The 72,089-nt window shown below is 43.3% G+C and overlaps 1 protein-coding gene across 1 annotated transcript; it reads left to right on the top strand.

The window, feature by feature from the left end:
• The first annotated feature begins 37,051 nt into the window (after window positions 1-37,051).
• On the top strand, window positions 37,052-41,511 carry LOC147685250 (hemoglobin larval subunit alpha-like). The gene is made up of 3 exons (XM_086939613.1): window positions 37,052-37,214; window positions 38,626-38,830; window positions 41,190-41,511. Exons 1-3 carry the CDS (start codon window positions 37,120-37,122, stop codon window positions 41,316-41,318), a joined length of 429 nt encoding a protein of 142 aa, XP_086795739.1. The 5' UTR covers window positions 37,052-37,119; the 3' UTR covers window positions 41,319-41,511.
• Window positions 41,512-72,089: the final 30,578 nt, after the last annotated feature.

Below are 72,089 nucleotides of genomic sequence, written 5' to 3'. Positions count from 1 at the left end.
CATTTAATCACTCACTCATACAGTCAGTCATGCACCTACTAAATCCTTCATCCAGACACTTATACATCCACTCATTCTTCAATATGTAAGAGATATTTTAACTTTACAGAAACATACAGTCACTGGATGTTGTCATCAGTGATGTCATCAGTGATGTCATTTGAGATGTCATCAGTGATGTCATCAGTGATGTCACTAACCATGTCATGAATGATGTAATATGTGACATCATCAGCAGTGGATTGCGGGTGCGCGATATATAGTTAGTGCAACTAACTATATATGAAATTTCAATGGTTTTGTGTGAGTAAAATAAGGTTTTGAAAAGGCTAATCCCTAACTATATATGGTCTATAACCAATGGTTTTTTCAGTGAATATATATATATATATATATATATATATATATATATATATATTTTTTTTTTTATATTTTATTTTATAACTTACTTGCAAAATACAAACTGCAGGGTTACATCCAGAATGAGGAGCAAGCTGCATTACGCCATGCCAAACGAGTGCTTTACAACAGCAAGCTCTGCTCTTTCAGGCGATTTAGCTCACATTCTATATGTTTAAAGGTCTTACCACTCTTCACACCAAATTCTACTATCTATGTAAGAAATAGAAACAACAATCTCTATAAATATAGCACATGATAATGAAAAGAAGAGAATAAAATAAATGCTCAAATCCACTGTGCAAAATCAACATGATGGATTGGCAGAAAACGTATTTAGGTTTCGGCATAGTGGTGCTAGAAGGAATCTATTTGAACACATTTGTTAAGAAATGGTGGAAAGTATACTGTGGATTCTCAGCAAATTTATAACAGTCCGCCACAGATTAGTAAACTGCAACAGAGTGCTTTCATTTCATTGCCTGGATGGTACATCTTCTATTATTTGTAGTACTTCCTTATGAAAACTGCTGCTTTAACCTTCTTGCAATGGTAGTCGAACCATCAGAATGCCATGAAAACATGGTTGGCTTTGACCAGAAGTAATACTGTTATCACCCCTGGCATTACACATGGACCCTGGTTGGATACTGTACCTGTTCAGAGAGGGAGTGAAGCATTGCTGAAGGTCATGCTGTGAATGTTTTGTTAACCAAGAAAGTCTCCGCTGCTGATCCACGAGGGACCAGTTTTGCAGGTGAGTGAAGTTTTCTTTGCTTGTGCCCCTGGCATCACACATGGATCCTGGAACAGTGTAGATCCTGAGTGAGGGAAGCTTGCATTGCTGAAGTTCATGCTGTAAATGTCCGATTAACCAAGAAAGCTTCTTTTGCTGATACACATGAGGTATCAGTTTTGGGTGTGAGTGAACTTTTCTTTGCTGGTGCCCCTGGCATCGCACATGGACCCTGAAACAGTGCAGATACACTTGCACTACTGAGGTTCATTCTGTAAACTTTTTGTTACCAAAAATGCCTCTACTTCTGACAAACATGAGTTATCAGTTCTGGATGTGAGTAAAGCTTTCTTTCCAAGTGCCACTGGCATCACACATGGACCCTCAAGCAGTGCAGATACTTTGCATGTTCAGAGAAGGAGGGAAGCTTGCATTGCTGATGTCCACACTGGACATATTTGGATAACCAAGAAAGCTTCTACTGCTGATACAGCATAGGCACAGCAAAGAAAGATTCACTCACCCGCAGAACTCATACCTTATGTGTGTCTGTTGAATGGAGGGTTATTGCACTACAGATTCCCATTCGGTGACTTTTGTGCTAGTGAGGGAAGCTGATTTCCAATCTGTACCTTTTCTAAGAAAGATAAAAGCCAAATCTGCAGTTGCCCAAGTGGCCTAGAGAGTGAGGGAAGTGCTGACTGCTAATGTCCATGGTGTGCCTATTTCGGTAATGGAGGAACCTTACATTTCTAATGTCAATGCTGCACCTGATCTGTGCGGGAATGTCGCAGCTACTACCGCTGCCATGCTGTACCTCTCTGAGCACGAGAGAATGTGCACTTCTGATGTCTATATGAATCCTGTTCTGTGAGAAAAGGAGATTTGTAATGCAGATGTCCATTCTAGTTTTCTGAGGTAGGGAATCTTAACCATGTTAATGTTTGTGATCTACCTTTTGCGTTGGTGTGGGAAGCTTGCACTATTGGTACCCATGCGTTATCTGTTATGTCAGGGAGTACAGCTTGCATTTCTGATGTCCAAGAAGTACCTGTTCATTGTGTTGGGGAAGCTTGCATTAGTGACACCCATATTACATTTGCTCTGGGGGGGGGGGGGGGGGGTAAAGCTTGAACTTTTACTCATGTGTTATGTCTCTTATCTGTGGGTGGAAAACTCACACTTTTGAAGACCATGCTATACATAGTCTGTGAGGGAGGGAAGCTTGCATTGGTGATGCCCATGCTGTATATATTCAATTATCAAGGGAAGCTTGCACTGGTGATGTCCAGGCAGCATATGTTCAATTATCGTGGGAAGCTTGCACTGGTGATGTCCAGGCAGCATATGTTCAATTATCAAGGGAAGCTTGCATTGGTGATGTTCAGGCAGCATATGTTCAATTATTAAGGGAAGCTTGCACAGGTGATCTCCAGGCAGCATATGTTCAATTACCAAGGGAAGCTTACATTGGTGATGTCCAGGCAGCATGTGTTCAGTTATCAAGGGAAGCTTCTACTGGTGATCTCCAGGCAGCATGTGTTCTTTTATCAAGGGAAGCTTGCACTGGTGATGTTCAGGCAGCATATGTTCAATTATCAAGGGAAGCTTGGAATGGTGCTGTCCAGGCAGCATATGTTCAATTATCAAGGGAAGCTTGCACTGGTGATCTCCAGGCAGCATATGTTCAATTATCAAGGGAAGCTTGCACTGGTGATCTTCAGGCAGCATATGTTCTGTTATCAGAGGAAGTCTGCACTGGTGACGCTAATGTCACACATGTTCTTTAAGAGGGAAACACACATTTCTGATGGACATGCTGGGCCTGCTCTAGCATGAGGTGAACACTGCAATGTTGATGCCTAAGGTGTGCCTTTTGTTATATTGAGGGAGTCTTGCTCAGATGATGCCCATGAGGTGCTAGTGTGGGAGGGTGTGAAACATGGTCAGAGAGGGAGGAACGTGTGCACCGCTTATCTCCATGGTGTCCCTGTGATTGTAGCAAGCAAAGCTTGCACTGCTGATGCCTGTCCTCCACCCTTCTGTGAAGGAGGGCAACTTGCACTCCTGGTGCTAATTCTATGCGTATTATGTGAGTGAATGAAGCTTGCACTGGCAATGTCCAGGCAGCATATGGTCTACTATCAAGGGAAGCTTGCATTGGTGATGTCAATGCTGTGCATTTTCCCTCATCAAATGAAGCTTGAAGGTGTCATGCCCGTGCTGTGCTTATTCTTTGAAAGGGAGATGTTTGCACTGATGATGGCCATGCTGGACTTGCTCCTTGATGCAGTGAGGACTACACTGTGGGTATCCACACTGCTACTTATATAACAATGAGGGAAGCTTGCACTATTGCTTTCCCTGTGCTACCAGTTCTGGCATCCATAGATGTTTGTCCCACTGATCCCGTCTTTGTGTGAGGAAGGCTGGCTCTGTTGATACCCATAATAGGGCCTGTTCTGTCATGTTCTATTAGGGAAGGAAGCTTGCTCTGATTCTGTTGTGCTGGACATGTACTTTGTTTGATGCTTGATGTTGAGTTGTGCCAGGGAAACACACATTACTGTTGCCCAAGCTACATATATTCTGTGAGTGAGAAAAGCTTGCAGTGGTTATATCCATGCTGTAAATTGTTATTTTCAAAGGGCATTTAAACTGATGGTGTCTATTTCGTACCTGCTCTTTGACTGCGAAAAATGTACACTGCAGTCCCACCACAGGCATTGTGCAACAGAGCATAGAGATACACAAGTAGTGTGTGTGACTGTCAAGCATTTCTATGAAAATGTTCAATAGATTGTTGCCAACTTGTATGGTTCAGAATTTTGGGAATGAGTCAAGCAATTTGCCAGCCTCTACATGGCACATAAATGCTACATACATTCAAGAAAATACAATGAATTAGTTGATTTACCGCCAGGTATCTCATGGAAACCCGGCCATTCTTTAATTGTCGGGAATTATTGATTTGCTCTCCTTTCATAAGTAAATAAAGACAGAGAGGCGGCCTTATGCTTACACAGTACACCTCTACCTGTATTGTCTGAATTACATGGTTAAAAATAAGGTGTGAGAGCAAAGGAACTATCCCCATTGATCCAGCGTGGCACTCAGATTTTCTCAAAATGCAATAATACAGATGATAACACAATTTATAATTTTAAAGGCTGTGACACTATAATGTAAATGTAATGTTGCCACATATAGAGTGGATATGTGATTCTGGTATTAGGTCACTGGATTTCGTGTTCATGTGTCTAGTTCATGTCAATCTTGTAGATGGCAGTGCCATGGTGCAGCCTACCCGGAGTGGTTAACTGGCAGTGTCCTCAATTAAACAACAGGCAGCCCACGCAAAACATTCAGTTTTTACCGCCTACTTCAAGCAGGTGGTAAGCTATCGAAAACTGAAAAGGGCCCCAGGGGACCCTTTTGTGAATGGTTCTGAAAACGGACCACTGCCTGTTCTTAAAAAATTAAACTGAAACCTTTCATTTTTCTTTTTTGAAAAAAGCCCAATTTCCTTTAAGGAAAAGGGACTGCATGTCCTCAAAAAAGGCTTATTTAAAAGCAAACGCAGACATGTTGGTTTGCTGTCCCCAGCACGCCACCATCTCTGTGTTTTTAGCAATTCGCAATGGCTCGCAAATTGCGACATGCCTCCTGTATATTGATGAGGCAGGTCCACTCAGAACTGAAAACAGTGTCAAACCCGGTTGTACATCGGATTTTGTGACCTTCTAATTGCGAATGGTAAAAAGTTGCAATTAGGAACTCGCAAAATGTAGCAGTCGTACATGTGGCCCAAAATCATAAAAACATAGCAATTGCTTCTTGATGGGGCTGGATCTCCATAAATATTCAGTTCTCCCTTTTTTGAGTCTAAATGTATGTCTTTTTATTTTATTTCAAAAACAATAAGCTTACTAATTGTTCAACTTATGCATACACATGACAAGAAATAAATACAAAAGATTTAATGTCTTAAAACTCTTCACCACCTCGTTAAGCTCCATAGATGGTCTCCGGTATTTGCTAATCATCGAGAAGTGCTTGAATATTTGCCCATCTCTGTTTAGGAAGTTTGAGCGGAAGGGGGAGTGATCCCTCTGTGTGATTGCAGCACGCTAAAAACCTCATATTTCTCAATATTTTATAATTTTCTGATAATGTTTTCCTTACAGAAGTTTGGGAATGTGTCAGCTACTGTGAACGTGAGAAGATCTACTGCAGTGAGTATGCAGTGGATCACAAAAAAGATAAGACTGAAGCATATGCATTTGTGTTGTGGGTGGTAAAAAGGCAAACAAAAGTCCTTTTTTTGTTCTTGCTCAAAATGAGTTACCCATTGCTACTGTAAACCAGTGGCATAGCTAGGCCTTAGGCCGCACATGGCGGGCCTTGCGATTGTCATCGCAGAGTGCACAGGTAAAAGCAAGATGGGCCGCCGCCGCCCCAAAACTCGTTCCGCCTGGGGCGGAATCCTTCACGCTTGCTATGCCACTGCTGTGAACTATGTGGATGGCCAAGATGTGACATAAAATTGGTGTAATTCATCATGTCTTCGCTTTGGTGTGGCAGACTATATTTAACATACTCAGCATCCAACATTTTCAAGGTAGCTACATCAAAACATATCAGAAATGAGGATATGAGTAGTAATTAAATCTTTACTGCCTTCCTGGCTATTCAGAATCATGAAAAATATTTTCAACATTTAATGAAGAATTAGTCAAACACAATGCACATGATTATTTTTTGCCTAGTGAGCCTACCTTGGTAGTAGGGATATTTCTGTAATTGTTTTGGAACGACGTATCTCCAGCGCTTTAACACATTTTCTAATATGGACCTTTTCACAAGGCCCTGAAATACCATCTATTCTGATAGACAAGGTCTTGGCCTGTTAGTCTTAGATTTAGTGTAGTACCATTTTACCACCAGTTTTATCTCCAAGATGCCTGTCGGAGAATATTACGCTATGCAGATACCCTCACTCACTGAACCAGTACTGATGGATATAATTCAGTGATGAGGCAGTGCTCTAGGTATTTAACTTTATAGAGGGCGTTTGGCTTCTTTGAGTTCTTAAGTGCACAAAGAAGCATAACATTTGAAAAACGGGGCACTGTTTATGTATCCTCAATACTAAGGATTATCTTTTAATTTTCAATAAAATGGATATAAATGCAATTTTGTACACCAAAAGTAAATTTTAGAAGTTGGCTTAAAAAATGGAAGACTGCCTTTTAAAATGGCAATGGATATGGTTGACATCCACTTCTGTGATTTCCGTGGTGCAGTCAATTTGTTTTGTTGTAAACAACTGATTGTAAACTATTTAAAAACGCCACCAAAACCAGGTTCAAAAACAGGAGGGGTGAAGGAAAAAGGTTTGAGGATGACACCGCTGAGAGGGCCAAATCCAATAGGAATTGGATCTGAAAAGGACAGAATAAGAGTCATGGTTGCCTCCTCATAATGACTTCCTTTAGTTTCTTGAGAAGGCAGCGAGATGATTAAAAACTGAGGGGATGCACAGGAATAATTATTATTCTCGCATTCAGCATCTTAACATGGCTCAACCAAGGCTCCATCCAAAGGCAGCAGTTATTGTGAGGATTGGGGATCCTTATTGTCCTATGTTGTTAGCACATACGCAATCAACACAAGCTGGCATACACACAATACACAATATTCTGTTATTGCTGGATGCTAGAATGCTTCTTCAGCAAATATTATATGGTCCCTAACCTTAAATTGGGAAAACCTCATGGAGGAGTATGACGAGGGAAGCCTTATAGTCATACAGGTCTCAAGGGCCTTACAGAATTTGGCTATTCCCAGGCGTAGACCTTATCCTTTATGTTTTGTTCACTTTTTTTTATGTGGATTCTATTTTAGGAGGACACACACATAAACAACCCAGACATATCTCTTTTTTATTCAATCTCCTGGAAGAAGGGGTTTGTAGGTTGTGGTCATTATAAATCCACCAGATCAGTGTAGACAAAATGAAACAGAAGAAAAGCTATTTACTAACCAAGCATTCCTGTCCTACCTACTCTCAGCAACTCTGAAGCAACGGAGATGAGTCTCTCAACCATTTTCCTTTCAAGACCGCTCTCATAAAGTGTGTCATATTGCACTCCTCTATGAGATAGGACTTCACTGGGTGGTCAGCCTATGACTATGGAGTTGTTTGATGATCAGTGCAGTCTGAGTCGCCACACCTTGCCTTTCATATGACCTTCTACTGATACAATTTGTTTTACAGAATGGCCTTCATCTCCTGATGTTTCTGATTGCCAGGCTGTCTCCCCAGAGAATGTGACTGATGCTGAAGAAGGTGAGAGATCTTCTTTTTCAATTTGGCGAGCAAATATGAAATGTTCTACATCACTGTATGCTCTCCCAGCTTCCGAGATTGTTGGCAACCCATGCTTCGACAGCCTACTGTGAATACACTCTTAACAAAAGATAGACTTGTGAACCTCATGGTTAGTAACTCTGCTCAAGAAGCAGTGTCCCTGACTAAGAGTGTCACAGGATCACTAAGGAATGAGTGAACCTGAATCACCACAGAAGGGTTTGTTATAATGTATCCAGTATCCACACAGATATTGTTTTATTTTTGATTAGTTGTGAGTGCCAGAGTCAGAAAAGGGTACCTGCTTTCCGTGACTCCATGGTGGGGCGTCTTTGCCACTGCTCGTTCCATATGTGATGTGCAATTTATACGTTAACTTCAGAAAGGAGCAAGGAAAAAAAGCATTTTATTTTTCATCATTGACCCTAGTCTTTTTCTACCGAGAGGTCCCTATTGTCCCTCTCATTCTCACTGGATGTGTTCTTCAGTGTCCAGAAGACTAAAAATGAATGATGATTTCAAAACAAAAGTTAATGGTAAGAATGCCCTCCCTGAGCCCTTCTTCACTCCTTATAATTTGAAGATGGGTTAATCAATATACCATGCTCATACTTTCTCCTTTATCTTTATTAGTATTAGAATACAGCTACATAAACGAGATGATATAGAACGTGCCACACCCGACAGCATCATGTGCTTTTACAAAGCAGTGGCTGTCAGACCTGTTTCTCATATACTGTCTTTAATGCATTTGAAACCAGTAATAATATTGCCATAACATTCTGAGCCACCTTGGGGGTCGGCATGCTATGTATCTTTTCAATTCAAAGAATAATAACATATTTTTTGAAAGCACAAGCTGGCATATGCATCAAGGATGGCTTTTGCAATTCCTAAATTGCGAATATTAAGGAATCCCAATTAAGGAATAGCAAATGCCCAAGCATGTAGGAATCGCTAAGAAAATATTGATTCCTAAACATTCCTATGGGCCTACAGGCCCATAGGAATGAACGGAAATTGCATGCACAATTTGCGAGTACCAAATAAGTACTTGCAAATTGGACATGCGATTTCACGGGTGCAAGGGTGCCAAAAGGACACCCTGTTGCACCTCTGAAATTGTAATGTGCACCCATGTTGCGCACACACATGCCCCAAGGTCATGTGTGTGTGTGTAACATGTAACTTTGAAAAATGCACTTGAGTGCTTTTTTGAAAGTTTTTGCAAATTACTGACCATTTTTTCCCCCAGTAATTTGCGACCCCTAATAGCGAAATCGATATTTTAAATAGCTTCTAGCATTTCATTTAAGGAATCGCAATTTGAGATTCCTTAAATGCAATCACAATTTGCGAGCTTTGCATTTGGGATGCATCATCCCAAATGCAAAAATGCGGGTCACAAAGGGGCAGATTCTGAGAATCTGCCTGTTGCGACAGGTTTGTAGTTAATTCTTGCTATTTCTATGCACTATAAATACAGGTGTTACTATTGATCAAGTTAAAGGTACTGAGGGGCATATTTACATGCCCCTATCGCCATACCACATAACTTTTCAGGACTAGTGGTGGCGATGGCGGCTTCCCTTTATTTACAAAGCAGCGTTAATGCCAGTTAACGCTAACTTAACACTACAATATAAATAAGACCCTCTTTCATGATATACTTAACGTGAAAAGGGGGGGCAATGGGTGTTGTGGTGGGTGTTTCACCGCATCACCCATTGATTTTGACACTGCCCCATATTTACGACAGAGGGGTAAATATGGTGCAGCACCAAAATTAAGACTAGGGAAAACCTGGTCTTACCCTGGCGAAGCGAGGAACAAAACGCCAATGATTGTATATGTGCAGGAAGGTGTTCCTTCCTGCACATAAACAATCATTTAAAAAAATGACGTTTTGCTACTTCTATGTGTGCTGCACTAAGAAGCACACATAGAAGTTACAAAACCATATTCAAAGTTTGTTTATGTGCAGGAAGGGATACCGTCCTGAACATAAACAATCTCCCCCTACAATGCAGACACCCTTGCACAATGATGACGGTGCCGCTAGCCAGGGCAAATTTAGTGCCAGTGCAGGGGGAAACACAGGGCTGCACCATATGGTGTACCCATGCATTTCTAAAGTGACAGAGTGTGTTGTTAGCCTTCTTGGCCTAACAACACGGTTCACAACTTTACTAGTAAATATGCTGCTGAGTTTCTCAAGCATGTGATCTTCCATAGATTCACATGCTTGAGTCATTTCCTGTTGCCACGGGGAATGATACAAGAATATCATTCTCTGTGGCGACGGGGGAATGATTCAAGCATGTGAATCTATGAAAGGCACCAATGGTGGAGAACCGGATTTGCAGGTAAGTAACTTATTTCTTTGTCAACTGTGAAAGAAAAAGCCTGATCTTGGACTTACTGAGTTTCAAAATTAAGACCAATTAGTCACACACAGACACCATCAGTCATAGCTGAACTTCCTGAGCTACCTTGCCATGCCATATTACTACATTACAAAGCACAACACCACATTACAGCTGCACTTAGCAATAAAGTAAGCTCGAAATCACAGTACCCCTTAAAGTCATGTATGTCTGTAATACGCAATGTCACTTGAACTGCTGGCAACAGGGGATGTAAAAACAGTTGTTTTTAATAAGAGGTTTCAGATTTACAATTGTGAGTGAAAAACAACACAAGTGGTGGTGGGGAAACATTGGTTACATCACGGTATTCACACCGCAATGCATTTACAACGTGGGCATTACAATGCAAGTCATTACAATGACTTGCGCTGCATGGCGCTCTAAGCTAAAGAATAGTATGATTTACTATTCCAACACCTTCCCTACTGTAACGTAGGCTGGAGTTGGAATAGTAAATTATTCTATTCCGAAGTCCAGCGCCCTCCAGTGCAAGTTGTTGTAACATCTTGCGTTGTAATGCCTCAGTTGTAAAGGTATTGCGGTGTGAACACTGCGATGAAACATAGTATATTCCTGGTGGTGAGGGCGATACTTAATTGAAAGGTATATTTTTGAAGCTTCGCTGCTTGAAATTTACACCCCAACCAATTAAGCTCCGAGATTACACCTCCTCGCCTTCAAGAGATACTCCTTGTGCAAATGATACACATTTTCTATTTATTGGATAAACATTTACAAAGATTCTGCATTCTGTTGTGGAATTCATTTATAACAACACATTCTGATGAGACTCTAAAGGGTGTGGCAGTCCATTAGTACTAAGGTATATGCTACCTTCAAAATCCAATTACAACTTACAAGCAAATGCTGGTCTTTGATTATGGTAGCCTTTCATTTGAGACCATGTATTATATAATTTCACTGGCACAAATGTATGGGTCTGTTGGGTTGGGTTTGTAGTCTCAAGACATTAGAGTAGTTTGAATCTAAAAGTGCAAAAGTGACACTTCTAGAGGCAGAACCGAAAGGCAATGGGCACTACATACATGCAGTGGAGCCACCATTTCTTCAGTTCTGCTCAGCACTCATTATATCATTCAGGTACTGAGCTGAGGGAATCAGACCGCAGAGCTTTGCATTTTGTAGATAATTATCCCGTTGCATGCTCATGACGAGCTGAGCTCGTCATGAGGCACGGTTGAGCTGCACTCATGACGAGCAGAGCTCGTCATGACCGTTGGAACGTTCACACGCAGGGATAATTTCCCCGCTGTGCTGAACGTTCCAAAACTGGTGTGGTCGTGACGAGCTCAGCTCGTCATGAGTGCAGCTCCACTGTGCCTCATGACGAGCTGAGCTCGTCACAAGCATGGCGGCGCCGCGCGCGGCCCCCCCTTCCCCCAGCACAGCAGGTGAAACCGCCCCGCAGTCAAGGGGTTATTGAAGGGGCTGAAAGAAGTGTCTCTCCCCAATAATAATGTATATTTCACTTGCTTTCTATTTAGCGAGCCTTCGTGTTATCTCTACTTTTCATTTATGGCTTCATTCACTCTTTATTTGCTGGGTCTGCTGCTTAGTGGAATATTGCGTCCACAGTAGGAGCTGTGTTTGACTTTACGCTCACAGGTTCAAATCTTGTTGGGTCCACTTAGCCTTTTGTCCTTCTGACATCGATAAAATGAATACCATTAAGTTAGGTAACAATAAACATCTGTTATTAAGTGCAAAGATACCCTTTGCGGTGAACGTGAAGTGAATTTTATGTTTTATGATTACTGATTCCTTCATTTTTTAGACACTCTTGATTGAGGTTATGGATTTCAGTTAGTTATAACCCGACGGTGGCCCTTATGAAGGCAGTAGGCATGCACCTTGATGTCACTCATGCTAAATGTTTTCCTACCATGACCCAACAGATTAAGGAGAATGTTCATGTAGGGTTACTGCAGTGAAGGACGACAGTTTGTTTGCAGCCATTTGTTTGATTTGAACGGTTTTTCAACTCACCAGAATGTATTTGATAACTATATGTATGTTTTAGTAAACTTAGTTAGTGCTTTGCCTCTATTTCAAAAACAATGCATAACATGCCTGCTTCTTCCCCTAGTCACTACACTTGAGGAGATGCCTGCTCTGCAACTTAGCTCCTCAGATGCCTGTGAAAACGGAATCAATGGAGAAGAAACCTCCCCAGAGAACACTGAATCTGAGAAGGATGGAGGAAATGAAGCGGTTGTTGCTGAGCCTGAAACTATTTCTGATGCCAGTGACTGTGTTTGGCATGAAACTGAAGATCACGTTATTGTAATAGGGTCTGACACTACAGAAACAGCAGAGGAGCAAAATGAGGTTACTACTGAACCTCTCTCACTAGTCGATCCACCCAGGTGTACATGCCAAAGAGAAGAGAACAACAGCCGCGGGATGACATATAGCTCAGACATTCAGTGTGAGTCAAGTGATGATGTGGAAGTTGCTCCTTTTCATCCACCGATCTCAGATTTCCCACCTGGTATTCCCATTACCAAGGAATTTGTGCAATGTTTTCTTCCGCAGGTGCAACGTAATATGCTTTTCCCATATAGGTGTGCTGCTTGCTGGCAAGCCTTTGCGTCAGCGGACATGCTGTTCTCTCACGTGATCCATGGACTAAGGGGGGACTTCAGCTGCCTTGTGTTCTTCCAGAGGTGGAAACTGATGAGAAAAAAATGCGCACGGTGAGCAACAGGCTTGATGCTGCCACAGAGAGGCGCGACCGTCTAAAGAGAAAGAGAGAGGGTCTCACTTCTCTCCCATGTACAGCATGTTCTTGCTGTGGGAGGAGCATCCAGGGGTACGTGAACAGCACCAGCAGTGAAAGCAACAGCAGCAGCTGCTGCAGTGGCAGCCGGAAGAGGAAGCAGCAAGATTATGTTTGTCTTTGCCCAACTCCAAAAAGGCAACGTTCTAATAAAGAGTCATTGTAGAATGCCACTAGAGCAGATCACAAGAGGCAATTGATCAGCTAATAAGCACATACTTTTAGCCAACACTTTAGAATTATTTAGGAAATGTTCATACACATTTAGGTTTAGCACATTACTAACCCATTACCAATAGGTCAATGTTGATAGGTAAGAGGCACTTTACTTAAGCAGCTAATTCCCCTTGTTAAACAGAGCTCCCTTGTCTGCTAAGAGCACATGTACAGTTCACAGGGAAGCTTTATCTGAGCCCCATGGCAAGGCTGTCTGGCAAAAACTGTAACTCCTTCACACTGATCTCCCTTTATCCTGTGCTGGGCATTATGGAGGCCGTAGAACATTCAAAGTTCTACCACCTTTGTAAAACTATACGTCACTTCTACAGAGAAATCCATCTAGTGGTCCAACAGAGTTCAGGGGCAATAACAATCTAAAGAGCAATTAATCTTGCCTCAAAGTGTCAGATGTCACAGAGATGGCCTTCACTGAGCAGTGAAGTCATTGCAGGTAGAGTCCCCTCACACATCTATCCAGAGTGCTACAGAACAGCATCATTTTTACCTGAAACACTTACTTTTACTGTCTAAAGTTATGAGAGCTAAATAGGTCGAATATGATATGCCTAAAAATGTGTTGTTTTGAAACAACTTCCTACTTTCCGTATCACCTCTCATTTTCCTATACAGTTCAGTTCAAAGCTTACCTTGGTTCATTATTTCCTGGGAACTACCTGTTTCGGATCCTAGACTTTGTATCTTAAATCGCCCCAACTCCCTTGTGTTACTCAACACCAAGATATATAAAACAGGCTTGAATGAGCAAGGAACACGGACTGGACTTTACAACTGTCTACTACACAATTAACACTACCTCCCTCACACGGATGAACTTCCTCATAGAAAACTGCATTTAGTTACAACTGCATAAACGAGGAATTTTTAATCTGCATAGACACACAGGGTAGTAGCAAGAGGTATTTCAACTGATTACAAAAAACTCAACTTGGGTAGATATCACATGACAAATTAAAAATGTTGTTTAATGTGGCATGTATGCACTTATAGTAGTTGCTGCATCTGACCATGCCACATACCAAATCAGCCTAACCAATGGACACATACATAGATTATCCTAATCCCACCACTTTCACCTCAACTGTCACAGGCTTTGGCCTACTGACCTCAGTGTAACCACTTTGCACTGCCAATCTTCCCACATAGCCCCATCCTTTTGTACTACCAGTACTACTTCTCTGTTATTTACCATTTCTAAACCCTCACTGCTCTTATGTTGGCCAACATCCCAGTACCGTCGCAATCTAATTAACCCCAGGATCAGAGCCATGTCTACGCTTGAAACATATGAATTGGGGAAAAAACGTAGGTAAAACAGACAAGCATCCTACCCAACCATCACAATACGTGGTGGCTGGCCTTTCCACAGAAAGGAACAAATCTAGGCTGTGAATTTTCTAAACAATGTATTGGGGATCGGGAATAGGAAATTCTGTAACACATATAAGAAACATGAAAGGAGCCTCATTTTAAATAAGGCCACTTTGTCCATCACATTAAGTGGGAGCGTAGTCCACTTGTGAAGGTCCTTTTAATTCTTTTTTCAGCAGAGGTGTGAGGTTAAGATTGTGGGTCAATTCGGCACCACAGATTTATGCATACTTAAGTATTTAAAACTTAAGCAGTGTATTGGAATGTTTGTTTGCCAACCGAAAGCAGCGTTATTTCCCTTCAGGGAGACCAAAAGGGATTTTCCCTAATTTGCATAGAGACCGGACAGCTCCTCATAGATTTTCAAGATATCAAATGCTCGTGGTCCTGACACCTGGGGATGCGAGGGGACGAGGAGTGTATCAGCTGTGTATAGTGCATTTTTATCTTCCATTGATCATCCCCAGTGCCAGCCCTGTACTTAAGCTCCACTGCAGATTATTCGAGCAAGAGGTTCAATGTCGAGAACAAACAGGAGAGGGGACAGCAGAAACCCCTGCCTGGTATCCTATTGAATTTGGAACGTTTACAACTGTACCCCATTCATGAGGACTTGCTGATATAAGATAGTCACATGCATTTGGTATTTGGTACTGAATCCCATACCCATGAGGACCTGATATTAATGGAACCAGTTGACCATATCAAACTCTTTCTCAAAGTCCACAAGTAGGAGTGCCAATGGGCCCGGGAAGTCATGTAGTCCAGCTAGAGCTGTATTGACATGGCAAATGTAGTGGCAAATGTAGTGATGGCTGCTACAGTTTTACATAAAGCTGGACTGAGCAGAGTGGTCGGAACCCAGTGCAGCCTGGATGCTAGTATCTCAGCAAATGCTTTTATATCCGCATTAATTACAGAAATGGGACATTGAGGCGCCGTCATCTCCAGGACGTCTGGACTTGGGGAGCACTACTATAGTGGCGATCTTAATCAAGAGGGAGGTGACATTTTCGCACCACTTCTGTATAGAATTTAAGTAGACGCAGGATAATCCTATCACAAAACTTAATATAGTACTCAATAGGGAAACCATCAGGTCCAGGAGTCTTCCTCGTTTGCATGTCTTTTATTGCTGTCCCAACTTCCTCCACCGGGAGGGGAGCATTGAGGTAATCCCTTTGAGCACTTGTTAGCTCTAGAAGAGGTCCAGCCGGACCATCCTAGGTTAGTATGCATATAGTGTTCGATAGTAGCCTGCGATTATCTCTCTATTTCAATGGATGTATACAGGTGGTACCTCTCCACATCAGTGATATGGAGGGATTACTTTGGAGCCCATATCTCTAGTGGCCAACCAGTAATGAAGTTTTCCACTCTTGTCCCCATTTTCATAAGCCAGCCAGATAGATTCCCTCCAGCATTGTTGAGCCTCGTCCAGCATGCGCTGCCGCAACAAGATTCTGTCAAGTTTGAGTTGTCTACAAGAGAGTTTCAGAGGAGTCGACTTTGTTTCTCTAGCTCTATGATTCAGACATTGTGGTCATTAAGTTGGCTATGTTTCTCTCTTTCTACCTGTTTATGGTATGCTTTGCCCAAGCCTTTAAATTCCAGCTTTGTTAGCTGCCCATAGAGTGCTTGTCTCAATCACCCAGCCTTAGTTTATCTCAAAGTAGGAATTAGGCTCTGTAGCTAGGTACTCCATTAACTTTTCATACATCAAGTATCAGGCATTGAAATGCCAAGTTGGCCTCCTGTGGTGTGCAGGGTCCCCATGCTGAGAGTAAAAAGTGAGTGGTCTGATATCTCTTCGGGGAGGATGCCATCTGCCGTGGCACATTTTTTGTGGGTGGTTAGAAGAAGCAGGAGGTCAATATGTGAGAGGGTTTTAACAGATGTTGAGGTATGTGCATATGTTTTAGCCCCATGATGCCAGGCTCTCTAGACGTCACATAGACCCAGTGAGTTCATCCACCCCAAAAGGACTTTGATTTCTCTAAACGATGTTGCATTGTAAGAACTTTGAATTGCCTGGAAAATCCTCGCTACCTCTGTAGATTTACAAGATCCTGGGTCAAGGAGGTCTTAGTGGGCTGCCTGGGTTGCATCGAGGAAAAGGTGGTGTATTTGTCTGGTTTTGGTTGTGTATGCATTTGGGATCCTCACTCTTTCTTTCTTTATGATTGGGGTGATTCAACCTAATTTTGGAGAATAGTTCATTCTTGCTATGTTCTTTGCTGATGACACACTGCTTCTGACTAACAATGTGAGTCAGCTTTAATGTAGCTAGCTTCCTACTGATTTCACAGAAGCATTAGATGTACTTTGGTGAATCAAAACTAATGATCTTTGGCTTCTTTGGAAGGTGATAGCATCTGGGATACAATGCACATCCAAGTAGTTTGTAGCTGATTCTGGCACTAGTCATGGCCCCCAGATTAAGGTACATTCCAATATTAGGTGAAGAAACCCACTGAAATTCAATAGTAAATACCTATAACCAACTTAGCACCTACAATAATGGTTGAATATTGGTTCTCTTAATAAAAACATATCTGGCCAACATCCTTCTGGCAGTAATATTTTCAGAAGTCATGAGTCACAAATGGATCACAATAGATTAGAAGCTGCAGATGAGTCACTGAATTTGGAGAAACAAGTAGCAAACTGTGCATCAAGAACTTGGCTCAACAAATTTGTAATGCAAAGGTGGGTCTGTATTTGTTATAATCAATATTTTTCTTTAAAAGACGCAGCCCACGAATGAGTGATGGGACTACAGCGGATTCTGGATTTCCAAACTAGATATGAACAGGTTTAAAATGGGGTGGGTCAAGAGGATTGGCTCTAAAGGGTGTTTAGATAAACAAAGACTGTGAACAATTTCTTAGCAGAGGTGTGCATAAGCTATTGTCTGAAGAACTCCAATTTACAAAATGTTTTAACACTAGCATGACTCTTGGGTTCTCTAAAGGTGCTTTCAGTGAAATCAAATGGTGGAATATGATTAACAGAATTAGTATAATTCCCCACAGCTGTAAATTTAGGATGAAGAGTTGAAATGTGTCTTTTCCCAGGGAAGAGACTTTGAGATAGCCATTGAGAAGGTAGCAAACCCCTTCAAAGTAGTATTTTCCCCACAGCCATAGGCTCTGACAGTGATATTCACACAATGATGACGGTGCCGCTAGCCAGGGCAAAATTAGTGCCAGTGCAGGGGGAAACACAGGGCTGCACCATATGGTGTACCCATGCATTTCTAAAGTGACAGAGTGTGTTGTTAGCCTTCTTGGCCTAACAACACGGTTCACCACTTTACTAGTAAATATGCTGCTGAGCTTCTCAAGCATTTGATCTTCCATAGATTCACATGCTTGAGTCATTTCCTGTTGCCATGGGGAATGATACAAGAATATCATTCTCTGTGGCGACGGGGGAATGATTCAAGCATGTGAATCTATGAAAGGCACCAATGGTGGAGAACCGGATTTGCAGGTAAGTAACTTATTTCTTTGTCAACTGTGAAAGAAAAAGCCTGATCTTGGACTTACTGAGTTTCAAAATTAAGACCAATTAGTCACACACAGACACCAGCAGTCATAGCTGAACTTCCTGAGCTACCTTGCCATGCCATAATACTACATTACAAAGCACACCACCACATTACAGCTGCACTTAGCAATAAAGTAAGCTCGAAATCACAGAACCTATTAAAGTCATGTATGTCTGTAATACGCAATGTCAGTTGAACTGCTGGAAACAGGGGATGTAAAAACAGTTGTTTTCAATAAGAGGTTTCAGATTTCCATTTGTGAGTGAAAAACAACAAAAGTGGTGGTGTTGAAACATTGGTTGCATCACGGAATTCACACCGCAATACATTTACAATGTGGGCATTACAACGCAAGTCATTACAATGACTTGCGCTGGATGGCGCTCTAAGCTAAGGAATATTATGATTAACTATTCCAACACCTTCCCTACTGTAACGTAGGCTGGAGTTGGAATAGTAAATCATTCTATTCCTAAGTCCAGCACCCTCCACTGCAAGTTGTTGTAACGTCTTGCGTTGTAATGCCTCAGTTGTAAAGGTATCGTGGTGTGAACACTGCGATGAAACATAGTATATTCCTGGTGGTATGGGCGATACTTAATTGAAAGGTAAATTTTTGAAACTTCACTGCTTGAAATTTACATCCCAACCAATTAAGCTCTGAGATTACACCTCCTCGCCTTCAAGAGATACTCCTTGTGCAAATGATACACATTTTATATTTATTGGATACACATTTGCAAAGATTCTGCATTCTGTTGTGGAATTCATTTATAACAACACATTCTGATGAGACTCTGAAGGGTGTGGCTGTCCATTAGTACTAAGGTATATGCTACCTTCAAAATCCAATTACAGCTTAAAAGCAAATGCTGGTCTTTGATTATGGTAGCCTTTCATTTGAGACCAAGTATTATATAATTTCACTGGTACAAATGTATGGGTCTGTTGGGTTGGGTTTGTAGTCTCAAGACATTAGAGTAGTTTGAATCTAAAAGTGCAAAAGTGACACTGCTAGAGGCAGAACAGAAAGGCAATGGGCACTACATACATGCAGTGGAGCCACCATTTCTTCAGTTCTGCTCAGCAGTCATTATATCATTCAGGCACTGAGCTGAGGGAATCAGACCGCAGAGCTTTGCATTTTGTAGATAATTATCCCGTTGCATGCTCATGACGAGCTGAGCTCGTCATGAGGCACGGTTGAGCTGCACTCATGACGAGCAGAGCTCGTCATGACCGTTGGAACGTTCACACGCAGGGATAATTTCCCCGCTGTGCTGAACGTTCCAAAACTGGTGTGGTCGTGACGAGCTCAGCTCGTCATGAGTGCAGCTCCACTGTGCCTCATGACGAGCTGAGTTCGTCACAAGCATGGCGGCGCCGCGCGCGGCCCCCCTTCCCCCAGCACAGCAGGTGAAAATGCCCCGCAGTCAAGGGGTTATTGAAGGGGCTGAAAGAAGTGTCTCTCCCCAATAATAATGTATATTTCACTTGCTTTCTATTTAGCGAGCCTTCGTGTTATCTCTACTTTTCATTTATGGCTTCATTCACTCTTTATTTGCTGGGTCTGGTGCTTAGTGGAATATTGCGTCCACAGTAGGACCTTGGTTTGACTTTACGCTCACAGGTTCAAATCTTGTTGGGTCCACTTAGCCTTTTGTCCTTCTGACATTGATAAAATGAATACCATTACGTTAGGTAACAATAAACATCTGTTATTAAGTGCAAAGATACCCTTTGCGGTGAACGTGAAGTGAATGTTATGTATTATGATTTCTGATTCCTTCATTTTTTAGACACTCTTGATTGAGGTTATGAATTTCGGTTAGTTATAACCCAACGGTGGCCCTTATGAAGGCAGTAGGCATGCACCTTGATGTCACTCATGCTAAATGTTTTCCTACCATGACCCAACAGATTAAGGAGAATATTCATGCAGGGTTACTGCAGTGAAGGAAGACAGTTTGTTTGCAGCCATTTGTTTGGTTTGAACGGTTTTTCAACTCACCAGAATGTATTTGATAACTCAATGTATGTTTTAATAAACTTAGTAAGTGCTTTGCCTCTATTTCAAAAACAATGCATAACATGCCTGCTTCTTCCCCTAGTCATAACACTTGAGGAGATGCCTGCTCTGCAACTTAGCTCATCAGATGCCTGTGAAAACGTAATCAATGCAGAAGAAACCTCCCCAGAGAACACTGAATCTGAGAAGGATGGAGGAAATGAAGCGGTTGTTGCTGAGCCTGAAACTATTTCTGATGCCAGTGACTGTGTTTGGCATGAAGCTGAAGATCACGTTATTGTAATAGGGTCTGACACTACAGAAACAGCAGAGGAGCAAAATGAGGTTACTACTGAACCTCTCTCACTAGTCGATCCACCCAGGTGTACATGCCAAAGAGAAGAGAACAACAGCCGCAGGATGACATATAGCTCAGACATTCAGTGTGAGTCAAGTGATGATGTGGAAGTTGTTCCTTGTCATCCACCGATCTCAGATTTCCCACCTGGTATTCCCATTACCAAGGAATTTGTGCAATGTTTTCTTCCGCAGGTGCAACGTAATATGCTTTTCCCATATAGGTGTGCTGCTTGCTGGCAAGCCTTTGCGTCAGCGGACATGCTGTTCTCTCACGTGATCCACGGACTAAGGGGGGACTTCAGCTGCCTTGTGTTCTTCCAGAGGTGGAAACTTATGAGAAGAAGGCTGCGCATGGTGAGCAACAGGCTTGATGCTGCCACAGAGAGGCGCGACCGTCTGAAGAGAAAGCGAGAATGTCTCATTTCTCTCCCACGTACAGTATGTTCTTGCTGTGGGAGGAGTGTCCAGGGGTACGTGAACAGCACCAGCAGTAAAAGCAACAGCAGCAGCTGCTGCAGTGGCAGCCGGAAGAGGAAGCAGCAAGATCATGTTTGTCATTGCCCAACTCCAAAAAGGCAACGTTCTAATAGAGAGTCATTGTAGAATTCACTCTCAAACTACGAGCCACAATCGGGTTCGGCGATCAGGATACGAACCTGCTCCGCGATCGGGAGTAAATCCAACTCTCCCAACCCCGATCCTCACAGCTAATTGAAAAACGCGTGTGTTTGGCCACATCACAGCCATTTCTGTACCCGGGATTTCCACGGGACCAAAACCACTCAAATTCGGGCCCAGCAGTCTAAATATACCTCGGAACTAACAACTACATTACCAGAAGTTCACTACACTAATTGGCAGTTGTGGACCTCCGGCGATTGATTACCAACCATCGGCCCTAAGCACTGCCCACGACCCAGTCCTGATGAAGATCCTTTAGCCACCTGGATCGAAACGGAGTCGACCTTCCAGCGCAAATATTGGCGCGAAATACGAAGCGGTTGAACATATTGAATACGTTTAAAATGAACTTCTAATCTGTCTTGAACCGCCGTATATCAATGAATACACTGTATATTTACTCACCAGTCACTTTGCACCACTCACGCTGTTTCACATTGTCACCTGCGTCGCTATATTGGTTTTCACTGTCACACCTAGAGCACCACGTACAATTTGGGTTGTCTTTTCAATTATTGTGATTTATATACTGCAGTGCTGCTACAACTATATTTTTGTTCCTTTTCCATAATATCTTTTATACATAAAATTATGCTTTTAGCACATGTCAGAATTATACAGAGTCTCCTTGTTTCCTTTCAGATAATGTATTTACATATCTTCACTAACTGTCTTTCATTTATACCAGTTGGGATATTGTTGTTCTTACACTTTCCCTATGAAATGGCACAGTCCAGGGGCTTGAGCAGCTCTTTGTCAGCGGTGTAGACAGAAACTATGATGAGTGGCGGTACTGCCATATGTCCACTGCTTGTGATCTGTAGCAGCGTATTTTGAACCCTGTAATCCCTCATCTCTTACCTCACAGGTGACGGAGATGGGACAACATAAATCTGTTGCTCCCCAACCTGCTCAGTTTCTTTTCTAATCGAGGGCAGCATTTTATTGCAGTTCATCCGTGCTAGCAAGTATACTTCATATTACTGGTGCTGCAGGGGCGGAGCCGTCATTGGTGCAGCTGCTGCAGTGCATCAGTGCCCATGATAATGATCGATGTACTGCGTCTAGCAGTCTGTCAAAGACCTATTCTGAACAATACCCATATTTGTATGAATGAATTAATAATTATTCATGAAGCATGCAGCGGCTTTGTGTGAAGCATTCCTGGTGTTAAAAGCATGTAAAAAGGGAACGACAACTTGGACGTCTCAAAAAATATATATATATATGTCTTTAATGGAGCCTTAAAGGTTTTTTTCTGTATCCGAATATCTAAGTGCTTTGGGAAGCAGGTTCACGTTTTTTGCAGTCAAATAGGCACAAGAGCATCCTCATAGCCTCTCCATGTGTATTTAGGGATAACTCCTAAGCCCTCGTTGGAAGAGCTTAGAGTTCTGCTAGGAGCGCACTGTTTCTCTCTCCTTCATAGATAGAGAGAGCTGAAAATATGCCAGCCCTCTCAGCGATGGTCACGGTTTTCAACATTATCCTCTGTTTAATGGGAGCCAATGCAGAGGCATCAAGTTTTACATAGTATTGTCTTTTGGGGCATGCCAAAATAAGATAGGCCGCTGCATTTTGGACTAGTTGGAGTTTATTAAGAAGTCCTCTTGGTAGGCCAACTCACACCCTCACCCACCCTCACCCTCACACCCTCACTCATCCTCACCCCCTCATCGTCACACACCCTCACTCACCCTCACACCCCCTCACAACCCTCTCACCCTCACTCAGCCTCACACCCTCACCCTCACACACCCTCACCCTCACACACCCTCATCCCCCTCACCCTCGCACCCTCTCACCATCACCCCCTTCACCCTCACACACCCTTACCCTCATCCCCTCACCCTCACACACCCTCAGTCACCCTCACACCCTCACCCTCACACCCCCTAACCCTCACTCCCTCACCCTCACCCCCTCACACACCCTCACACACCCTCACTCACCCTCACACACCCTCACCCTCACACACCCTCGCCCTCACACCCCCTCACTCACCCTCACCCTCAAACCCTCAAACACCCACTCACCCTCACACCCCTCAACCTCACACCACTCAATGCTACAACACATATTGTGTTACAATAGGTGTCACATTTGCGAAAGATAAAACTATTGGCATTGTAAATAACAAAGCTATTAATTTCGCTATTTTCAAAACAAGCACATAAATAAAAAGTGCCCTTTACAATACCAATAGCTCAAACTTTCCTAATGCGAGACCTATTGCATTGCTGTGCTTCTCTCCCCTGCTGCACTCTCCTGCACTCTAGCGATGTGGCCTAACGACAAGAGCTGCCATCTAAGTCACGTAAATACAAAACATGTTGCATTCCAAATGCTATAGGTGTCACATTCGCGAATGTTACAACTATTGGCATTGTAAATGACAAAGCTATCAATTTAGCTATTTTAAAAACCAACAAATAAATAAAATATTTGTCATTTACAAGACCAATAGCTCCAACTTTTCTAATGCGAGACCTATTGCATTTCCAATGCTTGTTTAGTTTTCTTTGCCTTCCCCCTTTTTTATGTCATCTCCTCCACTCTGTATTACCCATCCTCTCCTTTCTTACAATCCCTCCACCTTAGGTACCCGTACATCCCGTTACCCCTCCTCTTCGCCCCACCCCTACTCCTGTTTCTCAACTCTAAAATCCCTTCGTTTTTGCTCATTACCCCCTCCACGATTTTGTCTTCTTGTGTTTTTGTCGTCCCTGCTTCCCCTAATCAAACTACCTCGTCTGTCCTGTTTCCTTACATCTCCCTCCCTTATTTCAGTTGCTCCTGCCTCCCGATGCCAGGGCCGGCCCTAGGCATGTGCAAAGTGTGCAACTGCACAGCGCCGCCAAACCCCAGGGGCCGCCACGACGAGGATCGGATCGGAAGGATCAATGATACATCGTGGCACTGGCGGCCCCCTGGCAGGATTTTGCGGCCTCCGGCTCCGGCCCCGGCTTCCAATACTAAGTTCCGACAGTCACAGTTCCAAGTCCTGACACAGTGAGTCACCCCCCCCCCCTTTTCCCTTTGACTTCCCTGGCCTCTGGCTCCGAGTCCGCACCAACCTCGTTCCTGATTGGGTAGCAGGGGCGCCGGGGTGTTTCAAATCATCATGACTGTCACCCGGCTGGCTGGCACAGACGCCGGAAGCCAGGATAGAGTGATCTGCGGCAGTGCGCAGACTCAACCTAATCTGCTGCTTGACTTCCCCGCGTGCGTAACTAACTTGTGGGACCGGTGGCCTATGACTCTCTCTGCACATCCCAGCCATTTGGTGGTCGTCGACGTCGGAGTCGGACAAAAGCTGAGCGGCCCTGAGCTCAGACTGAGAATAAAGTGAAGAAGTGTGAACGCACCTGCCGGGTAAGGGCAGAATAGATCCATTCTCTCAGATGATTGATAATGATATTTCTGCACACTGTTTGTGGCACTGACTAACTATCGCGATGCGTCATGGCAAGCAAGCGAGTCATATGAAGATAGGTAGCCGGGCGTGAGTGTAGCTGTTAATGCTTGAGGTCGGAGGGGCAAATTTACTGCAGCCGGGAGTTTTGCCCCATCAAGGTAGGCCACCCGCTGTCTGTCTTCAAGTGGCAGCGCCGGCCACTGATTTCCTTTAGGCCCCTCTCCGCCTGTGCCTGCAGGGCCTATAATAAAGGTAGAGTCGGGGCTGTACAATTTTGCATTAAATTAAGCGGCAGTATATGGCTCCCAGCCAGCGGAAGGCCTAATCATTGCCGAGTATTACATTTCGGAATCACTGACACTTTCTCCGAGGGGGGCCCGCCGCATTCAATTTGCCGGTGCCGCATCCATTGACTCGTAGGCCGCTGTTTGTCTTCCAGTCAGTGGCAGCGGGCACGGCCTCCCATGTAAACTGGTGGTGATAGATTTCTTTAGGCCCCCTGCTCCGCCTGTGCCAAGCGACTCCTGGGGGCCCCTAGAGCTCGGGGGCAGGGGAGCGACCGGGCCAACCCGAGCGCTTTCAGTTTCACATAGCCAGGCGGGAACCCCGGTGGAGCGCGGAGAGCACCTATGGTTACTCCAGGGGAAGGAACTCGCTGCTATCACTCTCTCTCTAGCAGTCCTGCTGTCCGTTACTGGGATTCACCCAGCTCTGCCAGAGCACCTCACTCCTCAGCTGGGGCGTCCGGTAGACACATGTGAGATACATAGAGAGGAAGGGAGGTTAAAGGTACATGGAGAAGTAGAACTAGAGTCAGGTTAAGAGAGAGGGTGAAGTGAAGTAAGGAAATAAGGAAATCCCATAGAGTATTTTTTAAATTGCCACCAACTGCCGGAGAGTGCTAGGGTTAAGGCTAGATTGGGCACGCCAGGCATGCACACCAAATGGCAGATTTTCTTTATTGCAATGCAGCACAGCAACAAAAGTTACTGACCTGCACAAGGGTGAGATTAAAGCAGCACAGAGCCGTATATATTAGATATGGCCTGCTGCTGCTCACTACTCGCTCGTCTCATTACTTGTCCTGAACTGCGTCCCCAGGGCAGCAGTGGGTGTGGCAAACACAGGGAGGTCAAAATTACTATTCTAACTCCACGTTTTTCATTTGCCTGCATATCCTACAGTCAGTTTGTGCATACATTGTTATGTATCATTTTAGGACCCTAGTGTAATTTTCCCGATTAATGCCCTTTGCCCTTATATAGGTATAGATCTCCATATCCTCATATAGGCATAGAAATCATAACCATATTTAGACTTGGCCCATGCAGTCCAAATACGGCATGGCTACTTCCACTAGTTCCGAAAATCCGTAACGATTTCTTGGAAAAACTAGTCTTGTGGAAACAGCGAAAGCTGGCAAAACCCAGCAGCAAATTTCGACAAAAGTTAAACACTTGTTGTGTCACGAGGTGGCTATGCAGTGTCTGCAACAGACGTGGCCATCCGCCAAGCGTAAGACAACATATTCGATATGGCATTGATATTACTGTTTCTGGGCAAAGAGTCACCTATTATTTCTCTGTGGGGGGTTGTGGGGGTCCGGTGCCCCTGTCATGGCCCTTGCACTGCTGCTGTGTGTGCGCCTAGTCCTTCATGTTGTGTGCCACAATGCCCTCCTCCTCTTAAATTGTATCGTTCTGAGACGAATTCGGAAGGGTAGGAGCAGCCGCAGGTACTGGTCATCTAACAACTTTTCTGGACGTAATATTAAAACACCTTCCTGAGCTCCGCCCCGTCCGGACCCCTTCTTCCGGGGCCCCCACCTACGCTCCCTGCACAGGGCCACCATGAGCCTAGAGCCGGCCCTGCCGCTGCTCCACGTCCTGCTGGGCTCAGGCGACGGTGAGTGCCCAGGGGTGACCTATCAGATCCTCGCCAAGCTGCTGCCCAGCATGCGCGCGGGAGTGCAGGGTGTAACGGACTAGTTGAATATGCAGGTGCGGTGCGTACCTACAGAGGTGGTATATTTGCAGGAAGTGTGGTGTTTATTTGCAGCCTGGACCATTTGCCGTAGAGGGCGTTTCGTTTACAGTGTTGTTTTTTTCTAGTACTAAAACATGTGCAGTAATGGGCAGGGAGTTACTAACCTGGGAGATTTGCCGTCCCTCGGGCATTTTGCAGGGCGGTGCGTTTTAGTACTAGTTTGTTTCCCTGAGCACCAGGCAGCACAGGGCAAGCACATTCACTTAAAACATACAGCGCCTCGCATCCGCAGTCTCTCTTCTGGGGGCCCTCCCTTCCAGCCCTCACAACACTCCCACGCCACGCATAGCTTATCTCCCTCTTCGGGCAATAAATCTGCGCAGGCTGCCCATTTCCTTTGCTCTCACGTCGTATCTTCGGTTGTCCGTGTGTTGCAAATGCTTGTTGTTTTAAGTATCACACTAGCTTAACTAGGCCAGACGTATTGACTTTGCCATTGGTTGATTCCCGTTGAAATTCTTGTTGGGACTTCAGTCACGGATTCCTGATTCGTCCACGTAATTTGTCTTCTTCAACTCAAGAAGGCTGTGAACTTTGCCTAAGTGAAAGGTAGCGTTGTGAAAGAGTATGGAATTGCAGACATTTTAATTTTCTCTCTGAGCATATAGCTCTTCGATGCTTAAGTGCCCATAGCTTGATTCAATAAATGTTTGCCCTTCAATTACGGTTACATACCATGCATACTATTGTTCTCTGTGCTTGAGTTTATAGGGTTCTCTACAATAAACACTACACATTTTTTTGTTGTAGTTGTATATAGTGCGACCCAAAGGTACTAGTGGAGCGCTTTACATGGGCCCCAGTTGCCTTACTGATGGACACATTCCTTTTTGGTTTGCATGGGAGATGAAGTGATTTGCCCAGAATCCAGGCATGTTGATTTGCCCAGAATCCCACCATGTTGAGCCAACGCCAAAACTCAAACCTATCTCCTAGGTCGGTAGCACTGGCCGCTACGCCATACCCTGTCCCCATTGCTGCCTTACACAGGCCTCCTCTGGGAGAGTAAGTTAATACTTCTCCGAGCATACATTCGACGACGCACGGTGATGATAAAGACCAGGAAAACTGAGTTTAAGTGCAAATTTCTTTTCAGTGACGAGGCTGAAGCCATGAAACGTGGTCTGCTTAAGGCGCATCCCCTCTAGGTGCTTTCTTTCGAGCAGCAGGACACTAATTAAGGTTTGGATGAGTTGAATTGAACGTGTTCGAATGTGAGATACCAGTAGTTCTACTCTTACATTATAACAAGTGAAGGGCAGCAATGTCTTCATAACAAGGGTCATAATTCATGCCAATCATTTTTAGGGCTCGCCTGCTGATGCGCTCAAGCGCATAGCTGGCGAGCTATATTGTGGCTTAAACAGAGTTTAATCATCTCAGCGATTTGTTGCAGTGCCCGAGAACGCGTGCACATCAAAGCCACCAGCCTCCTCAGGCATCTCAAGCTTCCCCCAGCCTTCATTTCTCCTCTCCTAATTATTCACTGCACGGCCAGCCGGCCGGCACATCAAAGGCTGATGCTCCCAGCCCATATTCTTCACTTCTTGCCTCTCCCTGCCCCCCTTCCCACCACAGCAATGCCGAGGGCTTGTTTATATTGCAGCCTAACCATCTCGCACGCTGCTCTTGAAACAATAACCGTTGTTGGTCATGATATAATTAAACGCTCTGATTATTTTTTCAGGGCCACACAGAATTTTATAAAGTCTTTTGCTGGCATTTTCGTTTTATACTGATTGCTATTTTACACCTTTCACATGCTGGCGATTTGCTTCAAAGGAATACATTCATCCTGAATCCCGTTACTAGAGATTTCTCTTCTTCTGCTATATGTGGGTTTTAGTTGAATTTCATTGATCTTTTTTACTAATGATTTATAAAAAGTACCACCCACCCACCCTCACTCACCCTCACACCCCCTCACAACCCTCTCACCCTCACTCAGCCTCACACCCTCAACCTCACACCCCCTCACCCTCACACACCCTCATCCCCCTCACCCTCGCACCCTCTCACCATCACCCCCCTCACCCTCACACACCCTTACCCTCATCCCCTCACCCTCACACACCCTCAGTCACCCTCACACCCTCACCCTCACACCCCCTAACCCTCACTCCCTCACCCTCACCCTCACCCTCACCCCCTCACACACCCTCACACACCCTCACTCACCCTCACACACCCTCACCCTCACACACCCTCGCCCTCACACCCCCTCACTCACCCTCACCCTCAAACCCTCAAACACCCCCTCACTCTCACACCCCTCAACCTCACACCACTCAATGCTACAACACATATTGTGTTACAATAGGTGTCACATTTGCGAAAGATAAAACTATTGGCATTGTAAATAACAAAGCTATTAATTTCTCTATTTACAAAACAAGCACATAAATAAAAAGTGTCCTTTACAATACCAATAGCTCAAACTACTTTCCTAATGCGAGACCTATTGCATTGCTGTGCTTCTCTCCCCTGCTGCACTCTCCTGCACTCTAGAGATGTGGCCTAACGACAAGAGCTGCCATCTAAGTCACGTAAATACAAAACATGTTGCATTCCAAATGCTATAGGTGTCACATTCGCGAAAGTTATAACTATTGGCATTGTAAATGACAAAGCTATCAATTTAGCTATTTTAAAAACCAACAAATAAATAAAATATTTGTCATTTACAAGACCAATAGCTCCAACTTTTCTAATGCGAGACCTATTGCATTTCCAATGCTTGTTTAGTTTTCTTTGCCTTCCCCCTTTTTTATGTCATCTCCTCCACTCTGTATTACCCATCCTCTCCTTTCTTACAATCCCTCCACCTTAGGTACCCGTACATCCCGTTACCCCTCCTCTTCGCCCCACCCCTACTCCTGTTTCTCAACTCTAAAATCCCTTCGTTCTTGCTCATTACCCCCTCCACGATTTTGTCTTCTTGTGTTTTTGTCGTCCCTGCTTCCCCTAATCAAACTACCTCGTCTGTCCTGTTTCCTTACATCTCCCTCCCTTATTTCAGTTGCTCCCGCCTCCCGATGCCAGGGCCGGCCCTAGGCATGTGCAAAGTGTGCAACTGCACAGGGCCGCCAAACCCCAGGGGCCGCCACGACGAGGATCGGATCGGAAGGATCAATGATACATCGTGGCCCTGGCGGCCCCCTGGCAGGATTTTGCGGCCTCCGGCTCCGGCCCCGGCTTCCAATACTAAGTTCCGACAGTCACAGTTCCAAGTCCTGACACAGTGAGTCACCCCCCCCCCCTTTTCCCTTTGACTTCCCTGGCCTCTGGCTCCGAGTCCACACCAACCTCGTTCCTGATTGGGCAGCAGGGGCGCCGGGGTGTTTCAAATCATCATGACTGTCACCCGGCTGGCTGGCACAGACGCCGGAAGCCAGGATAGAGTGATCTGCGGCAGCGCGCCGACTCAACCTAATCTGCTGCTTGACTTCCCCGCATGCGTAACTAACTTGTGGGACCGGTGGCCTATGACTCTCTCTGCGCATCCCAGCCATTTGGTGGTCGTCGACGTCGGAGTCGGACAAAAGCTGAGCGGCCCCTGAGCTCAGACTGAGAATAAAGTGAAGAAGTGTGAACGCACCTGCCGGGTAAGGGCAGAATAGATCCATTCTCTCAGATGATTGATAATGATATTTCTGCACACTGTTTGTGGCACTGACTAACTATCGCGATGCGTCATGGCAAGCAAGCGAGTCATATGAAGATAGGTAGCCGGGCGTGAGTGTAGCTGTTAATGCTTGAGGTCGGAGGGGCGAATATACTGCAGCCGGGAGTTTTGCCGCATCAAGGTAGGCCGCCCGCTGTCTGTCTTCAAGTGGCAGCGCCGGCCACTGATTTCCTTTAGGCCCCTCTCCGCCTGTGCCTGCAGGGCCTATAATAAAGGTAGAGTCGGGGCTGTACAATTTTGCATTAAATTAAGCGGCAGTAAATGGCTCCCAGCCAGCGGAAGGCCTAATCATTGCCGAGTATTACATTTCGGAATCACTGACACTTTCTCCGAGGGGGGCCCGCCGCATTCAATTTGACGGTGCCGCATCCATTGACTCGTAGGCCGCTGTTTGTCTTCCAGTCAGTGGCAGCGGGCACGGCCTCCCATGTAAACTGGTGGTGATAGATTTCTTTAGGCCCCCTGCTCCGCCTGTGCCAAGCAACTCCTGGGGGCCCCTAGAGCTCGGGGGCAGGGGAGCGACCGGGCCAACCCGAGCGCTTTCAGTTTCACACAGCCAGGCGGGAGCCCCGGTGGAGCGCGGAGAGCACCTATGGTTACTCCAGGGGAAGGAACTCGCTGCTATCTCTCTCTCTCTAGCAGTCCTGCTGTCCGTTACTGGGATTCACCCAGCTCTGCCAGAGCACCTCACTCCTCAGCTGGGGCGTCCGGTAGACACATGTGAGATACATAGAGAGGAAGGGAGGTTAAAGGTACATGGAGAAGTAGAACTAGAGTCAGGTTAAGAGAGAGGGTGAAGTGAAGTAAGGAAATAAGGAAATCCCATAGAGTATTTTTTAAATTGCCACCAACTGCCGGAGAGTGCTAGGGTTAAGGCTAGATTGGGCACGCCAGGCATGCACACCAAATGGCAGATTTTCTTTATTGCAATGCAGCACAGCAACAAAAGTTACTGACCTGCACAAGGGTGAGATTAAAGCAGCATAGAGCCGTATATATTATATATGGCCTGCTGCTGCTCACTACTCGCTCGTCACATTACTTGTCCTGAACTGCGTCCCCAGGGCAGCAGTGGGTGTGGCAAACACAGGGAGGTCAAAATTACTATTCTAACTCCACGTTTTTCATTTGCCTGCATATCCTACAGTCAGTTTTTGCATACATTGTTATGTATCATTTTAGGACCCTAGTGTAATTTTCCCGATTAATGCCCTTTGCCCTTATATAGGTATAGATCTCCATATCCTCATATAGGCATAGAAATCATAACCATATTTAGACTTTGCCTATGCAGTCCAAATACGGCATGGCTACTTCCACTAGTTCTGAAAATCCGTAACGATTTCTTGGAAAAACTAGTCTTGTGGAAACAGCGAAAGCTGGCAAAACGCAGCAGCAAATTTCGACAAAAGTTAAACACTTGTTGTGTCACGAGGTGGCTATGCAGTGTCTGCAACAGACGTGGCCATCCGCCAAGCGTAATGCTCCGGCGACGGTGAGTGCCCAGGGGTGACCTATCAGATCCTCGCCAAGCTGCTGCCGAGCGTGCGCGCGGGAGTGCAGGGTGTAACGGACTCATTGAATATGCAGGTGCGGTGCGTACCTACAGAGGTGGTATATTTGCAGGACGTGTGGTGTTTATTTGCAGCCTGGACCATTTGCCGTAGTGGGCGTTTCGTTTACAGTGTTGTTTTTTTCTAGTACTGAAGCATGTGCAGTAGTGGGCAGGGAGTTACTAACCTGGGAGATTTGCCGGCCCTCGGGCATTTTGCAGGGCGGTGCGTTTTAGTACTGGTTTGTTTCCCTGAGCACCAGGCAGCACAGGGCAAGCACATTCACTTAAAACATACAGCGCCTCGCATCCGCAGTCTCTCTTCTGGGGGCCCTCCCTTCCAGCCCTCAAAACACTCCCACGCCACGCATAGCTTATCTCCCTCTTCGGGCAATAAATCTGCGCAGGCTGCCCATTTCCTTTGCTCTCACGTCGTATCTTCGGTTGTCCGTGTGTTGCAAATGCTTGTTGTTTTAAGTATCACACTAGCTTAACTAGGCCAGACGTATTGACTTTGCCATTGGTTGATTCCCATTGAAATTCTTGTTGGGACTTCAGTCGCGGCTTCCTGCTTCGTCCATTTTGTCTTCTTCAACTCAAGAAGGCTGTGAACTTTGCCTAAGTGAAAGGTGGCGTTGTGAAAAAGTATGGAATTGCAGACATTTTAATTTTCTCTCTGAGCATATAGCTCTTCGATGCTTAAGTGCCCATAGCTTGATTCAATAAATGTTTGCCCTTCAATTACGGTTACATACCATGCATACTATTGTTCTCTGTGCTTGAGTTTATAGGGTTCTCTACAATAAACACTACACATTTTTTTGTTGCAGTTGTATATAGTGCGACCCAAAGGTACTATTGGAGCGCTTTACATGGGCCCCAGTTGCCTTACTGATGGACACATTCCTTTTTGGTTTGCATGGGAGATGAAGTGATTTGCCCAGAATCCCACCATGTTGAGCCAACGCCAAAATTCAAACCTATCTCCTAGGTCGGTAGCTCTGGCCGCTACGCCATACCCTGTCCCCATTGCTGCCTTACACAGGCCTCCTCTGGGAGAGTAAGTTAATACTTCTCCGAGCATTCATTCGACGACGCACGGTGATGATAAAGACCAGGAAAACTGAGTTTAAGTGCAAATTTCTTTTCAGTGACGAGGCTGAAGCCATGAAACGTGGTCTGCTTAAGGCGCATCCCCTCTAGGTGCTTTCTTTCGAGCAGCAGGACGCTAATTAAGGTTTGGATGAGTTGAATTGAACGTGTTCGAATGTGAGATACAAGTAGTTCTACTGTCCAGTCTGTGCAACAGTAGGGAAGGTATTGGATTTAAAATCCAACACCTTCTGCCCCCTACAGCAAGTCGTTGTAACTGCTTGCGTTGTAATGGCATGCGATGTAACAATGCAGTTGTTGTAATGACTGTGTTGTAATGCCATGAATTGTTTTGCATGCAGGGTAAATGATGTTTCCCAACAAACATCTGAAGTTACTTGTCAATAGGACATTTCTAGGAGGCAAAAGTCAGCCCCAGATGTGTACTGGAAATATAGAAATTAACTATTGGATGGGAGTACTTGGTACATTTCATGCTAAAAAAAATGATACTACAAACAACTTCTAAACAGTGTCTTGTGATCGCAGATGCCACTTATATGAGCTTACCACAGCCATAGGTACAAGTAGCCTGGTCACCCTTCTGAGACCAGTGGAAACAGGCCTGGATTTCAGAGAATAACAGTTTGCGCCCCAGAATGAGACACTGTAATGCAAATTGTGTCTCAATTCTAATGATCTGTTTATATAGCGTACCAACTGTTAAAGCCGTGGGACTTTATTACACTGCATATGTCATGTGACAATGTTACTCAGTTAAATTCAATTACATCAATAGTCATGGCATTGCCATCCCATCTGTGCTTATGAAAAACATGTGTTTACTTTGTAAACAATTTAAAAGAAATGTTTAGGCAAAGTCTGTGTTACAATGTATAGTTCCCAAATATCACAATGTATCTATATTGTCCGTATTGGTTTTCTTCTTAACTTCACAATTCGTGTTTTTGCCTGTAATTGTAGCCTGGGATTGACCTTCATATGTAGGAGAGACAATGTGGAACTGCAGAAGGAGTTTATATTGTGTTTAGTTTCTGAATAGACGTGAAATAATCTAGATAGTAATGAGATAACTTGAACAAACTCTACTCGGTTCGTGTTAGTACAGGAACAACAATGCTAACAGAAATATTTTGATGCCCCTTTCTTTTCTCTTTTTTGGGTTATCGTTAGTTTTCCCGGTTTTATGGCATTTCTTTTTTTAACATTTACGTCTGTATTTATCCATATTTCTTTTTTGGCCATCTTAATTCTATTTTTTCATATTTATTGTGTATTTTGAGAATAAACAGAGTTGTAAAATGGTATATTTCTGCTTTTATTTAACTGATAAACATGCACTCATACTTTGATACCGATAACGTTTCAGCTAATTAAGCAGCCAAAAACAACAAAACAGTACACCGACAGTTAAATATTAGCATTAAATACAAATATTCATTAACATATGCCTGTATTTAAGGGAATGTAATGTTGTTGTTTTTTAACTCTCCAGGATGTGCTCAACTGTTGTCCTAGAAGCCATGAAGGACAGCATGGAGAGTCACTCACAAAAAGCACAGTTTTCTGCATTTTTCTACTTTTAAAATAAACACAGACAGCAAATATGTTGTTTTCTGTTTGTATTGATCTGTAAAAATGGAAAACTGGGAGCCTTAGTTAGGGTTTGGATTGGCAGAACTGCAGTGTAGGGAGCGGTAATACAACGGTGTGCGCCTGGGAATGGTGGTGAGTGTTGACGTGGCAGGTGCAGACTATGGGGAAGGAGGTTGAGGAGTCTAAGGGGCAAGATGGCTGATTGAGGTGACACCCAAGGGAGGGGACACAGTTTCTTTGCTTGTATTATGTCCATGGAACCCTCCCTAAGCCACTGTGAATCTACATTTTTGGAGAACTATGGGCTATCTTGGCATGGCTGTCTGTGTGGATGCCCTCTTGATACATGTCCTCTGTAATTGTGTGTGTGCACTTAACTGTTAATCAGGGTTGGACTGGTGTAGCGGGCATCAGGCATTTTCCGGGTGGGCCGGAAGGGTGGGGGCCTGTTTTTTACCAGTGGGGGCCGTTTTTGTTACAGGGCCAGTTTTTCAACAGTGCCTCAATGTCATCCCCCTGTAACAAAAGCAGCAGCAGTGTTTCCCACCAGCACCCCTCCTACCCCCACCTCATGCCCGGCCCAACGTAATAGCCAGGGCTGGTTTGCGTTCCCAATCCAACCCTGCTGTTAATTACCCACATTTTTCTTGGAGTTTTGTGCCCTACAGCTTGTGTGTTCCCCCAGTGCTCCTGTAGTGTTCTGGGGTTGTGGTTTTGGCATGTTCTTGTTTGGTTCTACTTTCCCTCTCTGCATTCCTGCCTTGATTTTTGATCATTTAAAAACATTTTGGGCCACACGTAGCAATATTAGGAATAGTGATGACCAAATTGTGATTTTCTGTGAACCACAATTAGGTAATCGCTATTCCTAATGTATGAAATACCATGAGTTTCATTTAGCTATTCCTAGGTGGCTGCAAATCAACCTACCTCATGAATATGAATGAGGTAGGTAACTAATTACGACCCATTAGGAATAGCTAAAATCACAGCGATGGTGACCTGCTGGGGTCAGCAGACCACCTAGTCTGGGACTGCTTTAAAATGAATAAATCATTTTTTTTTTAATTCAGCCTGTTTTCCTTATAGAAAATGGGCTGCGTTTAAAAAAAGTTTACACTTTCTTTTCATGTTTTAAGAGCAGGCAGTGGTCCATTGGACCACTGCCTGCTCTAAAAAAATGTTTGTACTACCTTTCACAAAGGGAAAGGGGACCCCTTCTGATATGTGAAGGGTTACCACCAACATGAACTTGGTGGTAAAATGCAAATGTTTTGCGCCCCCTTTTCGGTCGCAAAACATTCTTACATACCCCTGCGATTCGGTATTAGGAAAGGATACCCTAAATACGCCCCTTCGTAACACCGAATTGCAAACTCTATTTGCGATTCGGTAATAGTTTACTGAATCGTAAATAGGGTTTGGTATATAAGAGAAACCTTTTTTCCGTTCACAAATGGCCCAATTCTGCAAATCTGGCCAATTGCGACCTTAAAAAAAAGAACAAACATGTGGCCCGTTGACTGAAAAAGTAATTTAGATAAAGTTAACTAGAAACCTAAAAAATATAATTATCCAAATGCATATTTGCGTTACGTTTGTGCATGCAGAAGTTGATGGGAATCATGCATGGGTGTAATGTCACACATGTATGTAAGCCTCGCATTCTCTGACTTGCTACGATTTCCAGGATGATTTTCTTTGTTTGGTAGTGAATATCCCTGAAGTTGGAAATGTGCTCCAAAGGTAGGAGCAATCCTACTGGGGGACATTTCTGGCCATTTCCCCCTTCACGCGTGGGAGTTGAGCTCGTGGTACCGCACAGCATGTCCCACCTCACTTGAACCTTCTGTCTGAATGTCTCAGAGTTTGGGAGGTAATTTCTTGCAGGAATGTGCTGCGGTATGTACCGGATGCCGTAATACATTCACACCCCGTTTCCACCCCTCAGAAAGAAACGGAATTTAATAGTACAGTCTGATTCTCCGTTTTTCGAGCAGTGACAAATGGAAAACTTGTATTTTTTTCCTACACAAATTCGTAGGAGTTTTTTTGCGGAAAAAAACAGAAAAATTGTGCACGACTTATAATGTCTATTGGGCACAAACTCCTGCCTGCATCTGAATTAGAAATACTCGGAAAAGTACCTTGATCGATAAATATTGCTTCTCTGTAATTAACCAATGTCCTATAACATGAAACTGTGAGAAACCCAGATGTCACCTTTTCCTTCATGTTTGTTCTTTCTACCAACCAGGCTTGACCTATGGCTCCGTGTGGGCATATGTTCACATGCACATGCATTTTGTCATCTTCAGTGTGAGTTCAGCACCGAGTAAGAACGCAACGAGCCATATTCTCTGTTACCAGAGTGTGCATGTTTTCAATTGCAAGCCTTTCCAAGGATTGATGAAAGTTCATTGTGAATAACAAAATGACCTAAAACAATGTAAAATTACTTTAAACAGATCTTTGAAATTCCAGAAACGTCTTTCTTGGCCAAGTTAATGAAGTAACCCACAGATTAGACCTTTTTTTCACGTCATGCTGGAAAGACACACCTGCTCCCTGCCAGTGTTTCAAGGAGATAAGAAAGCCCCGCCTCCTTGGGTGGGATCCAAAACTGACCAATCACGTTGGAAGGCTGCCAGGCTCCTCGGCCCCCTTGCCCTTCAAAGGGGGCTCTGCCCGGCACACAGCACGGACTGTCTCCAACTTCCATCTCTTGTGTGTCCTGAGCCCGCCAGCACCCACCTCTCAAGATGGTTCTGTCTGCTGAAGAGAAGGCCCTGGTGGTCGGCCTCTGGGGAAAGATCTCTGGGCACTGCGATGCCCTCGGGGGAGAAGCCTTGGACAGGTGAGGACTATGGAGGGGGTTACTCAGACATGCCCCCGCTCTCTGTGTCTAGTATTGTGTGTAACTATTTAAAGTAAGACTGATCTACATGATGCCGGTGCACATTTTGCCAGTTGTGTTTAGTTTTTTACTTCTCTTAAAGAGACAGTCAGAATGGGGCTGACTTTTGCCTTTTAGCCATTTCCTATTGACATGTAATTGATTATTCCCGCATTACCAACAGTTAGGAGTTTAAAATAATTGCAGATTCCTAAAAGTTCCTGAGTTCTGCTCAAGGGGTGTGTGCGCGATGACTGTGGTCTGCTCCTGCTAGACAATTATGAATCCTATTTGTTTAAGATTGTTCGACATATATGGTGTTCACACCGTCGGATTAGTGTACATAGACCTCAAACTGATGTTTACCATTAAATACAACCTCGTGGCTCCAACATTGGTTCACCTTCCTGGCACACCTGGCTGTGTTCTGATCCAACTCATGGATCATCCAGGTAGCTTAGATATGGGCTTGTCTTAGATGAGCACACAGAGTTCTCTGTGTCTCCACCAACAGCGAACCAGCAGCAAAGCTGTCATTGTGCTTTACGGATCTTTGCGCCTCATCGCCAAAAGCAATGTAGGCCAAAGAGGCAGTGTACAGCCTGGGCTTTTACTGGCCAGTACGCAGTCCCTTTAAACATGGTGGGGCATCTGTATGGAGCACAAACAAGTCACTGGGACAGCCAATACAGCAGAAGGGGAGATAAAGACCTATAGTGGGACTGGTAAGAGGTTAATACTTTGGGGAGGCAGTAAGAGTGTAAGGCTCATGGGCGAAGTGATAAGAAGTTATTCCTTGGGTGAAGTGGTAAATGGATAGTGTGCTTAGAGGAAGTGACCGTGGGGTTAGATCCCATAGGGGGAACTATTTTGAACCTACAGTAAAGTAGAAATTGGTTACAGCCCCAAGAGGGATTAGAAAAAGGTTAGATTTTATGAGGGCTAAGAGTTGGGGTTAGAGCCCAAAGAAAGATTTGGAGAGGTTAGAAGCTATGAGGTAAGAGTTTGGAGCCTTCTGGGCAAAGGTAAGGGTTTGTAAGTCATAGAGGAAATGTTCAGAGATGATGGCCAAAAGAAATAAGAGGTTAGAGCAAATGGGTCGTTTTAATTATATGTTGTATAGTCGATTCGAATTTTGGGCCTAAACGTTGATCTAACAATTGGCCTTTTTTGGGTCAGACTTTTTGTTATGAATGCAATCTTTCCTTACATTTTCTGTGATGCCCAAAAAAATGTATTTCCATTTTGCGACAGCAATAGCCATTTCATATATGTATTTGTTGTCTGAGGTTACAGTGCTGGATAGAATATTGATGTGAGTGTGCTTTTTAGAGCATTTTTTTTATTAAAGTTGATATGTCCTTTTCCCCAGGCTGTTTGCCAGCTTCGGTCAGACTAAGACCTACTTCAGCCACTTCGACCTCTCCCCGGGCTCTGCTGACGTGAAGCGACATGGAGGCAAGGTCCTGGGCGCCATCGGTGAGGCAGCCAAGCACCTGGACAGCCTGGACCAGGCCCTGTCCAAACTGAGCGACCTGCACGCCTACAACCTCCGCGTGGACCCCGGAAACTTCCAGGTGAGCCAGCAGTGAACAAGTTGGAATCAGTTCAAAAACATCCCTTCATGGGTAGGAATTTTTGAAAGAAATGTCAATCTATAATTGCACAGCTTTGCTTCTCACATTCTTCAAGCCTCTTTATTGGTGTTTGTTTGAAGGTTTCTCAACCATAGCAGTTTGTAATGGAGTATACAAATAAATACAATGTCTACCCCGGTGGTCTCCAACCTTTTCTGTAATAAGAGGTATTTATGTTCAATGAAAAGCATTGTGAGCTACTAATATTATTAGAGCTATAATGCTGACCACATCAGACAAGATTACATTAGTGGCCACCATATGCACCACTACAACAGTGATCACCTCAGTTCATCAGGAACGTGTGCCAGCAGTAATGTTAAAATAGATTTCCCATTGTGGAATGTCTCTACATAAATGACATAGAAGCATTAGCAGCAATGCTTCTGGTGCCAATGTAATATTAATGATAAGCCTCCCCAACACTGCATGATTTATCTCTCAAATATCTGCCTTGAATATATTTTTGAAATTCAACCATTTTTTACAAACTTCAGCTTATGAGTTCTGATATTGACCCGTTTGTCTCAAATACGTGTTTTTGAATTTTGGTATTATAAATTAATTTAGCTAAGCAAAATATTCTAATTTCGTAAGCTGGGCTGTACACAGGAGAGCTACTTGCAGGTAGATGGGGAGCTACCAGTATCTCACGAGCTGCTCATTGGAGGAGCCTGGTCTGTCCCTCTATTAGAAGCCTTTTTTCTAAAACTGAGGTGTCTTGTGTGGCCCTGTACATTTACACAGCTGCGGCCTATCCTCATGGGTTATTGGGCTACGTCCCCCACCTTTTTCCCAGCAAGAGGAATGTCTGTCAGGCTCAGCAAAGGTCAGCGTGACAGACACTCTTCTTGTTCAGGTCAGGCAGCCATGAGTAAGACATGCACTTAAGGAGCATGCTCCTGGCTGCCTGCTCTGAACTGTGCCAGGCTGATAATTTCACAGCCCTGTAGGCGTGACTTCCTCAGCCTGGTTCCTCGAGGCCTTCCCCCTTGTGAGGAGTGGGAGCGTCACTGATTGCCTCGGACCTGGGCGATTCAGTTTTAAACCCTGAAGTGCCCAGGGCTGAGTGTTAATCGGGAAGGCATCAGTCCCAACCCTCTTGGGACCTCTGAGCCATTCCTCTTTACAGTGACCGTAAGTTTTATGTTTTTTTAAAAATGTTTGGTGCATGCATGCATGTATGTTTGTATAAATATATGTGTATTTGTTAGTAAGTGTTGGGAATGGTTGTGTGTGTATGTTTGAATGCATGGGTGTGAAGTTAGTGTGTATGTGTGTGTGGGTGGCCCCCCACCCTCCTTCCTGGTAAAGTTACCAGCCGCCACCGTATTTACATGGTATTGTTACATAAAATGGATCTACATGGAATGGATTTAGTTAAGCAGAGATTTTCCTGGAAATCAAGCATAGATCCAACCTTCTTGGATCTAAGTTGGACATCACTGCCATGATAAATGTATGAGCCATGACCTGACGAAGACGGGGCATTCAGTTTCAGAGGATCGAAAAAAGTTCTATTAAGCAACTGTTGCTTTTATCGTTATTATTTCTCCTAATGACAGGGAGTAAGTGAAGTGATACCACAGCAGTATCCATTTACTAGTATTAAATGCCTTTGGGATTCGGCCTTAAAATGTTCAACTTCCTATTAGTAAAACTGCAAAGAGAGCCCAGTCCTGTCTATCTGTACTAATTGTATCAATTGATTCCCATTTCAGAAGTTTTGGGGCAAATTGACAGAGGCATGAGAGCAACAGTGGTCCGTGCAGGTAACAGCGATGGGGGGATGGGGCCGGGCCAGGGGGGATTTTGAGAGACGATGCTGAAGGAAAATTAAATAAATAATACATTTTCCACCGGCATCATGCCTCAAACCCCCCCTTTACCTGGTCCACCGCTGTTACCTGCATGGACCACGGCTGCATGAGAGTACGTAAAAGAATACTACATGGGAACTCTTTCACATACTTCACGCTTCTTTTGTTCTTTCTGCTTTCTTTGATTGAAAGCCAAGGCAAAATCTTTGTTAGTGGTGAGGATAAAACATTGGACACAGTGAGAAATACAGTTGCTTTTTTGAGGAAGTACCATTCTTGTACTTTCAATGAAATGTTGTTTTTAATGAAAATAAGGTAGCATTTGTATATGTTTTTACAAGTTATGTAGGAAGAAACGGCGTTTCTCAGTATATTGTGAATTTGGCATTATATCACTGGACGTTCTTTCCATTTTAATCCAGGTTTGTCCAAGTGCTCCCTGTGTGGTGGTGTTCACTTTCTGCCTTTCTCTCTTTCAGCTGCTGTCCCACTGCATTCAGGCTACACTGGCCGCCCACTTCCCTGCTGACTTCACCCCTCAGTGCCAGGCTGCCTGGGACAAGTTCCTGGCCGCAGTGTCTGGTGTCCTGACCTCCAAGTACCGATAAACTGTGAGCTCAGCGCAGGAGGACTGTCTGCAGGGATCACAAGATGGCCGCCGTGGTGCTACACATAGAATTCTGTGAGAAGCTCAGAAGATGCAGTTTCAGTTTACAGAATGTGCATAATTTGACCCTTCTTGTTCCACCAGGCAGGATCACTCGTTTATTTTGTAACATCTTAATAAATATGTACACCTTTCTTCTTTGACCTTCGGTTCTAATTTTTTTCTAACTTAGTCACGCATGTGCTCTTTTATCGTATAACTATTGTGGTGTTGCACATTTTCACATGTCTGTTAAATATTACATATTCCCTCTGGTGCAGGACATGCAGAACAAGTTTCCCAGCTCCAGGCCCAAGTAGCTGATTTTCAGCAGGTATTTTCTTTGCCTTAGGGGACTTGTAGTCCTGATTTTATAATGAAATGCAGTGGTCTTGAATCTTAGCATTTAAAGGAAACACCTGGACTGTATGAACTACTTACATTGTGAAATGGGAAACTTGAGAGCACTTGACCTGATTCTGAAGGGGAACATGTCATTTTGGCGGCAGTGCATATGACACTGCAAAGATCACACAAAGTAATGTTGTATGTATGTATGTATGTGGTATTTCTACAGCGTGAACTTAGCCAAAAGGCAGCAGAGACCTCTGCATGGTCACAAATGTCGTTACCATCCTATGGAGATATTTACGGCCATGATGTCACACTAAAGAGCGTTGAAAAAAGTACATTCTGGTAGGCCACTCCTATCAGTGCTGGTGAAGTGTTCTACCTCTTACTGATCTCTGTAAGTATACGATTGGGCAGCCACCTCGTATTTGCATAGTTCTGAATTTGCTGCATTTGCCACATAATCCATCATCTGCTGCGTAATCTGAAATATTAGTTTCTAGCTGAGACGGTTCAGAGGTTACAAAAAATGTAGCGACACAGTGTTACTGTGCAGTGGAAGGCCCTTTGCAAAGGCGACTGGTCACCTTTCTCTCGCTTATTGCTATATTTTGGAGTGACACTGGTACCAATTGGGTGCAATATATGCCCAGAGTGTTAACAAGCGTAAAAATATCAAAATAGTGAACTAAAACTCTCACAAAATGTGCCGTACTATGGTGCATAATTTGTCTTGTCTTGCTGCATAATTTAGTCAGCCCTGCAGCATAATTAGACCCTCCCCTGCTGCATAACTCAAGTAGCCTGGGGTAAAGCCCTCTGATGCAGGGTATCATTGTGTGATCAAAGCTATACGACAAATAAATATACAACTAACTAAAAATTGGCTATTAACACACACGTAGCAAAACACTTCTGCAACAACTTACAGGTGTTCTTCATTTCACTGCACCAATATCCGTCAGAAATAGAAGCTTCAGGGGATGGTTTAGGAGATGCGAGGAGGCCATGTCACTGACAGAGTTATGGAGAGCAGGGACCCCTCCTTTGTATGTGGCCAGGATTATAGTCAGAGACATGGAGAGCAAGAGGGAGTGTGGAGATGGAAGACAGGTCATAGATAATGGAGAGAGGCACAAGACACAGCAGAGGGATGAGAGAGGGGCAGGGGGACGAGATCGAAGAGACAGGGCAGAGGGGAGAAAGATGGACAGTGGTTAGGAAGGCACGGGGCAGAGAGAGACTCAAGTGACAGAGACAACTGAGAGGAGAGAGGGTAGTTTTACATGAAAAATGTTGAGACATGGAAGAGAGGAGAAAGGAGGAGAGGAACTGCATGTATGAGGGGTAGAGATAGGGGAATGGAAAAGGGCAAGTCAGAGTTTAGGATGTATGTGGGCACATACTCCATATTGGGCCCATGGCAGCCTCCCCTCCTGCCTCTGAACAACTGAGGAACCGAACAAGGCAGAAAGTGAGAAATATATCCACATATATATGTTTGAGCAAGGCAGAGATGCCGAAACGCGTTACAGCAAAAGATATGAACGTGGAGTAATTTATAGAAGTGAAGCCCCTGTGTCTGTGTCTAAATTCTATCAGGGAATTGGAGCTTGTGTATATATATTTATATATATATATATATATATATATATATATATATATATATATATCCTCCAAAACTTCCCCACACCTGGGAAAAACGAGTCGCACACTTGACTTTTCTTTTTGCAATTTAATTTCTTTGACGGTCAGCATGTGGCCTTTCCTAATGCATTTCGTTCATTAACTTGAACTTCCTCAGAGGAGCCGACACCACGACACGCCGCCAGCAACCACTGCCAAACTTCCTCAATCAACTTTTTTCCGTCCCCAGATGGACTTTATATGCTGTTGCATTATGGGGCATGTAGTGCTTCCATAGCGTGTCTTTTTGAAAAAACCCTCCAATGGGCGGTGTCATCAACCATGCTGGCGCTGATTTAATTTACCACAGTTCTTAAATGTTATTTGCGCAATAAGTCAATTTGATTCCGCCCCATTTTCAAGAACGGATTCAAAGCCCTTACCAAAGACAGTCCTTGGCGACACCGTCGCTGCTATGTGTTTCCATGTCTGCAAAAGCCGGTTCCTTGGTGCAGCGTTATGGTGTTCTTTGGGTGGTGCGTGATTCCACGGCAGAACCAAGCCGTCATATGTCCTCCAAAACTTCCCCACACCTGGGAAAAACGAGTCGCACACTTGACTTTTCTTTTTGCAATTTAATTTCTTTGACGGTCAGCATGTGGCCTTTCCTAATGCATTTCGTTCATTAACTTGAACTTCCTCAGAGGAGCCGACACCACGACACGCCGCCAGCAACCACTGCCAAACTTCCTCAATCAACTTTTTTCCGTCCCCAGATGGACTTTATATGCTGTTGCATTATGGGGCATGTAGTGCTTCCATAGCGTGTCTTTTTGAAAAAACCCTCCAATGGGCGGTGTCATCAACCATGCTGGCGCTGATTTAATTTACCACAGTTCTTAAATGTTATTTGCGCAATAAGTCAATTTGATTCCGCCCCATTTTCAAGAACGGATTCAAAGCCCTTACCAAAGACAGTCCTTGGCGACACCGTCGCTGCTATGTGTTTCCATGTCTGCAAAAGCCGGTTCCTTGGTGCAGCGTTATGGTGTTCTTTGGGTGGTGCGTGATTCCACGGCAGAACCAAGCCGTCATATGTCCTCCAAAACTTCCCCACACCTGGGAAAAACGAGTCGCACACTTGACTTTTCTTTTTGCAATTTAATTTCTTTGACGGTCAGCATGTGGCCTTTCCTAATGCATTTCGTTCATTAACTTGAACTTCCTCAGAGGAGCCGACACCACGACACGCCGCCAGCAACCACTGCCAAACTTCCTCAATCAACTTTTTTCCGTCCCCAGATGGACTTTATATGCTGTTGCATTATGGGGCATGTAGTGCTTCCATAGCGTGTCTTTTTGAAAAAACCCTCCAATGGGCGGTGTCATCAACCATGCTGGCGCTGATTTAATTTACCACAGTTCTTAAATGTTATTTGCGCAATAAGTCAATTTGATTCCGCCCCATTTTCAAGAACGGATTCAAAGCCCTTACCAAAGACAGTCCTTGGCGACACCGTCGCTGCTATGTGTTTCCATGTCTGCAAAAGCCGGTTCCTTGGTGCAGCGTTATGGTGTTCTTTGGGTGGTGCGTGATTCCACGGCAGAACCAAGCCGTCATATGTCCTCCAAAACTTCCCCACACCTGGGAAAAACGAGTCGCACACTTGACTTTTCTTTTTGCAATTTAATTTCTTTGACGGTCAGCATGTGGCCTTTCCTAATGCATTTCGTTCATTAACTTGAACTTCCTCAGAGGAGCCGACACCACGACACGCCGCCAGCAACCACTGCCAAACTTCCTCAATCAACTTTTTTCCGTCCCCAGATGGACTTTATATGCTGTTGCATTATGGGGCATGTAGTGCTTCCATAGCGTGTCTTTTTGAAAAAACCCTCCAATGGGCGGTGTCATCAACCATGCTGGCGCTGATTTAATTTACCACAGTTCTTAAATGTTATTTGCGCAATAAGTCAATTTGATTCCGCCCCATTTTCAAGAACGGATTCAAAGCCCTTACCAAAGACAGTCCTTGGCGACACCGTCGCTGCTATGTGTTTCCATGTCTGCAAAAGCCGGTTCCTTGGTGCAGCGTTATGGTGTTCTTTGGGTGGTGCGTGATTCCACGGCAGAACCAAGCCGTCATATGTCCTCCAAAACTTCCCCACACCTGGGAAAAACGAGTCGCACACTTGACTTTTCTTTTTGCAATTTAATTTCTTTGACGGTCAGCATGTGGCCTTTCCTAATGCATTTCGTTCATTAACTTGAACTTCCTCAGAGGAGCCGACACCACGACACGCCGCCAGCAACCACTGCCAAACTTCCTCAATCAACTTTTTTCCGTCCCCAGATGGACTTTATATGCTGTTGCATTATGGGGCATGTAGTGCTTCCATAGCGTGTCTTTTTGAAAAAACCCTCCAATGGGCGGTGTCATCAACCATGCTGGCGCTGATTTAATTTACCACAGTTCTTAGATGCCGAAACGCGTTACAGCAAAAGATATGAACGTGGAGTAATTTATAGAAGTGAAGCCCCTGTGTCTGTGTCTAAATTCTATCAGGGAATTGGAGCTTGTGTATATATATTTATATATATATATATATATATATATATATATATATATATATATATATATATATATATTATCACAAGATCTCCCCGGTCCCGGGGAGGAATGGAGTCGCTGAAAGACGGCACTGACACGCTTCTTTCAATAAAGATGATTTATTTCATCAATCCATGTGGGGGATTTAGCAACAAAAAGAAACCAACGCGTTTCGACAGCGTCCGCTGTCTTGACCGTGATCAAGACAGCGGACGCTGTCGAAACGCGTTGGTTTCTTTTTGTTGCTAAATCCCCCACATGGATTGATGAAATAAATCATCTTTATTGAAAGAAGCGTGTCAGTGCCGTCTTTCAGCGACTCCATTCCTCCCCGGGACCGGGGAGATCTTGTGATAATTTGCAGCGGTTGGCTCAACCGCAGGAGAAACGCGACCGAGAATCAAGGAGCGCCTAGCGAAGGGAAAGTGAGCCAAGCGGTGGAATATATATATATATATATAAAGATAGCTAGATAGATAGATAGATAGATAGATAGATAGATAGATAGATAGATAGATAGATAGATAGATAGATAGATAGATAGATAGAGATGTGAAAAAGACTCAGGGGACACAGAGATTTGAGACTGATAATGAAAGAGAGAGACATGACCTTATATATATATATATATATATATATATATATATATATATATATATATATATATATATATATATATATATATATATATATATATATATATATATTATCTACTGGTGTGTCGCCAGTAGGTATATATAGTTAGGATTATTTGTCTATGGAACTTTTGAAAATTCTATGTCTAATAACTTTGGCGTTTGTGGACGGAATCGGCTGAAATTTTCAGGAAAATGGCACATTTTGTTTCTGAGCAGCCCCCGAAAATTTGGGGGGGTTTCGTCAAGGGGGGGCCGAGAAAAAAGGGGGGTCCCAAAACGTGTTTTTCCCATGTTAATTTCCATAGGGCCTTTGGCCTCACTTTTAGCTCGAACGGCTGAATGGATTTGCACGAAACTTGGCAAAATTGTAGGGACTGTTAGCCCGATGTGCCTTTGCTAGGTCTCAATATATGTGCTCCAGTGGATTTTGAGAAATTAACGTTCAAAACAAGATATATATCTGTAACAGCGCTCTGGGCTGCGCTCCGGTCCACTTACTTTTCGCGAAACGGAACTTTGCGATGCGAAGCTGATTGGCTCCCCGGTGTCTGTCAACATTCTAAACAGTCCGGAGCGGCCGCCATCTTATCTCTCGGTAGGATCGAGAGAGAAGAAGAGGTGAAAAACGAAGGGGGAATTTAATGAAAGGGGGCAAGGTATACCCCTCTTGACCCCCTAGGAATGTTGTTGGGGTTATTAAAGGGTCCCGTGGGGAAAATAAAAAAATATATATTTTTCACGGTAGAAGCGCTTCCCGGGCCGCGAACTGGGCCGCAAACTGGTAGCGAAACGGGAATTCGCCATTTTGTGCTTCGTTTTAATTAAATTACTAGGTATAAGGGGGTGCGGGAGACCATTTTGTGCTTCGTTTTAATTAAATTACTAGGTATAAGGGGGTGCGGGAGACGTATCCTAATCCCTTATGTTTTCTGAGGGTGGCTGAGGAGGCTCATATATGTTGATACATGTCTTCCAGCGGCTGTGCGTGAGCTTTTTTTTTTTTTTGCTGCGTGACGTCTGTTAACGTTCGATTCGAAGGAAATCAGGAAGTGTTGACCACCAATTTGTCAGTGCGATAAAATATTTTGTTATAAATGAATCCTTATTGATAAACATTGTCTGCGCCATCTTGCCTTTTTTCCAATGCCACAATTTTGTCGTGCACGGCAGCCATTTTAGATGCCAGGCCGGTCCCAGGCTATCACCTAGCCCTGCAGATGTAGTTTATGGCCCTAGCTGTAGAGAATCCAGACATGCTAACCCTCCCGATTCAGGCGTGAGACTACTGATTTCAGTGCTAGTCTCCCGCCTCCCGATTCCTGCAAGCAAAAACCCGGGGGCATATTACCAACAACTAGCGATAATTTTTGTCTCTAACTTGTTTAGAGACAAAAATTATCACCGCACATCGGCGATTTTTATCGCAGATAAACCTTGCTATTAGCAAGGTTTATCGCAAATGCGATAAAAAACGGCCGCAATGCATGAATATCGCTGAAAAGTCAGCGATATTCATGCATTATCCAGCAAATGCTCTTAGCCATGTTATCCACCTCCAATTGGATAACATGGCTAAGAACTGCTCGCAAATGCGATAAAAAACGGCCGCAATGCATGAATATCGCTGAAAAGTCAGCGATATTCATGCATTATCCAGCAAATGCTCTTAGCCATGTTATCTACCTCCCATTGGATAACATGGCTAAGAACTGCTCGCAAATGCGATAAAAAACAGCCGCAATGCATGAATATCGCTGAAAAGTCAGCGATATTCATGCATTATCCAGCAAATGCTCTTAGCCATGTTATCCACCTCCCATTGGATAACATGGCTAAGAACTGCTCAGGGCAGGTGTTAGCTTCTTGCTATTAGCAAGGTTTATCGCAAATGCGATAAAAAACGGCCGCAATGCATGAATATCGCTGAAAAGTCAGCGATATTCATGCATTATCCAGCAAATGCTCTTAGCCATGTTATCCACCTCCCATTGGATAACATGGCTAAGAACTGCTCGCAAATGCGATAAAAAACGGCCGCAATGCATGAATATCGCTGAAAAGTCAGCGATATTCATGCATTATCCAGCAAATGCTCTTAGCCATGTTATCCACCTCCCATTGGATAACATGGCTAAGAACTGCTCAGGGTAGGTGTTAGCTTGTGGAGATATTCGCGCTTAGCGCGAATATCTCCAAAATTTGGTAATAGGAGATAGCGATGTAAGGGACTGTTTCCAGTTGCTAACATCTTGGCACGCCCACTTTGCATGTCATTAGTGATAGATATCACTGACATGCAAAGCGGGGCCCAAGATGGTCGCTATCTCCTTTTAGCTGTCACTAACTGGTGTTAGCGACAGCTTGTTAATAGGGAGATAATTTTATCTCCGCTTTCTTGGCTTTTAAAGCCAAAAAAGCGGAAATAAACCCCCTTGATAATATGCCCCACGATTCCTCGGGGGTTTCAGCTGACAGGGCTTGGTATTGTGTTACGTGCTAATTCTTCCAGGAAACGTCAGAGGGTCGATGCAGGGGTTCTAGAAGGGGTGATAAACCATTTAAGCCTCATGAACAAGCGCATGGTCTTTTAAAGATCTGTGAAGTACTCGGGGCGGCGGTGTGTGTGTGCCCTCTTTCACGAGCGGGCGGGGGGGGGGGCCACTGCCAGCAACTTGCCAGGCCAGGCAGTGTTCAACACTTGCATCACCCTTTCTCTGCCTGCTATTGCGCTCCATGCTTCGGAAAGGTAAGAAAAAGAACCTGCATTTGAGTTTGAAATGTCCGATCCTGTAGCAGTACACTTGCAAAGCCCACACATGACAATAACCCGATTCAAGGCCCCATTCACCCGATTTTTTTATAATATATATTACTCCAAAAAAGTAGGATTATAAAACTTTATTAACTTTTAAATATAACGAACGCAACAAAAACTGTAAATATATTTAAACATTTTTTGACAAAAAAAAACAACAATGGTCCAAAGCTGTCTTTTGTGCGAATAGTCCCAAGGCAGCACAACGTGCTGAGTTGTGGACGGCACCCAGGTGAAGAACCATCCCTTCTTTAAACCCCATGGTGACCAACTAAGTGCAGGTTTTACATAAAGTAGTGTTTACCTAGAGTGGTGCTGTGTAGGACACTCTGAATGGAAATTAACCAGAACTATAACGATAACAACAACAACAACAATAATATAACTTTTATGCCCAAATTACGCAAACATTTAGCTAATCTGCTAAAGGGGGGAGTCGCCATTTCTTTTGATAATTTATTCACCCATCCGTAGCCTCTCTATTCTCTAATTACAATGTGTTTCTTGCTGAAATTAACCAGAACTATAACCATAACAACAACAACAACAATAATATAACTTTAATGTCCAAATTACGCAAAGATTTAGCTAATCTGCTAAAAGGGGGAGTAGCCATTTCTTTTGATAATTTATTTATCCATCCGTAGCCTCTCTAATCTCCATTACAATGTGTTTCTTGCTGTCGCTAGCTGATGAAAAAACTAAAGTGATAACTTCCTCATCCTTATTTTGTCTTTCTTTGTCCCTTAAGATGTTATCTGTGTCAACCTCTTCCGAGAATGCTGATGCGTTAGGGATTTCCTTGTGTTTCTTAATAGCATTGGTGTCTGCACACTTCTTTGTCAATTCTGTGAACATCATAACTGCTTCATAAACAGACGATATCTTTGTTTAGTCATTAGTGTTAAGTGTGTCTGAAACTACAGTGCCCTTCTGTTTTTCTTTCTTCAGGCTCTACAGAGTTTTGTGTGTTGTTCTTTTGAGCGACAATTATTCCAGAGGTTTCAGGTTCACTTGTTTTGTCCTGCAGTGAGTTAACAGCTTTAGAGACTTCATGTTTATTTGCTATGTCCTGCTGTGCGTCAACTGCTTCAGAGACGTCAGCCTCATTTCTTATGTTTGACTAGATCCTGGACCTGCCCGGCCGCGCCCAAAATGGCTCCGGTGTAAATGGGACTCGTAACTGCTTGTTGTGTACTGGTTGCCCAACCTTGATATCACGAGATACGTATGCAGTTGTGAAGCACATGGCGGAGGCTCGTCTGCTGTAGTGGGGCGCCCCTTTATCGTTTCAGTTGCCATTCCGCCCGCTTTTGCTACACTGTGCCTCTTCCGCCATTCAGCTGTTTACCGCCCACTCTTGCGACTACAGCGTCTCGCTCACCATGTAGTTGAGTTGCTCCCGCTCTTGCGATGCAACGATAAGCGACTGCCACAGGACTCTCAAAATGGCGGTCGGCTCTTCGGATTTGGGCCTGGTCCAGTAAAATGGCCCTGGGACACTTTGGAACTCGGACGCTTGTCTGCCAGGGCTTGGGTCCCATTCTCGAAAGCGTCCCCTCAGCCTTGAAGATTCTACAAAAGTCTTGGGGGACCTCGACTCCCGCAGGCTTCCGGTGGGGAGCGGCTGCCATGATTGCTTGCGGAATGGCCACGACGGAGCTACGAGATGGTGGTGCTCTCATGGTGACGCCAGCTTCAGTCTGAAACATCCAGAAACAAGGTGGGGCTTTCATCGTTTGGGAAAAAAAATGTTTTAATCCAATGAAAAGTGTTATTTTTAGGTCACATGTAGTCTTACATCATTAGGAAAACAAAAGTAAAATTAACCAATGAAAAGTTTTATTAACAAGTCACATGACCTGTTATGCTTACGTTACGCGCTGCGCGGCGCGCTCTGGATCGTTTCCGGGAAGCTGCGCCTTGCGCACCGGAGCACTTCCGGGTGCGCTAACGCGGCGCGTCGTATGACGCATTACGCGACAACGCAGGTCCAGAATATAGTCAAAATGTCTCCACCAACCAGCGGTCGGAATACAACCGCTTTCAGCAGTCCAAAAAGGTCTGTTAAATCGCAAGAGCGGGAGTAACTCAACTACATGGTGAGCGAGACGCTGTAGTCGCAAGAGCGGGCGGTAAACAGCTGAATGGCGGAAGAGGCACAGAGTAGCAAAAGCGGGAGAAATGGCAACGAAAACGGTAAAGGGGCGCCCCACTACAGCGTGTCTTCACGTAAAACGGATTGTGGGACAAGGTCCAGAATGGAAGAGTCATCAAAAGGCAAAAAAATCCGCCGGACCCCGGGAGCCGGCCGCCTATGTCGGGGGCGATCTCAGGCCACACCAGGGCAACACGACATGGTGAGGGGGCAGGAGCCAAGCGCCCCCTCCCAGTCCGCGCCATCTCACCGCCCCTTGGGGGCCTCCGTCAAGCGGTTTAGGGAGGCACCGTATCACATTGTTTTCTAATGCAGTCAGGTCCACAAACGGACCCCACTTACTTTGAATAGTGAAGCTGCAGCAGGTGCAAATAAGGTTTAGACAGTGTTACAAGCGCTGCTTAGAACTCTGAAGTATGGCACTCAACATCCAGGACTTATGCCATTTGTGTAAGGCAGTGACATCGAAGCAACTCAGGGACCAAAAGCATGAACGAACACTCACGTATGAAAATCTTATTTGGGGAAGGGGCAGGATCCAAACGCCCCCTCCCAATCCGCGCCACCACACCGTATGTAGAAAATCTGAAGCCATTGTTCTACAAACTCTCAACGCTTGCTATCAGAGTTTATGAGTTTCATGCTCGATCGATTGAGCTAGCCGGATCGGGCAACAAAAAGTATAAAATAGTTATGTAAATAGTTATTTAATAAAATGTTTTACCCTGTTACTTTGCTGGTGTGTTGTATCTATTTATAATATTTGCATAGGGTTTGTTGTTATTTTGGGCGGGGTGGGTGGCGGAGTGGAGCTGTCTTGCAGCCATCATGGTGTGGAGCTCAATTCATCTCACTATTTTCGTATTTCTCATGAAGGGTTGTTCCTAATGTTTGGATTTTAGCGAGATCAAAAAGAGATCCAATTAGTGGTCTACTGATTTTGCTCGATTACTTTTTTTTTTTTACACGATTTTTCACTATCTGCAAAGACTAAACAGAGTATTGCGACTTTGTGCTTGTTTGTAAATAGAGAATGATCCAAAGAGAACCAATTCTAAAACAGTAAATGCTTGGATAACAATCAATCAAATGGAGAGACAAGCAGGTACGACGGATTACAACGGGGGTAAAGGTCTGCGTTAACTACCCTTCACTATCTGCAAAGAGAGAGTACTACTAAGAGAAAAGAGGGGAGTGGGGGGGCAGCGTTCAAAGCACATCAGCGTGCATAAGCACGAAAACTTTTTACCTATCACGTACTTGACATTTGACAGCTTTTGATATTTGCTATTAAAAAACCATTGATATTTACTGAAAAAACCATAGGTTATAGGCCATATATAGTTAGGAATTTGCATTTACAAAACCTTGAAAATTCACTGAAAAAACCATAGGTTATAGGCCATATATAGTTAGGAATTTGCATTTACAAAACCTTATTTTACTCGCATAAAACCATTGAAATTCCATATATAGTTAGATGCGCTAACTATATATCGCGCACCCGCAATCCACTGCTGATGATGTCACATATTACATCATTCATGACATGGTTAGTGACATCACTGATGACATCACTGATGACATCTCAAATGACATCACTGATAACATCTCATTTGACATTACTGATCACATCACTGATGATATCATTCATGTGATAATACCATGAACCTCTTCAGACTCTAATATAACCTTAGATACAATCAGTGTAAACAGACAGTCACAGACTGTCACTCATCCATGGAGTTACTCACACACCTAGTCAGTCATGCAAACAATCAATCACACTTCCATTTCCTCAACTATACAGTTATACACACCTTATTTATTCAAACATATACTAACACATATTTACTCTGTTATACAATCCCTGATACAAGTTCACAATGATCCATACAGCCACTCACACATTCACTGGCTCTTATGCACACTTATTTATATATGTCAACTCTCACATGTACTGTGTTTTACATATGTACTTACTTTGACATGTAGCACTGAGATATCCATTCACTCACTAATACACTAATGCACACAGTCATCCGCCCATACAGCTGTTTCCACATGCAGTTTTGAACCCATACATATAGTGAATCAACTACTCACAACTCTATGTACAGAGTCACACACCTCCCAGCTACCCATACACACACACTCAGTGTCCCATACAAATACTTGGACAACCAATCAATAACCCATACAGTTATTCATATAGCTACTGATCAACACATGCAGCAGTTTGTAGAACAACAGATATAATGATGCACAAATTAAGATAGTTTAGTCACTAACCCATGCACTCATTAAGACACATTTAATCATTCTCTCATACAGTCAGTCATGCACCTACTAAATCCTTTTTCCAGACACTTATACATCCACTCATTCTTCAATATGTAAGACACATTTTAACTTTACAGAAACATACAGTCACTGGATGTTGTCATCAGTGATGTCATTTGAGATGTCATCAGTGATGTCATCAGTGATGTCATTTGAGATGTCATCAGTGATGTCATCAGTGATGTCACTAACCATGTCATGAATGATGTAATATGTGACATCATCAGCAGTGGATTGCGGGTGCGCGATATATAGTTAGCGCATCTAACTATATATGGAATTTCAATGGTTTTATGCGAGTAAAATAAGGTTTTGTAAATGCAAATTCCTAACTATATATGGCCTATAACCTATGGTTTTTTCAGTGAATATATATGTATATATATATATATATATATATATATATATATATATATATATATATATATATATATATATATATATATATATATATATATATATATATATATATATCTGCTTCATCAGTCCCTCCCCGCAATACTCGGGAAACAGGAGGCAGCACTCCAAAGATAGGACTCAAAATTAAATCGGCATCCGCCATCTTTGAGTGGGTTTAGTACACATATGAAAGCATTGTGTTAAACGCTTATGTCAACAATTGTGCATAAATCAGAGTTAGTATGCAAAAGAGCCCAATGTGGCTACAATATCCACACAATGCAATTGATCCTCATGTGTTGAAAATTAATCACGCCCTGGATGGGCAAACATAAAGATAGAACTCAAATTAAATCGGCATCCGCCATCTTAGAATGGGTTTGGTATACAAATGTGAAAGCATTGTGTAAAACACTTATGTCAATAATTGTGCATAATTCAATATTAGTATTCACAAGAGCCGAATGTGGCTACAATATCTGCACAATGCAATTGATCCCCATGTGTCATCACTTTATCACGCCCTGGATGGGCATAAACCATTCATTATGTCTGCAACGTGACACAACCCTCATAGAAATTATAACTCTTATTGGAAATCAGTTCATCATCATAATTGAAAAATTGGAAACAAACAGAAAACATAAGGCAATGATGCAGTCAATCCATTCTTAACCATAATTCCAAATATCAGTATTCATACTAAATGCACAGCTAAGTCCTCATGCATGTTAAGTCCAGTAGGCGTTTTACTTAACAAGTCTATAATGTATCGTGATTCTAATCGCCTCAACTTCAAGAGTCTATCTCCGCCCCTAGTACTAACTGGGACAGAATCCAAGCAGAAGAAGGTGAGTAATTCTCTGTTGCGTGCATGCTCTTTGTCAAAGTGTCTTGCAACAGGATAGCTAACATCTGCATTCTGGACAGCTCTCTGGTGTTCTAATATTCTCAGTTTCACCGGATTGGTTGTGCTGCCCACATACCTTCTGCCACAAGGACATGTCAGACAGTACACAACGTAAGGCGTGGTACAAGTGAGGAACTTTTGTATTCTCTTAGGTTCTTTAACACCTGGTATGCTGTATTGAGTAGTGCGCTTGCTTCCCTTGCACGCCTTACATCGTCCACAGGGAAAGAAACCCTTCATGGGTTCAATTTTAGGTTTGGACCTCAGTTCCTCATGGTGACTATGGACCAAATAGTCTTTTATGCCCATCCAGGGCGTGATAAAGTGATGACACATGGGGATCAATTGCACCGCGTTCCACTACAGACCGGTGTCCCCTACAGCTTCACTCTATGCCCATACCGGATTTGGATATTAGAAAGAGAAAAAAGAAATTTCGCCTGGGAACCATTAGACTCCACAGCAAACGTTCGGTTGACCTTGAACAATTATTGTACCAAGTCCTTGAATTTCTGCAATACCCTGAAAACTGCTGGATTTAACACTGGGATATCCACTGGGCTGACTTATTCGTATCTGGTGTGAACACCATCTCTTAATATACAAAGGTTATATGCCTTTGAAGAGCTATTGCCATTTGCTGTCCGATCCACACGGTGGGACCGAATAGGTTGACAACTTCAAATTGAACCAATTCGCCCTGACGAAGTTCCACAAGGCAAATGGAACGAAACGCGTTGGCTGTGCCTGTATTTGACAAAAATTGCTAAATAAAGAAGAAGATATACAATATACTATTCTTCCTTTGGACTCTAATTGTGTGCACCTTCCACCTTATGTTTTTTTATCTCTGATTTCCAATAAGAGTTATAATTTCTATGAGGGTTGTGTCACGTTGCAGACATAATGAATGGTTTATGCCCATCCAGGGCGTGATAAAGTGATGACACATGGGGATCAATTGCATTGTGCAGATATTGTAGCCACATTCGGCTCTTGTGAATACTAATATTGAATTATGCACAATTATTGGCATAAGTGTTTTACACAATGCTTTCACATTTGTATACCAAACCCATTCTAAGATGGCGGATGCAGATTTAATTTGAGTTCTATCTTTATGTTTGCCCATCCAGGGCGTGATTAATTTTCAACACATGAGGATCAATTGCATTGTGTGGATATTGTAGCCACATTGGGCTTTTTTGCATACTAACTCTGATTTATGCACAATTGTTGACATAAGCGTTTAACACAATGCTTTCATATGTGTACTAAACCCACTTAAAGATGGCGGATGCCGATTTAATTTTGAGTCCTATCTTTATGTTTATTACTCGCGCAACGTGAAAGTTTAAATGAATGATGATTGGAACTTCTCACTGTCTCATTACTGAGGAAGGCCGAGTGCCGAAAGCGCTTTTGTGAGATTAAAACTTTGTGAATCCTATCTTTGGAGTGCTGCCTCCTGTTTCCCGAGTATTGCGGGGAGGGACTGTTGGAGCGGATATTGTTGTCGGGTGCACCCCCAACTGGCAGGCACCCGCCTTGGAGTGCAACAGGCTGGTGCGAGTGGAGCTTTCATATATATATATATATATATAGGATCATGCCCTTAGGTTGGACTAAGTGCGGCCCTCACAAAGACTAAGTTGCAATACTGTGGTGTACTAAATAAATCTTAATAACCAAAGAAAATAATAACTACTGTACACCCATCCTTTATCATGTAGTGCCCACCAGTCATGCTTCAGTGACAGGTACAGCAATCAGAATAAATGTACAACTTATAATTGTTGAAGAATTCAAGGGCATCAGTTTATGTTAGGGAGGGATGTGTATAATACATTCAAGTCTGTCAAAGACAACGCCTAAGTTTTCCTTAACTTGATGTCTCTCCTCTGTTGATCTCAACTGACTATTCTAATCTCTTCATTCTCAAATATCTGCCTCCTCTGAATCATTCACATCTCTCTCTCACTCTTTCTTCCTCCTGTTTTGCTCCTCAGTTTTTGCAATGCTAAAAAAGAGCCAGCATTTGATATATAGTCATTGTTGCTCACATACACAATTTTCCCTGGTCTGTGTTATTTTCCTTATCTCCTCTCTCTCTTCCATACCACGTGGAGCATCCTGTACACATAGCTATCCACAGGATTTCAAGCTTTCACTGGCACCTCCCCAACCACTCACTCTTTGTGGCCCTATTTGCATTCTGTGATCGAGAAGTCACACTTACTCGCCCCTCGAAAACATCGCTGTACGGCATCATGGTACTAATCCTTCAGGTTACTAGGAAGATGTTTTTAGCCGACTTATGGTTAATTTACTCACCCACTGTATTCAAGATTGTACTCACAGCATTGCTTCTCTAACTGGGATATCAACACATTTTATCAATATTATATTATATTATTGCACGGAGAGCCAAGTGGTTCTGTAAAAGAAAATTTTAAAAGTCATATTTTTTACATTTATTTTGGGAGTTAGAACATATTTTTACGCGATTTTTCCATATCAACTGTGGCCTCACAGCAGCACCACAATGGCTCCTCAAATCTGATGTCACAAGCTAACAACAATTCTGCTTGGTTAGAAGATCTGACCACCAATATATGCTGCAGGAAGTTCCCACCCAGCTCTTCATTTTAGGGTATGTCTGCAACCTCTCCACACCTCTCCCGCTGATCCTACTGTTTTTCCTGGAATTGTTATTATTACTCTATGCCAGTCCACTCTACGCTATTACACAGTGTGCAGCTCCACTCCATGCCTCTTTAGTGTACTCCACTCCACTGCATGCCACTTCGCTATACGCTACTCCATCATATGCTATAACACTACACCATTCCACTGTATGCCACTCCATCTTATGATATTCCAATGTATGCCACTCCACTCTATGCTTCTCCACTCTACACCACTCCAGTGAACGCCACTGCATTCTACCCCACTCCATTCTACGCTATTCCATTGGGCACCACTCCACTGTATGCTATTACCCTCTACCCTATTCCTGCATACACCACTCAAGTCTACATCACTTTACCGTACGCCACTGCAGTGTACACTGCTCCACTAACTATATGAGATTGTATGCCAGTCCATTGTATGCTACTACACCGTATGCAATAACACTCTAGGCCACTTCACTGTACCCCACTCCAGTCTACACAACTCCACTCTATGATAGTCTAGTTAATGCCACTCCAGTGTACACTCCTCCACTCTATGCCATCCAGTGTACTCTCCTCCACTCTATATAAATCCACTCTCCAAATCGCTACTAGACTCTATGGCACTCTACTAGACTCTAGTCCACTCTATTCCCGTACACTCCACTGTTCAAATGTGCACTCAACTCTATGCCCATACACTCTATTGGGCAACACTCTACTCTACTCTATGGCAGTTTACAACACTGCATAATGCAGCACTCCACTCTACTGTATAAAATGCCAATCTAATTTCTAGTTTACAACAATTTCCTTGACTCTATGCAACACCACTTCAATATATGCCACCCCACTCTATGCTAATCCACTGTACCCTACTCCACTCTCTGCTAATCCACCCAATGCCTCCCACTATTCTACACTCTACTGTACAGTATTCCACTGTACTCCATACCATTGTATGATATTCCACTTTACGGTAATCCACTCAATGCTACTACAGTGTACACCACTTCACTCTACAGCACTCCACTGTATGACACTGTCCTCCACTCTATATAACTTCACTCTATAAAGGTCAACCACACTTCATGGCACTCTACGATATTCTATTTCACTCTATCGCTGTTCACTCCACTCTCTTTATACCGCTATACAACACTTTTCTATGCAACACAGCACTCCACTCTACTGTATGAGACCCCACTCCAATTTATAACACTTTACTACCTATGCTATGCCAGTACATTTTACTCTATGACATACCAATATGCTCTATTGTACTTTACTCCACACTATGTTCCACACTTCACTCAACTCTACTCCACTGTACGAGACTTTACCTCACTCTATGCAACTATACAACAATCCACTCTATGCAGCTCAACTGTTTTCCACACTGCAGTACACTATGCAACTCCACTTTAAAACACTCTACAACACTCTATGCCATTCTCTGAAACTTTACTCATGTCTATACCCCTTTGCTCCACTACGCAACACTGTACTTTATTGTATTCCACTGTACAACACTCTACTTGACTCTACTCTACAATACTCTAGTCCACATTCTTAAAACTCTTTGCATGACATTGCACCCCACTTCCCTCCACTCTACTCTGGCCCAGTACTCCACTCTACTCCACTACTCCATTGTACACCACTCCACTCTATGCTACTCAATGCCATTGTACTCTAAAACACAGTATGCCAATCCACTGTACCACACTCTACAACAATGTGGAACATTGTATACCACTCCACTCTACAAAAATCACTTAGACTCTATGCCACTCTACTCTGCTGTAGTTTACATCACTTTCCAATATTGCACGACACCCCACTACACTCTACTGTACAACACAGTACTCCAATTTATTACAACTTACTCAACTGTATACTACGCTACTCCACACCACTTTAGTCTGCGACATGTAACTCCACTCTATCACACTTTATTCCACTCTGCACTACCCCATTCCACTGTACTGCACTCCACTCTACTCCACTTTATCCCACTCTACCTCACTGTACTCTACTCCGCTCCATGCCCCTCCACTGCCCAACACTCCACCCCACTCCACTGTATGCAACTTCTTTCCACAATATTGTACTACACTCTATGCCAATCTACTCCGCTCTATGCCACTATACTACACTGTATGACACTTGATGACATGCCACTCAACTTCTCTATACAATGCAATAGGGATATTATGTGCCACTTCACAACCCTCTCTTCCACTGTACTTTATAACACTCCACTTGACAATACTTCACTGTATGACACTGTATGACACTCTACTTCACCCTACTCCACTCTACTACAGTTGACAACAATATACGACTTGCTCTACTGTTTGACACACCATTCCACTTTACAGCCCGCTGCTCCAGTCTACGATACTTGACTCTACTAAATGAGACACCATCCCACTACACTTTATCACACTTTACTACACTGTACGATACCCTACAACATTCTACTTTACTCCACTTGATTCCAATCTACAATACTCCAGTCTATGACAATATACTTTACAGCACTCTCCTTCACTGTACTCTGCGACACTCCACATAAAAACTGTCCACTTGCAGCACTGGACTCTATGGTTTGAAAAACATTTTTATTAAAAACTAGCTGCACCCTGCCACGCGTTGCTGTGGGTCAAACTGGTTAAATGGAAGAGAAAGAAAAGAGTAAGCGCACGTTTCTAATATGTTTAATTTCACAATGCTTGTGGGCACACAATATGTTTGTGTGACTATTGTCTGTATGCGTACCTTGCAGTTGCTGCACAGCAAGCAAATCAATAGGGTCTGTTCGGCCTTTCAATTAAAAACACGCACGTATTGTACACGCGTGTATTCGAATCTACCATTGTGTATATACAAACACGCGCTAATGAAGTAAAGTGAGCCAACTCCTCCCCGCTCCCTCCACCCACTTTCCAGTCTGCCATCCTGACACCAACTGTTCATCCTAATATATGTAGACTATTGTCTCTAAGCCTCTCTTGTAGTTGTTGCGCAGCAACCAAATCTATAGGGTCTGTTCGGCCTTTCGATTAAAAACATGCGCGTATTGGACATGGGCGGATTCAAATTCAACCTTGTGTATATATAAACACGCGCTAATGTTGCAAAGTGAACCAACTCCATCCTAATATATGTAGTCTATTGTCTCTGCGCCCTTTCTTAATATTACAAAGTGAACCAACTCCTCCCCCCTCCACCCACTTCCCGGTCTGCCATCCTGACACCAACTGTCCATCCTAATATATGTAGGCTTAGAGACCTCAGAGACCTTTGGTGATTAGCGCTTTATAAATGCAATATAACATTAACATTAACATTAACATTATGCGTCCCTTGTAGTTTTTGCGCAGCAACCAATTCGATAGAGTCTGTTCGGCGTATTGGACACGCACATATTCTAATCCCACGTTGTGTATATATAAACACACGCTTAATCAAATCAAACATTGTGTTAAAATTTCAAATCAATACTAAAACCATTAAAATACAATTAAAAAAAGGTTAAAGCTTAGGAAAACATATTTGCCCTATGCAAACCAAGTTTAAACTACACCAACTTTAAAAATTCTAATGTTATATTTATAACTTTCATTTACAATTTATCCACCACCTTCAATTTAGTAGAGGTCCTTCTTACACACTTTTTTCAGCTCTCTAACCAGAAAACAATACCTATAACTCACCACTCTATAATGCACTATGTTCTGACAAATAATGATACTCCACTGTACAACACTACGCTGTACGATACTCTCTGCCACTCTACGGTACGACACTACACTCAACAACACTGACTATACGACACTCTACTCCACTGAACTCCACTCTATGCCACTACACTGTACAACACTGCTACAATCTATGCCACTCTATGCCACTCTACTCAATGACACTTCACTCAACCACACTCCATTTCATGGCACTCTAGTCAATGACACTCCACTGTACAATACTCAGCTCTACTGTTCAATATGCCCCTGCACTGTACAACACACTGCTTCAGTCTATAATATTCCACGATACAACACACCACCCAACTCCACTGTTTAACACTTTACTCCACTGTACACTATGTCATTACACTCTACTCGACTCCACTCTATTCCACTCTACAATATTCCACTCTACGACACTAGACTCTACAACACTCTTCTGCACTGTACTGTACTACACTTTACTTTACAACACTCCAATCAATGACATTCCATACTGTGATTTGAAACACATTTTTATCAAAAACTAAAAACCATTAACATACAATAAAAAAGCAAAAGTTAAGGATAATTTATAGTTCTAGAAATACCGTTTGTATTCTTTCTATAAAAAACACACTTAAAATACCCAAATAAAAACTGTAAAGTTATAATTATAACTTCAATTTATAATTTACGCACCACCTTCAAATTACAAGTTTCACATCTCCAAACACAGTCTTGTCACCTCACTCCCCACACTACATTACCTATAATTCATGCATTGCATACTACATCACCTAGAGCACGGTAAATCATAACATTCATAACAACACTTATAACTGTGTTATAGTTGTCTGATTAGAAAGCTGAAAAGAGTGTCAAACGAGGTCCGCTACCTATAATAATTCGAAGGTGATGGATAAATTGTAAATAAACGTTATAATTATAACTTTAGAATTTTTACAGTTTGTGTAGTTAAAAACTGGCTTGTATACGGAAAATAAGTGTTCCTAACTATAACTAAGGTTTAATCTTAGGTTTTTTCATCAAATTAAAACCACAATATACCGTAAACCCACGGCAACCAATAGCCTGTTACACGGAACAATCTTCCACCCTAAGTCTTTGACAAAAAATCTTCCCATATGGGGAATTTCTCAGAATGATAAGAAATTATTCTGACGAAGGAGAATTTGAAAAGAAATCAAATGAAACTCAAGAGAAATGTAAAGTAAGAGGCTACGGATTGGATGATATAAAAAAAAGGAAAAACACGGGCCAAAACAATCGCACTTGCAGAAACTTTAAAGAATAAAAGCAAAAAACCCAATCAAGAGAAGGAAAATAATAAGACAAGGCTAATGATGATATACAGTAAAGAGCACAAGTCAATCAGTCAGTCAGAATAACTTTATTTCGCCAACATAATGAAGGCATAAAAGTATGCTACATATAATAAAGAAAAAAATAAGAAATAAAAAACATTTCACATCATTACAGTACAATACATTTTAAAATACAAATGACAAATTTATAGTAAAAGTTCATACTTGATTAAGGGCACATTGCAATAGATTGATTCAGCAGATTGAGCGTCTCTTTTTTAGAGCAGTTAAAAGAAAGAATGCCACAGATAAGCAGGTAAAGGGGTCGGACAATCACTGCAAATAGTAAAAGGCCACACAACATTGTTTAAAATTAATTTTACGCATAATGGGGATAATAAACCTTTTCCTTTCATTATGACAATGTTTACAAAAAAGCACAAAATGCATATCATTCTGTATTGACTAGTTGTCACAAGTACACAATGGGAGATCAGCAGCAAAATAGACATTCCTAGGGATTTTTAACATTAATGGAATATATTTTAAACGGAATCTCACCAGAATATACCTATGCTGTAGGTTAGTAACAAAAGTTAGGTACGTTGATTTTTTCTCCATTTGGGAGATACTCGGTACTGTTAGATATATTTTAACTGTTGACAGCTTGACATTTTGAATCTCCTTTCCAGTCTGTATATTAGACAGTAGCTGAGCTTTCAGATCATTCTTGGAAATAGAACAGCAACTTATAGGATCTAAAAAAAGGTGATGTAACTGAATAGCTTTTAATGTAGAATCAACATATCGAAACCAGGTTATATTACCCACCCCCTCTAATTTCAAGACATACTTTATAATATCTCTTGTCCGTGTGAGAGTCTCCTTTCGCCATATTAAATGCCACAATAATATTGACGTCAGAAAAATGTTATCAGAAATGTAAGGGGCTGTCATTTCCATATGGCATTTAAAATTGGCGCAAGACTTTGGCAATGAAAATAACTTTTTTAAAAATTGATCTTCAGTAGATTGGAGTTTTGTACATTCACTGACAATCATTAATATCATGAACAAACATTGGGACATTGTCACAAAGGATCCAGATATTGGAGGACTTCTAAGCGAAAAAGTAAATGTCTCGTTTCGAAGAGCACCATCTGAAACTGAAACTGATAAGTTGACTAGAAGTCATTTCACAAGATCAAGAAGCGAAACTTGGATCACAGACTATCAAAGAGGATTCCCCAAAGGTGACAATTGCAAGGTTTGCAAAATCAGGAAAAGCGCTAAATACCTTACAGATTTTAAAGGCAAACAATTTAAGATCACTCACAAAATTACGTGAGAAACAACTTATGTAGTGTACATGACTACATGCAACTGTGGCTTGAGATATATTGGCAGTGCTATCTGCCCACTCAAACAGAGGATATTAGAACAAATCAGAGTGGTACAAAACCACAACGTAAATTATGCCATGGAGATAACATCTAGCCACACATGAAGGTCAAACGTGGCAAAACATGCCCTATTGGGGGATTGCCCACATTTCCCAACATGAAAGTGGTGGGGATAGGATGCTAAAACTGAGATGCCTTAAGTCACAGATGATCATCCGCTTCAGAACCATACAACCAACAAGCCTCAACACCGATGAGGAACTTTTTTGTTCACTTGTAATTAGTACTGTAATATTTGAGCAGAAATGCCCAGAATCAACTCATTCCATTAATTTCCCCACATGAAGTTACATACATACATAGTAAATGTAAATGTAGTATACTTGTAAAGCGCACAGCTGCCCCAGCAACGGGGCGTCCCGGCGCTGTATAACGCTGTGGAACCCTTCCTGGCTCTCCCTGTGAGATGCCCCTCCTGGGCACCCCCAAGGTGAAGCCAGGCATCCCAGTGTTGTTGGTGCTGTGGAGATTAAGCAAGCTGTTACCCAGAGTTGCAGCGTGGGACCCATGATTAGAGTAGGCGTCGAGGCGAGAATTATCGAGTCCGCGGACATTGAGCCCAAGACCCTGCCGCGTCGGGGCTTGAACCCTGGTCCCAGGCCTGATCTCTGCTACAGAGTCTGCCGCTCTAACCAGTGAGCCACACTTCTCCACATAGTTCACACCTAATTAAGGACGATATCAGATGATATACACAATTGGTCCTGCACATAAGGGCACCTAGCCCCACATGGAGCTATATGTACACACAATGAACACCTAACTAAGAGACACATTTAGAGGCTCTAAGCCAAAATGTGTTTTAAAGTACCGTACACTCAGGCGACTAAGGCAAAATGTACCTGTACCCTACGCAACATTTAGTGAGTCTTAAAGTATCGGTTACAGCAAACATGGAATAAAGCGCATAACTAGACACAATGTTGTAGACATGCTGACATAGCTAGTGCAAATTCATATCTATGCATCATAACAAATGTAACTAGTAATGAATATGTGGAACAATCTGATTCACACAATACATCTAGGTAACTATTTGATAGTTGATCTATGGAACACAGTTTGTACATAATGTATATAGGAACCACAATTCCCATAATGCCTCATTCTGGGCAACATTGGATATTAGTATAAAAGAGAAATTGATGTAGGACTTTACCCAACCGTGATCAAGATCTTCTTTCGAAAAAGCATTGGTGTTAGTGCTGTTAATAAATTCATGAGAACTACGATATCCTGGTGTGCATCATCCTTTTGTTATATATATATATATATATATATATATATATATATATATATATATATATATATATATATATATATATTGCGGACTCGCTCTCTCCTCCTGACGAAAAGAGTGTGACACAGCTCCGGTGGTTTTTCAAGACACGGCTTTATTTATGTTAAAACGCTGGCATTAAAAGTCTCTGGAAACGCAGGGCAGACGCGTTTCCGCCTTCAATGGCTTCATCAGTGCCCATTTCAGATAGTCTCTCGTTGTTTCTGGGGGTCTTCGCATGTGTTATTCAAGTGTATGACCACTCCCTGGTCATGTGTTCATCGGCCCCTCCCTCACCTCACAGGTGCCGGCACTTCCCGTTCCTTTCACCACTCAGCTGCATTCTGGTAAGTGAAGTCCTCCATAGTAGCCCACACAGTGATGGGTATTCCTTAAACATCGTTTGATGTCCCAATCTTGGTTGGCTGGTGACCCCACGCCGGTGCAGTCGTGTGGAAGGTAAAGCCGTCCTTGGTATATATATATATATATATATTCACTAAATAAACATAGGTTTCAGCCACGTTATAGTTAGGAATTAGCATTTAAAAAACCTTAGAACTTCACTGAAAATACCATAGGTTTCACACATGTTATAGTTAGCTGGACGTTTCACTCATACAAAATCATTGACATTTTCCTGTTATAGTTAGTTCAGCTAACTATAATTCACGCGCCCACATTGCACTGCTGATGACATCACATATTACATCAATCATGACATGATCAGTGACATCATTCATGACATCACTTATGACATCTCAAATAACGGCCAGCCCTGGGGGGTGGGGGTCCCCAGGGCCACCACAAGGCTCCAGGAGGGGGGCCGCACTGCCCCTCATCCCAACATTTAAAAGCCTCGGGGTGGTGGCCCCCAATTTAAAAATGTAGTGCCCCGTGGAGATGGCGGTCCCCGGGGCATGTGGGGGGGCTTGAGCCCCCCACACAGGATTTTTAAAATTTATTTTAGAAGCCCTGGGGGGTGGCAGTCCACGGGGCTGGGGGGGAGTGAGAACCCCCATACATAATGCTAAGCCCCGTGGGTGGTGGTCCCCGGGGCTGGTGGGCCCCTCTGGGCCCCCCATTATTATAAAATAAAAGAAGCCCAGGGGTCAAAAAGCTAAGAAATTTGGAATCAAAATACATCATAATGCTTCAAACTAAGAAACCAATGGGTCTGAATAACGAAGAGGAAATGTGGGTGCACATTGGATGAATAGACCCTTTGTATGCTTTACTTCGTTCTTCTCCTTGAACCTATGCTGACTCTCCCCCCACTATCTTCCTTATGCCCTTTTTCTTCTCTACTATGAGAACGAGGTCTTTTGAATTATCAAGCTTAGATTAAAATATATTTTGCCTATCCAAGGCCAAATTATACTGTCAAGCTTAATATAACGGGCACCTAGAAACAGGCCGCAAAGCTGTGATGTTTGTGGTGATATAAATAATTCTTGTGACGATCAACAAGAAATTAAGCCCATTCAGGGCTGAATCACAAGATCAAAATGAAATGTTATTTAAATATGAATGAATATTAAAAGTGATCGATATGTGTATAATGTACAATAATATGAAATTTGGGATGAAACGACCCCAACTATGAGAAATCTAGACACTATAAGATGGCCTCCACATTAATGAAAGAAATTGAATGTGCAGTTTTTTATGTTTGTTTTAATCACGTGATGGATCGTCACTGTTTATGTATTTAAACATGTCAATGGTGTAATCAGTCGAAACTGACGAAGGCGGCAATGCCGAAATGCATTTGTTCGACTAGATTTTGCAGCGCTACCAATAAATTTGGCATCAAAAAACTATCTGATAAGGCTTGGAGTGCCCTTAATTGAGAAGCGGTCCAAGTAATCTGGACCGTGTGTTGGCAAATATTTACGCACCCCACCGTGTGTTAAGGAGTCACCCGAGGCTTGGAGAGGAGCGACGGTTGGTGGAAGGAGTGGATCGGATATATTTGTATGTGTGTATATGTGGCGGGGTAGAAGGAAGGGCACGGAGACTAGATCGGGGAAGATAAGGTTTTATTTTTCAAAGGGTTTTTTCTTTTTTAAGGTCAGTCTTTCCTGGGACAAGGAAGCGGGATCTGTGTTTGCTGGTGTCTCTGGTACGCCCTTGGTCCTCCAAGTAAAGTGGGAAGGCTCTCCTCCGTGGAACATGCGAAAAAGGAAATATAGACCAATGTCAGGACGTGACTCTGACTTTCGGTTTCCTGCTCAAAGGACCCGGGTAAAGTGAAGGGAATAATATCCACCAGTGCACAAGTGTATATACAATTATGCTACACTCCAATAGTCACAGGGTGAAGTCAGTGAGGGAAGGTGAGGGTAGTACTGGGAGGGGGGAACGCCAGTGAACTCTATATACAATTTACACACGCACTCTATGCGCTTTACAGGGAGTTCTCGGTCCCAGCCTCTCTCCGCCTCCCCAACCAGCCCGACAAACGCCGACGCATCTTTGTGAGCCACACTCCTCCTGGTCGAGTGTGGCTGGGCGAAGTGTGTAAACGTTGGCCTCCAGGCACCGGAACCTCCGTCTTCGGATCCCCGGGCTACCGAAACCGTCCTTCCCTTTCTCCGCGTTGATTCACCGGCTCTCAGAGGCACACCAAACGCTCCTCAGTGACATCACCTGCCGAAGCTTCTTCTTACTCCTTGTTCTCCAATCCAGTCAGGCCGGCGTCATCCGGTGGCGTGAACCTGTAGGGCAGGCTCGGACTCTTAAAGGGGCCATACTCGTTTTCATCCTCCGTGTATGTGTGCCACAGTTCTTCTCCTTCAGATGACCACTTGTTCTGGGGGCGTAAAGAGGGAGGCGAACTCGTATTAGAGACCCACCATTACTTCTCGGACACACTCCCCTCTGCTGCCCGGGGGTCTTCGTTACAGTATATAAACTGTATATTTTTATATGAAGCACGTTTTATGTATTTTATATTATGTGTTATTCTTTATGATTGGCATTTCCTGAAGAGGTTTGCACCATTTAGAGGAGTTTCAATTAAATCTACCAGCATCACATGTTCTACACATAGGCAGGTGACATGTTCTGTGTGCATTTAGAAGCTTGGATATATCATTTCACTCAATGTAGTCGATGATGCATTATGCATTTATGTTTACGTATATTGTTTCTGTACTATGCAGGCTAATAATTTTAGTGACAAAATCATTTCACTAGCCCTCATTGATCATGTTATGGTGTCCTCCTGTATTGTGCCAAGTACTTTGATTTGTGTTGTCCAGGATTTGTCACTTAGTGATCACAATCGAATTGTACTGCTAACTGACTTATGTATGCACAGCAGACAACCGGCGACTAAACATTTGTGTGACATTGAGCCACATAGGCGAAATAGGACACGGATAAGATGGAAAGGGGAAAAATCAGCAACTGTTATGAGTATGATCGTCTCTAAATCCATGGCTGAAATTGAAGGGATCCTGAGTGTGGGTAGTCCTCCTCTTGATACTATGGTCTACTTTAACAAAATCAGTAAAATTATTGAGGAAGTCTTCACTAGTAATAGATCTGCTAAACCCCCTAAAGGAAAGGGTTGGTTCGATCATACATGTACATCCACTTTAAGCCGCCTGAAAGTGGCCCTGGGAGAAAAACCCCAGGATAAAACATTGATTTCCCACTTGAGGTCTGATTATAAATTGGCTTTGTGTAGAAGGAAGAAGGCGCTGCAACAAGAAGCAAGGGACAATCTAACACAGGCTGCAGAAACTTCAAATAACTGCTTATTTTGGGCAACCGTTAATTCCCCTTTTCACTGTGACGATAAAGTTCCCCATCTTGTTTCTAATGTCAGTAGTGAGGCCTAGATTTCACATTTTTCAGCCATCTTCCAAGGTGCTGATTCTACAAGTTATAGTTTAAGTACCTGGCCTATAGTTCCCTTAGATATCACTTTGGCTGAGGTGGAATACAGCATAAAACTGAGTAAGGGTGGTAAGGCACAGGGCCCAGATGGTGTACCCATGGACGTTTATAAAACAGTTCCGCATTTATGGGGACCCATACTAACCCTGGTGTTGAATGCAGCCGTCACTACCCAGATTCCACCAACCTGGGGGGACTCTATCATCGTCCCAATTTACAAGAAAGGGGACAAGGCTGCAGCTAGTAACTACTGCCCGATCAGCTTGTTAGACTTCTCAATAAAAATCATGAGTCGAGTGCTGATGTATAGGCTGGAGGAGTGGGCAGCTGAAAATGGAATTCTGTCGGATTCTCAATACGATTTCAGAAGGGGACGTGGTACGCTTGATTAATGCCTGAACTTAGAATTAATTATCGGAAAGTATGCCAGGGCTAAGCCTGGTACCTTATATCTTTGCTTTGCCGATCTGAGTAGCGCATTTGACCTGGTGGACCACTCAATTGTTTGGCCAGTCCTGTTGGAACTTGGAGCCCCCGAGGCTATCATTTTCTTCCTAGCTAGATTATATGATAAAATGCAAACTTGTGTGCGCTTTGGGGTAGGGGGGGAGTGTACCCCTAACTTCGATGTTAAACGTGGTATAAGACAGGGCTGTGTCTTAGCCCCTTTTCTGTTTACTTTATTTATAAACGCAGTTGATCAGGCCCTGAAAACAGTCCAGGCAGATGCCCCCAAGTTTGGTGGTACAAGTGTCCCAGTTCTGCTATATGCAGATGACGCTGTGCTCCTGTCAAGGACCCGATAGGTCTGCAGCGGTTGATGAACCAATTTTATGATTTTATTAGTAAGAGGAGGCTGGTCATAAATAAAAGTAAAACTCATACGATGGTATGTGGAGATAGAAACAGGAAAAACAATGTCTTTTTTATTGAAGGGGTGAAAGTTCAGGATGTGGAAAAATTTTGCTATCTGGGCGTCATCTTCTCCCATAATGGTAGTTGGTCCCATGATTTAGAGAATGTAAGGTCTAAAATGAAGAAAAGTTCCTATGGTATTTTTTAATTTGCAAATAAGATTGGTGATAGAAGAATTAATGATATGATACAAATATATAAAGCAAAAAGTGTTTCAATTGCTTTATATGGGTCAGGGTTATGGGGTCATTCAAATGTCGATTGCCTGCAAAGGGAAGAAAACTGCTTTTAAAAAAAATTGCTTTGTGTCCCCATCTCTGCCTCCACTGATCTTACCCATAGGGAGGTCGGAGTTACTTACTTAAGCGACCTGATTATGTTAAGACCATTATTGCTATGGAGGGCCATTTGGACTACAGATGAGAGAGCTTTTAACCGGTCTATCATTGTGGACTGCCTGAAACTGGACTACTTTTTAAAGATATCATGGCTCGGTTATATTGTGGACAGCTTTCAAAAGATAATTGGACTAAACATTGTTGCAGACCCGGGCTCTGTGGGAAACTACTCCAAGTCGGACTTGAAAAACATTTTCTTGGCACACCGAGCCCAAAAACGCGATGCCCTAAGTGGGCGCCTCACTTCGGTTACCTCGTACAATAAATATGTGCAAAGTAGTGGCTTTCAAACGTATTGTAGTGTAGTTCCTATTTTCCCAATAGGCCCTGCGCATTGGAATAACATAAACAGTAGTATCGACATAGAAGTGCGATCTTCCAGGCCTCTACTGACTATGCTAAACTTAATTGGGTTTGTTACCAACTAGCTCAGATGTCACTGGAAACTTTCTTGACTGAAATAGGAAGTGATCAGCTTCCCTGGCACAGACAAGAAGGGATTCAGTTTTCCAACAACCGTGCAACATGACAACTTTGCTCCTCAGATCAAGAGTCAATCTCTAGGGTCGTGTGAAACAATAGACAGTTATTTTACTCAGTCAGGTTGGTGCAGTTTACTTTCACAATATGTAGAGAATAGAGAGACGGGCGTTTGTCAATAAAAGGTTAACATTTATTGAACAGTCTTTCTTCTCGTACAAGAGAAATGAATTGCCACAATTGCAAGACTTGTTATTATAAAAAGTACGTACAGTAAGATAAGTATTGTGAAATAATACTGTAAAAGCATTGATATGGTTTCTTAGCCATACAATGGTTTAAAAGTAATAAAACATATATACATTCATATATACATTAGGCTAAAATACTCAACTGGTGCTTCTAACTACGCCTACCCCAGTGTACCTGACCTAAGCCTAATACTTGGGAGGGGAGTAAGTAAGTAGCTTTAAGTTAAGTTGGTTTTGCCAAGGTTTGCTTCAAGAATTCTCTCTCAAGGGTTTAGTCAACACCATACCTCTGGAATAGAATGATGGAGGTCTGGTATCTCCCTCAGGGCTCGATATCCCAGTCACCCGCAAGGGTAGACCAGAAACGCTGGAGCTGGATTTCTCGGCAGGAGAAAGGCAGCGTCTCTTCTTCAGCGCATCGAGGAGGAGAAGGAGGTGGGACAGCGTCCGCG

The sequence above is a fragment of the Lissotriton vulgaris genome, chromosome 10, assembly GCF_964263255.1.
Source record: "Lissotriton vulgaris chromosome 10, aLisVul1.2, whole genome shotgun sequence".
Classification (NCBI taxonomy): Eukaryota; Metazoa; Chordata; class Amphibia; order Caudata; family Salamandridae; genus Lissotriton; species Lissotriton vulgaris.
The sequence above is the reverse complement of the archived record's forward strand: the minus strand, read 5'-3'. Positions and strand labels throughout refer to the sequence as shown.

Bases quoted from the DNA above. Each gene is read 5' to 3' on its own strand.
- LOC147685250 (XM_086939613.1), top strand. From the start codon at position 37,120: ATGGTTCTGTCTGCTGAAGAGAAGGCCCTGGTGGTCGGCCTCTGGGGA. The intron at 37,215-38,625 runs GTGAGGACTATG...CCTTTTCCCCAG, and splicing joins GGGGGAGAAGCCTTGGACAG to GCTGTTTGCCAGCTTCGGTC. The intron at 38,831-41,189 runs GTGAGCCAGCAG...TCTCTCTTTCAG, and splicing joins TGGACCCCGGAAACTTCCAG to CTGCTGTCCCACTGCATTCA.